This window comes from Euleptes europaea, chromosome 1 (assembly GCF_029931775.1).
Source record: "Euleptes europaea isolate rEulEur1 chromosome 1, rEulEur1.hap1, whole genome shotgun sequence".
NCBI classification, from domain to species: Eukaryota; Metazoa; Chordata; class Lepidosauria; order Squamata; family Sphaerodactylidae; genus Euleptes; species Euleptes europaea.
In genome coordinates, this window is record NC_079312.1 from 27,062,125 (window position 1) to 27,133,690 (window position 71,566).

Genomic DNA, 71,566 nt, shown 5'->3' on the forward strand with positions numbered 1-71,566 from the left:
TTAGGTCGGTTCCTCAGTGGTACCACCTCGGGAGGTGGTAAGCGCTCCTTCCCTGGAGGTTTTTAAGCAGAGGCTAGATGGCCATCTGTCATCAATGCTGATTCTAGGAAGTTAGGCAGTTAATGAGAGGGAGGGCATCTTGGCCATCTTTTGGGCACTGGGTATGTGTGGGGGGAGGTAGTTGTGAATTTCCTGCACTGTGCAGGGGGTTGGACTAGGTGACCCTGGTGGTCCCTTCCAACTCTATGATTTTATGATTCTATGATATGGTGATGGCTGCCAACTTGGAAGGCTTTAAGAGGGGAGAGGACATGTTTATGTAGGAGAGGGGTATTCGTGGCTACTACGGTAGTAAAAATGGATACTAGTCATGATGCATGCCAATTCTCTCCAGGATCAGAGGAGCATTGCCTATTTTATTAGGTGCTGTGGAACACAGGAAGGATAATGCTGCTGCAGTCTTGTTTGGGGGCTTCCTAGAGGCACCTGGTTGGCCACTGTGTGAACAAACTGCTGGACTTGATGGACCTTGGTCTGACCCAGCATGGCTTTTCTTATGTTCACCCCAAAATAAGCTCTGGCCCACCTTGAATCAGCCATAGCACATTTTCCATGAGAGACGGGCAGGCCAGGTTCTCAGGTAGCTAAACGAACCAAATTGGCAGATGGGAGTGATGCAAGGAGCCACCAAAGTGCCACAAAAAGCCATGTTTATTTATTTAAATATTTATACCTCTCAGTGCAAGGGGGCTGACAGCCATGTTTATTTATTTAAATATTTATACCTCTCAGTGCAAGGGGGCTGACAGTGCAATCCTATGCACGGTTACTCCAGTCTAAGCCCATTGAAATGAACCTACCTCTCCTCCAAGAGCTCAGGGTGGTGTACATTGGGGGGTTTTGCCCATTGTATGCTCACAACAACATGGCAAGGCAGGCTAGGCTGAGGGACAGTAACTGGACCAGGGTCTTCTAGTAGGGTCATCTTGCAGGGATTTGAACCCAGATCTCCCAGCATCTGGACTAGTACTCTAACCATGACACGACACTGAATTTCTCAGCAAACTGAAGGCCTCACTACTCACTTGAACATGTGCGTGTGTGTGTTAAGTGCCGTCCAGTCGCTTGCGACTCATGTCAACCCTATGAATCAATGTCCTCCAAAATGTCCTTTCTTTGACAGCCTTGCTCAGGTCTTGCAAATTGAGGGCTGTGTCTCAAATGAACATGTGAGACTTATATTGAGTTAGATCATACTTCTATTGAGGTGGGAATTGCATACCCCCCACTAGCAGTGGCTCCGCAGGCTCTCAGGCAATCTTTCACATCACTTCCTACTTGATTCTTTAACTGGAGCTTGAACCTGGGAGACCTTTCTGCAGGCAAAGCAGATGTTCTACCACTCCCACCAAGCAATTTTGAGAAAGAGAAAGCGCTCCATGACATCCTGAAGCTGGGCTGGGCTGGGTTGGGAGGTGGAAGGTTTCCTGGGAACGCAGGAAACTCTGCAGCATCTTTCCATGGTCAGGCACTGGGCCTCATCCAGCCCGAGTGCAGGAGGTGAGAATGGAGGAAAAATATGGGGAAAGATTTGAAGGGAATCATTCAAGTCTTAGACACCCCCCCATGCATCACACTCAATTATCAATATTTTAGAAATCAGTCAAATGTTCCTAAAATCAGAAATTGGATTTCTAAAAAATATATATACCCAGAGGTAAAATCCCCACCCCCACCCTGTGCACTGCAATTTGCTGATTGCTAGTAAAACTGGAGCAAAGAGAATCAGTGTAATCCTGTCACCATCATTCATTCCTCTGCCCCCCCACCCCGCCCTGGGATGTCAGGCCCTGCCCCAGCACAAGTCTAGTCTGTAGGTGGCAGCATTTGATGGGCCAAAAGGATTCCCAACTACAAACCTAGGATGGTAGCCATTCACCTCCCCCACTCCCAATTCCATGGTTGTAAACAGACTTCAATGAAAAAGCTGCTTTGCTGTTTGTTTCTGTCCTCTGCCCCTTCTACACGAGGGTTCTTTTAGACTCCTCTGAGGTATTACCTTTCTCTAGTTAACTGAAACTGAAAAGTGTGGTTTCACATAGTCAAGATTATTTAAAACAGTCATAGACCAGAATATAAATAAGAACACAATTATTCCATAAGTAAAATAGCTTACACACTACCAATATATATCTTGTTAAAATACGGATTTACATAAGGCATCTTTATACGCCACTCCGCCTTTTCTTAACCAAATTTGGCAACTTTACAGGTAATCTCCTGCTGCTTATCCGATAGCAGGATTGAAAGAAGAGACCTATTTTTATGAGGGTAACATGCAATTATAGGCATAATCAGGGATTCTCTAATCTGCTTATATATTCTACACTCGAAGAGAATATGTTCTAAAGTCTCTACAGAGCCATCACCGCACTCACATAAACAACTTCCATATGGCATGCCTCTATATCTTCCCTCAAGAACAGCTGTGGGTAACATGTGATATCTTAACAAGGTAAAAATCCTCCTATATTTGTGGTTATGGTTTCACACAGCTCTTGATACAGCCAGTAGATAGGCAAACTGGATTGAACGACCTTATGGTCATGCATATTTCCAGGGTCTTAGAAAGAGATCTTTCACATCACCTATTGCCAGGTCCTTTAACTGGGGATTGAACCTGGGACCTTCTTCCTGCAAAATAGAGGCTCTTCCACTGAGCCATCTGCCCCTCCCTGCCCTGATTCCCGTAGGTTGCTCAAGAATGAGGTCAAATACTCCAGAGTGCTGGAGAAATCCAAAGGAGGAGCATCTGAATGAAAGCAGCAAGAATACTGGGGAAAACAAAGAGCAACTACTTCTGTGCCTGAGGACCAGGAGGAGGAGCATGGAGCAGAGGTCCAACTGAATAGAAACTATCTATTTAAGTGCTTCCAATAAAATTTTAAATTCTTACTTGTTTCTTTAGTACCATGCTATGTAAAATTAGTAGATAAAGAGCAAGGTGTCCAAATTTATACATTCACTGAATTTTAAAACAAACCATCACATTGACAGACTACAACCTTCTGCAAATACATAAAAACACCACTCTATTTATTTGAACAAAATAATGAAAGTGGAGCATTTTAGCTCTGGAGAAAGAAAAGGATTGCCAAGAGAGATCTTGGTCATAAATCACCCAAGCATCTTTAACCTAAGGATCAGCAAGAATCTGACACTGATGTCTAAAAATGTCACCAGCTCCTCCCTTCTTCCTCCCCACCTCTAAAAAAAAAATCTGATGCATTTTATCTGTATTGGTTTTCTATCCTATCCTTACAGGCGGTTATAACAGCAAAAGAACATTTTCAAACAGTGTGTTATTCATGAAGCACTGAACAAATACAATAACAACAGCAGCACCTTTATTGGTATATACACCTTTATTGGCATATCAATGCAATATATTATTACTTTTCTATCATTTGTTTTTCTGTCGGCTGATTCATATATGCAAAAATCATTAGTTTAAAAAACCTTGAGATTCTGCATTGTTCCTTCAGGAGAGACATCTTGGAATAAAATGTTGAACCAAACTACTGATTTGCTAAATAACTACGTCTGAACAATTTATTAGTGCCCATCATGCAATGAACAGGCACTGACGAAGACTGAATTGATTTGACTCCCTCTCCCCCAGACCCTGCACATTTGAAGGCAGGGAGTGGCTTTATGATTAACTGTTTCTATCCTGAGCAGAGTTCCACAATGGTGTCTCCTCCACTATCTGCCCAGGCCATCGTTCACCTTCAGTCACGGAGCTAGATGGAGCCCCTTGTGAACAGCCTGGCCCACCAAGCCTTTCCACTAGAATTCACCTTATACTGAATCTCCCCGTCAGTGTTGTGTCCTCTGTACACAATGATCTGTGTGTGGCCCTCACCGGATATGAAGCTCAGCTCTGCCCCACATAGCACACTCAATCTGGCATTGCTCTGCACCTGCACAGGCTCCCTGGGAAATTCCTGCACGACCTTATCGAGGCAGCCCTGTAGCTCCTCCAAAGAATCCTCGGTGGTCAGCTCTTGGCGGAGCCCAATAATGGTGCTGAGGTTCAGTGGCAAAGGTCGGCTGCCGAGCCTCGCCACACGGACTTCGGGGCTGGATTCATGGACGAGGTATTCTACCCTGCCACCGATCCAGACCACTTCAACGTCGTTTTGCCCCTCTCCAGACAGGAACTCCCGCCTCGTTCCATTACACTGAAGCACCATCCTGGCGTTCTTCTTTAACACTTCCGGCTCCCCCAAGAACTTCACAACAGCTTCGTCCAAGCAGTTCCTCATGGCTCCCCCATGTGGCTCTTGGCTCTGGGCTTTCAGCAGAGTGGCAACACTGAGCTTTTCCGGCACGGCCAAGATGGCTTCTGTTGTGTTCTCCCGTTCTCTGATCCCGTCAACTTCAGCTTGACCTGGTTGGCTGCTTGGAAGCCGAATGAAACGGATGGGGACGACACTCAGCACGATTAGCACCGTGGCCAGGAAGATGAGGACCAGAAGCAAAGCCCAGATTCTTCTCTTGACCTGAGTCATGGTGGCCTTCTCCTTTGTAGTCATATCTGAAAAACAGCCTGTGAGGAAATCAAAAACCTCGTGTATATATTTGTAGTTGTAAATAGCCATGCATGTGTATTAGAATGAATTTAATGTCTGGTTGCGTAAGGGAAAAACATAACAATCATGCAAATTAAGGACTTGTAAAGTTAACCTATCAAAGAAGAGGGGGGGAAATAAAGCGGTGGTATTGGTCCTTAGCTGGGTAAGAAAAGAACCAATCAGGCAGCAGGGACAATGTAGCCATCTGGTTGGCCCTGTTAGCAGACTTGGATTAGAGCCAATCAAAAGGTAGAGGTTTCAATCCCCCTTCACTCTAGAACACTGGTTCCCAAACCAGGGGTCCGTGGACCCCCAGGGGTCCGCGAGAACTAAATTAAGCAAAAGAAAGTTATAAACCATTAATAAATTAATATTTTCAATTAAAAGTTCTCTATTATAAAAATATATAGATTCAAATATTATTCTAAGTTTAATGTTTAACTAACAGTTATGATTAAAGTTTATTTTAAAACTCTCGGAATTTTTATTTTGAACCTTGGGGTCCCTGCACCGAACTAAAAAGTCCTAGTGGTCCCTGGTCAAAAAAAGGTTGGGAACCACTGCTCTAGAAGTAGACTGAGGATTCAGACACAAGACCCAGGGCGAAAACGCACGGTCGCTTTATCTTCCTTTCATCCCTGTTTCAGCCAGGATTCAGCCTGGATCGAACGCATGCGTTTCGCCTAATGTGCGTTCGATCCTGGCTAAAACAGGGATTAAAGGAGGATAAAGCGACCGTGCGTTTTCACCCACAGAAGCTCAGAAGGGAGACTCAGAGGAAGAGTTCTGGAGGACTTCCAAAGTCAGAGCTGAAATCTAGATACCTGCAGCAGAGAAATCCCTTAGGACATGGGAGGTGCTTGAACAGCTGGGGACACTGTAGATCAGAGAGGGCAGAATAGCTGTGGAGCGAGCGAGGCCCCAGCAGCCTGACTACAGCCAGTCTCAAACGAGTCCACGAAGGGAGCTGCTACATTTGAGTGCAGGGAAGAGGAATTCCTTCTTAAAATGCCAAAGGGCTATAAGCACTTACAAAAAGTGAGAGGTTTCCTCATAAATAATGTTAATAAAGGGGTCAGCCAGAAAGAGGCCACTTCTTACTAGCTTTGACCAAAACCAGGCAAAATGTGGCAGATGTCCACATATGTGGCTGTTTAGATAAGTGAACTCTGAGGAATGTGAGCCCATGGTTTAAACTGTACTGATGTTATACTGTTGTCCTGTTTCTCTGTTTTAAAGTCCTCCACTCCAAAATAAGCTCCGGGCCACCCTGAATCAGCCATAGCACATTTTCCACGAGAGATGGGCAGGCCAGGTTCTCAGGTAGCCAAACAAACCAGATTGGCAGAGGGGAGTGATGCAAGGAGCCACAAAAGTGCTAGAGAAGCCGTGTGGGGGCTGACGGTGCAATCCTATGCAGAGTTACTCCAGCCTAAGCCTGTTGAACTGATGGGGCTTACACTGGAGTTACTGTCTTTAGGATTGCACTGTTAGAGTAATAACCAAATACAAGAAGTTAAATCCAAAATAAAATAACCACAAATACCTCCCATCCCCTGAAGAGTTGTGTGCCTTGAATTCTCTGTAGAATCCATGTTGCATTGCCTGCCTGGGCCAGCAGAGATTTTCAGCAAAAGCATAGAATGAAATATTATGCTAAACTAGATATAACACCTGCTGTGAGTCATCAAAACTTCAGTGATTCTCTGTCCCATCGGCTATTCCAGGCAAGAGGCAAATTCAGAACACGCTTGCTTCTGACATATACCCAAACCATCAAAATATCAGTGGCACAGCATCGATAATGCCTAGCGGTGCCCTTTTTGGGAGGGGCTGTGGCTCAGTGCTGGAGCATCTGCTTGGCATGTAGGCGGTCCCAGGTTCAATCCCCAGCATCTCCAGTTAAAGGGGCTAGGCAGGTAGGTGACGTGAAAGACCTCTGAGACCCTGGAGAGCCGCTGCCGGTCTGAGCAGACAATACTGACTTTGATGGACCAAGGGTCTGATTCAGTAGAAGGCAGCTTCGTATGTTCATGTGTACTACAACATTTTGAGCACGCACTACCAGTTGTGGCCGCCACAGTGGTGGTCTCCTGCCATTTTTTTCACGCAGGCTAAGAACAATGGACTTGATAAATCAAACTGGAAACCAAGGTGCATGTGTTGCGCCAGGATTGTTTTCTCTATGCTCCTTCCCACCATCTGTATCCAAACCCCACTATGGGCTGTAAAGCCTTTTTTCACTGGGTGGTAACCAAGTTAATAGGTTAGGGCACTGGCCTCTCCTACTAAGGAAATACATGGCCTTTTGGGAAGTAGGAGGTTGAGCTATAATGGAACAAAGGTTTTCTGGTGTACTACTAACAGAAGTAGTCATCCTACACATGAGTTTATGGCACCAAATAAAAGGCAAGTGGGAATCAACAGCTCATCATCTGGTTCAAAAGCATCCCAACCAACCAAGCTACCTACATCAGGAAATGGTTTCTGGATTTCACCTGTTCAGTGCCAAACCCCTCTTGGTTTGTTTGTGAGTAATAACGCCTTCTAAGGTAGTTCAGTACCAAGAGATAAAACAATCTCAAAGTCCCCCCTCCCTGATAACCTTCTGAATCAATAGGATAGAATTGGGAGCATGTTTTCTTCAAAAACTTTTGTGGGAATTTTTGGTAAAATGGAAATGTACTTGAAAGACAAAGGATTGGTAAATAAACCTTCTTTAATCAGCCAACAGCTCTTGTAAAACTTACACTCTAGTTGCGGGGCTCTGGCACTCACAAAGGCAAAGGACTGCAAACAATATGGGATATTATACATTTTTTTCTCTTGTCAAGGTTTTCGTTGTAAGCCATAGCCAAGAAATAAAAATGCCACTGTTAAAACCTTTAGGTGCTAGGCTGAGTCGTCCTACCCAATAGGAGGTGCTAAAAGCACTTTCTTTCACAGAAAGGCTAGAAAGGCCTTCCCTATGCAGACAAGAGACTGCACCCATGGGTACGGTTGCCAGGTTCCTCTTTCCCACCAGCGGGAAGTTTTTGGGGCGGAGCCTGAGGAGGGCGGGGTTTAGGAGGGGAGGGACTTTGATGCCATATTCTCCAGGTGAACTGATCCCTATTGGCTGGAGGGAAAATATCATGGCCCCCACAGAAAATAACCCCGACTGTTGCTTCACCTGGCCGTGTAAGTGATGCTTCCTAGGGATGTGTGTGTGTGTGTGTGTGTGTGTGTGTGTGTAAAGCGCCTTCAAGTCACGGCTGACTTATGGCAACCCCTTAAGGGGTTTTCAAGGCAAGAGGCGAATGGAGGTGGTTTGCCATTGCCTGCCTCCACGTCAAGACCCTTGTATTCCTTGGTGGTCTCCCATCCAAATACTAAACAAGGCTGACCCTGCTTAGCTTCTGAGATCTGACAAGATCAAGCTATACCATACTGCCTTCCCTCTCTCCTAGGGACATTTAAAAAAACCCACTCAAGTATGTGAAGAAGAAAAGCAGAATCAGTCAGGACAATTTACATGCTGCGTATGAACTTCGCCCTACTCTCGAAGGGTTTGTATGTGATTACGCATTTATCCTAGAAGCCTCTGTAATTTTGACGCTGCCAGAAATTACTGGCATATTTGAGTAAGCAAAACCACTATATCAAGCTGCACTTCTTTCAAATGACAGCACTTTTTATCTTGATTTTTTTTTTTGCCAGTCCCTTTGTTTTTTAGTGTATGTTCGTTGAAGAAAAGCCAGCAGTATCTATACTATTATGTCATGAAAAGCACACTATGAATGTGCAATGAGGTTTTTTGGTATTTATAGGGAAACATGTGCTCCAGATAACCAAGGATTGTACAATGATAGTCTCAGATGGTAGCTATTTTGCAAGCTACCTAAGTTATTCTACACTGTACGCATGCCCCTTGCTGGAACTATAGTATAAACAATGCAGAATTCTGGGTCTCAGCGCACAGAGGAAAGAAAGTTTACACTAACAACATTCTTCAGCTGTCGGACTGTAAGAGTGAAAAAGGATTTTCTGGAATTATTGCAGGGGAAACTGAAGTGGCGCACCAACTTTCTCAGTTACTTTGAACAGAAGCTGAGAAAGGTTCTTGTGGCAAAGTGTGGCAGATGGAAAACAAGGAAACCAGCAGCATCAGGACAAATGCATCTGAAAGCATGAATGCTGTGTTCAAGAGGCCCTGCAATCCGAAGGAACAGAATACGGATGAAATGGTTCTGTCTTTTTTATTTTCGTCAAACCAGAAAGAAATTTTGAGAGGACTGTGTGGCACTGGAAATTACCACATAGGAGTATAACGTCACAGACATACATTTTCCATAGATGGCATTCTTTTAGATGCCATTGTACACTTTATAAAACAGGGGGAAGATACAGACAGAACAAGAGTGTGGACGGCAAAGAGCTGACCGTCAATCAAAGACCAATGAAGGTCTAGTTGATTTAACAGTAAAAGAAAAGAAGAAATTTCTACAAGCACAGGCTGGCTGTTTCATTCTCATGGGATTATGTGAGGAGGATATGGTTGCCATGTTCGCCATCAGCAGATTTTTTATGGGGGGGAGCCTGAGGAGGGTGGGGTTTGGGGAGGGACTTCAATGCCATAGAGTCCAATTGCCAAAGCGGCCATTTTCTCCAGGTGTACTGATCTCTATCGGCTGGAGATCAGTTGTAACAGCAGGAGATCTCCAGCTAGTACTTGGAGGTTGGCAACCGTGGAGGAAGAGTATGTGGTAAGATTATTCCCAACAGAAACATGTACTTGCAGTAGTTCTAGAGCACACTACCACACGACAGCACAGATGTCTATAGGGGAACGTCTACAGGAGAAAAAGGTGATATATTCTTTGTAGAAATTTAGAACGAGGACAAGGAAAGGTAAACCAGGAAGAAAACCACAGCAAAAGGAGTCAACCATACTGGCAGCATCCCATGGGTGGTTATTCTACAGTTGAAATCAGACCACACACACAAAAACGGACGAATGAAAACAAGGTGGCAGGCGAAGGAAGAGAAATATCCTCCTGGGCCCTAGAACATTTTTCAAGCACCCCTTTCAAATGAAATGGAAAAAAAAAACACAAAAAACAAAACTCCAGGTTGTACCACAGGAACTGGTAAAAGGTTAACCATGCATGAGAAACACATCTATACAAAGTCTTCATCGATGCAGAGGACATGCTGTATTGAATAAAAGCTGGTTAGTTCATACTATCATTGATGGCTTCCTACTTACCCAGGAAATACCCTGGAACTACCCTACTTACCCTGGAGACACTTAGCACCACGGATGTTTCTGTGAGCGTATACTAAACATTCACTTTTCATGCGTTCCGTGGAGTTACATGAATACACAAATATGCATAAACTTTGGCATACATGCTCCTGTTGCAACGAAGGACACCTGACACATCCCCACCAATGGACACTGCTCTCACTCATGAAGGTCTTCTTGGAAGGGCAGGGCAGTCTCTATCTTGATTCCAACCAAGGTCTCTCCACTGATTACACTGGCCCACTGTAAACATTGACAGTGATTCAGACAGCTTTGCCAAGCAGGTGGTCAGAGTGGATCAGATCATTCGTGCACCACCACCCATGCAGATTCTGGGTTGCAGCAGAGGGACGGAAGCAGCCTTCCTCCCCTCTTTCTACTTTTTATCTCAGGCACACGATACAGCTGCTTCACTGTAGCCAAGAGAGCGCCTGCACGCGAGCCCTATAGACGCTACCTTGAGATCCCCAGAGGAATGGCAGGGGGAAATATCCTTATTAATAATAAAGGCTGAACACCAACTGAAGCGAGAGAAGAGGGGTCCATGGTTCCTCTTGCCCATTCCCTCTGTGGTCTGGTCACCTACTGTCTCCCGCCCCTGTAAACAGGTCTCCAGGTGTGATGAACAGCAGGTGAGGGGCACGGACAACAGGACTGTGGAAGGAATGTGCAGGAAGAGCCACTTCACTTGGAGATTTTAATGTTGGGGGTAAGTGCCAGCCATACTGTCCCCCACAGCAGCTCAGCTTGTCTCCCTGCACACAGATCATATGCCACAAATGCTAAACAGCACTACATTGCTGCCAACTTGGAAGGCTTTAAGAGGGGAGTGGACATATTCATGAAGGAAAGGGGTATTCATGACTATTAGTTAAAAGGGATACTAGTCATGCTGCATGCCTATTCTCTCTAGTACCAGAGGAGCATACCTATTATATTAGATGCTGTGGAGCACAGGCAGGATGGTTCTGAAGCAGTTGTCTTGTTTGTGGGCTTCCTAGAGGCACCTGGTTGGCCACTGTGTGAACAGACTGCTGGATTTGATGGGCCTTGGTCTGATCCAGCAGGGCCTTTCTTATGTTCTTATTGCTGGGGAAAAGAGTTATTTCTTGGTGCGCAGGAATTCATGACTTTTTTGGGGAGGAGGGGATGATTTACAACGACACTTTAAAATTTAATTTATGCAGTTTGTGCCCCTAGAAGTCTTCTTTAACCTAGCTTAGAGCAGGGGTCGGCAAACTCATTAGTCAAAAGAGCCAAATATCAACAGTACAACGATTGAGATTTCTTTTGAGAGCCAAATTTCTTAAACTTAAACTATATAGGTAGGTACACTGTTTATTAACAATAAACTTTAATTAAAGTTTTAAGTCTTAATTAAACTATAGGTACACTGAATAAAACTTGATATCATACTTAATAGTGATCTTATTTATTGATAAAAATTTAATTGTAAGTCCCTGCCATTTCCCCCTTCCCGTCCAGAGTCCTCGTCTGGAGGCCTGGTCTACCGCCATAAAAGCCTATTGGTAGACCTGGCCTCCGGCTGAGTCCCATTGGGAGACCAGGTCTACCCATTGGCTTTCTTGGCAGTAGACCTGGCCTCCGGAGGCCCATAGAAGCCAATTGGTAGACCTGGCTTCTGAAGGGGGACTTTTTCCCCTCCTCGGAGTCCAGGTCTACTACCAAGAAAGCCAGTGGGTAGACATGGCCTCCCAATGGGACTCAGCCAGAGGCCAGGTCTACCAAAGGAAGCCCGCCCCGCCCAACAGCTGATAGGCGGGGGGGGCCAGGAACCGCCGAGCCGCCCGCCCAGCAATCGCGCTGCTAGAGGGGAGGGGAGGCTTTAGCCTCCCAACCATTGAGGGCAAGGAAAAGGGGGACCCGGCCATTCTCCACGGCGGGGGGGGGGGGAGAGACAGCTCTCCCACTCTCTCTCTCTCTCTCAGGTGCGCCGGCTCCGCAGCCCGGCTGCCAGCGTGAGCTGGCGCAAGAGCAGGGGCTCCGAACCAAGTTCGGAGAGCCGCACTCAACGGGCCAAAGAGCCTCATGCGGCTCTGGAGCCGCAGTTTTGAGACTCCTGGCTTAGAGGAACCCATGGAGGTTCTGAAAACTTTGAAATTTTCAGTAGTAAAGCTGGTGAAGGTAACAGGCCTGAATTTCCAGGAAAAAGATATTTATGCATCCCCCCCCCCCAAAAAAAAAAAACCTGGAGACTTCTGGCTTCCTGTAGGTTGAGCTTGTATATTTTATGTTGAGCTTGTATATTTTATTCTCTAATTTACAATTAATTTGCACATTGCTGAACATTTGAACCATAACTATTTCTTTGGTTAACATTAGTTACTTTACAAAAGAGATTTTATGTACAGGTAGAGTATCCCTTATCTGGATATCCCATATCCAGACTGATCCAAAACCCTTTGAGCCGGCACGCAGGCAGATCCACGTTGCCTGCTTTCAATGTTTCCTCTCAACTGAAAAAATAAAATACACTGCATCATAGGCGGAGACTGAACGCCTGCCGGTATTAGTTTGTTTGTTGTTGCTCTTGTTTAACAGCTGATACAGGTATTCTGCTGAGATAGTTCAATGTACACAAAAATATTAAAAATATTATTTAAAAATTACATCCAGGCTATGTGTATAAGATGTATATAAAACATGAATGAATTAGGGTCCCATCCCCAAGATATCTCATTATGTATATGCAAAAACTCCAAAATATTCCAATGTACAGAAAGATCTGAAATACAGACCACTTCTGGTCCCAAGCAGTCCGAATAAGGGATACTCAACCTATATACACATCTGATCAAAACATAAAGGCTGCATCCTAAGAATGCTTTCCCACGATCAAGCCCCATTGAATAAACGGGAATTATTTCAAATTACATCTGCTTAGGACTGCTGTCTAAGACACACTGCCTAGGCTTCCCTTATGCATACGCTGCGACTAGAGCATACCATGCACCAGAGGCCCAGGGTGACCAACAGGCAGAGGCAAGGAGCTTTCAGATCTGTATAATGTACATGCTGAAAAGGAATAACAAGGAACTTATTAACCAGTGTAAATACTTCTCGGTCGATGATTTAGTTCAGACCTCTGACTTCAGCAAGCCCAGAATCCATCAGGCCCTTTCTGTTCCAGCTCACTTTCCATGTCCGTCACCACCAGATCAAAGCTACCCTCTTCTTCTCAACCCACCAACTGTATGTTTGCTTCTAAGGCTTTATTCAATGTTCCCTCACTCACTCCTGGCGGAACAGACATGGCTCAGGGGCACAGCCCACTCTTTGCATGCACAAGGTCCCAAGTTCAGTCCCCAGAATGTCCAGTGAAAGGATCTCAGGATGTAGATCTTGAGAAAGACCTTTCTCCTCCTGACAACATGCAGAACCAGTGACTTTGAAGCTAGCTACATGGGCCAGTGGTCTGGGGAGGGGCTGTGGCTCAGTGGTAGAGCACCTGCTTGGCATGTAGAAGGTCCCAGGTTCAATCCCTGGCATCTCCAGTTAAAGAGACTAGGCAAGTAGCTGATGTGAAAGACCTCTGCCTGAGACCCTGGAGAGCTGCTGCCGGTCTGAGTAGACTTTGATGGACCAAGGGTCTGATTCAGTACAAGGCAGCTTCATGTGTTCATGTGTCTGACTTGGCCCAACCCACACATTAAAATGGTGGTAGAAAGTGCCACCAACTTGAAGCCAACTTATGGCAACCCCATGGGGTTTTCAGGGCAAGAGACGTCCAAGGTGGTTTGCCATTGCCTGCCTTCGTATCACGATGCAGGGGCCATGGCTCAGTGGTTGAGCATCTACTCGGCATGCAGAAGTTCCCAGGTTCAATCCCCGGCATCTTCAGTTAAAGAGACTAGGCAAGTAGCTGATGTGAAAGACCTTTCTTCGCTTGAAACCCTGGAGAGCCGCTGCTGATATGAGTAGACAATACTGATTTTGATGGACCAAGAGTCTGGTTCAGTATAAGGCAGCTTCATGTGTTTCACTTGGCCCGACTCACACATTACAATGGGGGTAGAAAGTGCCACCAATCTGAAGCCAACTTATGGCAACCCCATGGGGTTTTCAAGGCAAGAGACATCCAAGGTGGTCTGCCATTGCCTGCCTCCGTATCACGATGCAAGGGCCATAGCTCAGTGGTAGAGCATCTGCTTGGCATGCAGAAGGTCCCAGGTTCAATCCCCGGCATCTTCAGTTAAAGGGACTAGGCAAGTAGGTGATGTGAAAGACCTTTCTTCACCTGAAACCCTGGAGAGCTGCTGCCAAGGGTCTGATTCAGTATAAGGCAGCTTCTTGTGTTCATGACTGGTGTTCCCTGGAGGTCTCCCATCCAAGTACTAACCAGGGCCAACCTGCTTAGCTACCAAGATCAGGCCAACCTGGAATACATTACAATAGTAATAATCAATACAGTTAATTGTATAACTCTATTTGGTTTATTTCAGCTGGCTTATGTTTGGAAAATTAGTAGCCTGTCCTGTATCCAGTTTAATAGCCTTTACTGTATCCAGGTCAGAGATGTCTGTTGCTAGATCCTAGAAGGAACTGGATAAAACATGTTTTGGGAAATGCATGAGAACTCTATTCTTGAAAGCCTCCATGGCAGAGTCTCTGGTGCACTATCAAGTGAGAACTGCGTCGGAAGTTCTTCCCACAGCAAGGGCACTTGAAGGGTTTCTCCCCGTTGTGGATTCTCTGATGCATAAGAACATTGGAGCTCCTGCTGAAGCACTTCCCACAGTCAGGACACTTGTAAGGTTTTTCTCCCGTGTGAGTTCTCTCGTGTGAAATCAGATTGGAGCTGCGACTGAAACATCTCCCACAGTCAGAGCATTTGTAGGGCTTCTCCCCCGAGTGGACTCTCTGGTGGACAATCAGCTGAGCCTTCTGGCTGAAGCTTTTCTCGCATTCGGCACACTGGTAGCTCTTCTCTCCCGTGTGCGTCTTCAGATGCTGCAGGAGGTGAGAGTTCTGCCCGAAACCTCGCTCGCAGTGAGGGCACGTGTAGGGCTTCTCACCTGAGTGGGTCCTCTGATGTTTGATGAGGGCCGACGTGTCCCCAAAGCGTTTCCCGCATTCTGGGCAAGGGCAGGGTTTCTCTCCTGAGTGGGTTCTCTCGTGGATTACCAAGTGCGAGTTCTGGCGGAAGCTCTTCCCACACTGCACACACTTGAAGGGTTTCTCTTCCACATGGATGCTCTGGTGTTTGACGAGGGCTGAGGTGGTCACAAAGCTCTTCCCGCAGTCATTGCAAATGCAAGGCTTCTCCCCCGAGTGGACCATCCCATGGAGGAGGAGGTGGGAGTTCTGATTGAAGCTCTTTCCACAGTCAGGGCATTTATAGGGTTTTTCTCCTGTGTGGAGTCGCTGATGGATATCCAAGGCAGTCCTGGTGACGAACTTCTTCCAGCAGTCTGTGCAGTCGTAAGGTTTATCCCCTGTATGAATCCTCTGATGCCTCCTCAGGTGGTAGCTGTCCCCAAAACTTTTCCCACAGTCACCACATATAAAGAGCCTCTCTTCTGCACAGGTTCCTTCGTGCGAGTTCTGTAGGAAGCTTAAATTTACCTCCTCTTGCGCAGAGTTTTCTTCATGCGCCATAAAATTTTCCAGCTCCTCTATTTGGGGTGTGGATTCCCGCTCCCCGCTCTCTCTCGAAGAACTGTCTTCCACCTGTTTTAGCTTTTCCCAAATATCACAAGTGCCTCTGTGGTCATGATTCTGGGAGATGTTCCACTCAGATCTCCTAATTTCCAACTGCAGCTGATTCATTCCTTCAGTGTCTGTTTTCTGGACAGTCTCCTTCTTGCTTATTCTCCCGGTATCTGCTGGAATAAACAGAGCCATGATATTGGTGGTGATTTATACCCCAAAGCTGCCAAAAAGAGTCTTAATTCCATGACATGGGAGACTCTAACTATACTGGGCTGGATCCCATGACTCTCTTCCACTAAGCTGATTCCATGCTGCCGAGTCTTCCTCCAGCAGCAAAACACATCCTTCAACAATTAAATACTTTTTTTCCCATCAGAGGAAGACTTTAACTTTCAGAAAAAGTCTTTCTGTCTCTTTGTGGAAAACAGTCATGAGATCCAACCACTGTGATCAAGGTGACACAAGACACAGCTGGATTTGGAAAATGAAGGTTCAAATCTCTGCTTACTGCTATTTACTGGGTGCCCCAGGACAAGTAGCTATATTTTGACATAATCATCTTTCACTACTGTGATCTTTGGAATTCAGTGCCGCAGTATGGTGATGGCCACTGCCTGTCAAAAAAGGGGGGGCTTAGACAAATTTATGGAGGACAGATCACCTACTGTGATATTCACCATGGTAGTTAGAGAGCCTCCATGTTCAGAGGCAGTCTGCCTCAAAGTATGAACTGCTGGGGATGATGAACAGGGACAGGCTGTCGCCTCCATTCCAAAACAAAGAAATCAGCATGCATACATACCTAACCCCCATAATTCCACAATGGGCACAAAGTACACAAAATAAACAAAGGCATGCATATTTGAATAAGATTTAGAATGTCTTGCTTTAGTACAGAATTTGACAAACACGAATGAATAGAATAGCACTAATAGCATGTATAGAGACAAATTCCTGGAATGTTTGTTTTAGGTTTTGGAGAAATGGATTCAAGCCAACAGGCAGCCTTGCTCCACAAACCAAACAGTTCCAAGGTAGTCGGCAGCAATCCAATGTTTTGCACAGCAAACTGAGCTTTTAAACATTATACAGGAGACTGATCTCATATACAGTTCAGTTTGATCACTGCTGCACAAGTCAAACAGTGCAAATCAAACCACTTTGTAATATTTCTTCTACGACTGTTTCCCTTTGGAAAAAATATTATGAAACAGCAGTCTCGTCCTATGGTTTTAACTAGAAATATCCTTCTTAGCATATGGATATGGAATTATTTATTTATTTTCTTCATTTGTACCTCGCCTTTCTCCTCAATGAGGACCCAAAACGGCTGACACCATTCTCCATTTTATCCTCGCAACAACTCTGTGAGATAGGTTAGGCTGAGAGACTGGCCCAAGATCACCCAGTGAGCTTCCATGGCACGAGTGGGGATTCGAACCCCAGTCTTCCAGATACTAGTCCAATACTCTGATTCTATGACCTAAGGCAGTTCATGAGAAGGAGGGAACCTTGGCCATCTTCTGGGCATGGAGTATGGGTCACTGGGGGTGTGGGGGGCAGGTAGTTTGGAATCTCCTGCATTGTGCAGGGGGTTGGACTAGATGACCCTGGTGGTCCCTTCCAACTCTATGATTCTATGACTCTTAACCACTAACTACACCATGCTGGCTTTGATGAAAGGATTAGACTTTGCATATATGATTATATCCACCTGCTTTGTATTTAGCCTTTAGGGTTTTTAAAATGTGTTTATTTATTTTAGCTCTTGCTTGGTGTTTGCTAAGAGGAATAGATATTACAATACAAAGCCCAAACAGCCTTATACGTTTTAGAGAATAACAATTATCACTATCATCGAGATTCCTTCCTGTAATAAATAAATTTATACATTTATGCCCTTCTCTAAGATCAGCAACTTTTGACAATTAAAAAGCCAAACTACATCAAAATTCTGAGCAAGAGATCAACAAACAACCCATCTGCATAACAGAAAATACACAACTCAGCATTACTGATGATAATAATAATAATAATGAAGAAGAAGAAGAGTTGGTTTTTATATGTTGACTTTCTCTACCACTTAAGGGAGACTCAAACTAGCTTACAATCACCTTCCCTTCCCCTCCCCACAACAGACACCCTGTGAGGTAGGTGAGGCTGAGAGAGTGCAACTAGCCCAAGGTCACCCAGATGGCTTCATGTGGAGGAGTGGAGAAACAAATCCAGTTCACCAGATTAGCCTCCCGCACTCATGTGGAGGAGTGGGGAATCAAACCCGGTTCTCCAGGTCAGAGTCCACCGATCCAAACCACTGCTCTTAACCACTACACTATGCTGGCTCTGTCAAGTTGCAACTGACTTGTGGCAACCCCAGGATAATGGGGTTTTCAAGGGAAGAGATAAGCAGAGGTGGTCTGCCATTGCCTTTCTCTGCATAGCTACTCCAGTCTTCCTTGATGGTCTCCCCTTCAGGTTCTGACCATGGCAGACCCCACCTTGTTTCTGAGCTCTCATGAGCTCAGACTAGGCAGGGCTATCCAAGCTGCTATACACTGACATGTTGGTTACTAAGGGAGCCACAGGCTGCAGATCCCTGCTCTAAGGAGTTCAGGATGGCTTACACCGTCCCCCCAGACTATCAATCTTCACAACAACCCTGTGAGGTCTAAGCCTAGGGAAAGTGGCTGCAAGCATAAGAACGCTTGCCTGGGTGGGATCCCAGCTGAATAAAATGGCACTTACTCCCAGTGTTTGGTCCAAGGTCTCTCCGTTTGGTCCAAGGTCACCCCAAAGTCAACGTAACCCCAAAAGAACCTGAGATCTGTATTCTGCTCCAAGCTAACATAACTGCTTGCTCACCTGAGCTGGTGCCTTTCAGAATTATTCTTCCTCCTGGAAAATCTAGATTTGGGGAAGGAGGCTGTCCTACTGGCTCCATCTCCCAGGAGACCAACTCGAGTTACAGGAGGAAAATCCTGCTCAGAACAGAAACGACAGGCAAGATCAACTGTAGTTATATACATTCTGCTTTATTTAGTAAATTAGTACACATCTTGTCTGATTTTGTCATGGCTTCTGGTTTGGGCAAATAAAAATCACTGGGACCTACTGTGGCCCAGGATTGTACAGTTTACTTTACAAATAATGCATTCTGGTCCTTAGCATTAAATAATTTATAAAAGCTACCACCCACACTACTCCTATTTTTTTCTACTCACAATTCTAAAAATGAGTTAGAATTTCCACTTTACCAAGAAGTTCTGAGGCTGAAAGGTACTGGCTGGATATTCGGCATTATTTTTACGGATCTAATGTGGATGCTACTGTCATCCGCGTTAGATGATCATCAGAGGCCATTTATGCACGGGAGGTTTTGCGTTGGATTTTTTTCTCTCTAGATGCACCTTTTCCCAATCCGAATTCTCAAAACTCTGCATGGGGGGGCTTACTGTTGAGTCTTGAGAATTTGGATGGGGAAAAAGTGCATCTCTGTGTGTGTTAAGTGCCATCAAGTCGCTTCCAACTCATGGCGACCCTATGAATGAAAGTCCTCCAAAATGTCCTATCTTTGACAGCCTTGCTCAGATCTTGCAAACTGAAGGCTGTGGCTTCCTTTATTGAGTTAATCCATCTCTTGTTGGGTCTTCCTCTTTTCCTGCTGCCCTCAACTTTTCCTAGCATGACTGTCTTTTCCAGTGACTCTTGTCGTCTCATGACGTGACCCCCCCATTAATACACATAGTAATAGGGAATACGATGGGGGATGTACTAAAACGAATGACAAGTCAGCCCATTAGAAGAAATGGGAGAGGCTGCCCAGCCCATTGAAGATAATGGGAGAGGAGAGTGTCGGTTGACTTGCATTGACTCCATTGAAATACATTGTGCGTGTGTTAAGTGCCGTCAAGTCGCTTCTGACTCATGGTGACCCTATGAATGAAAGTCCTCCAAAATGTCCTCTCTTTGACAGCCTTGCTCAGATCTTGCAAATTAAAGGCTGTGGCTTCCTTTATTGAGTCAATCCATCTCTTGCTGGGTCTTCCTCTTTTCCTGCTGCCCTCCACTTTTCCTAGCACGACTGTCTTTTCCAGTGACTCTTGTCGTCTCATGACGTGAACAAATCCAAGGCAAAACCTCCCGTGCGTAAATGGCCATTATGCGTCGGCCACGCATTATATACTCGGGACTCTTCAGATCCAAATTAAGGTTCAGATTTAAACCACTGCTGCCCCGCATTTTCTTTCCAGCGGCTCTCCAGTATTTCTCCCCCTCCCAATTTTTTGACGTGCCCGGAACAAAGGCCACTTATGCACGGGAGGTTTTGCCCGGGATCTGCCGCTCTCCAGATGCACATTTCCCCCTTCCGAATTCTCAAAACTCAAACAATAAGCCCCCCGTGAAGAGTTCTGAGAATTCGGATCAGAAAAAAAATGTGCATCTAGAAAGCGGCAAATCCAAGGCAAAACCTCCCGGGCATAAATGGCCAAAAATAAGCCCCCTCCCCATGCAAAGTTTTGAGAATTCGGATCAGAAAAAATTGTGCATCTAGAGAGCGGCAAATCCAAGGCAAAACCTCCCGGGCATAAATGGCCAAAAATAAGCCCCCTCCCCATGCAAAGTTTTGAGAATTCAGAGCAGAAAAAATTGTGCATCTAGAGAGCGGCAAATCCAAGGCAAAACCTCCCGGGCATAAATGGCCAAAAATAAGCCCCCTCCCCATGCAAAGTTCTGAGAATTCGGATGGGGAAAATGTGCATCTGGAGAGCGGCAGATCCCAGGCAAAACCTCCCGTGCATAAACTGCGCCTGTGCTGAGAAGGCAGGGCGGAGAGTCCCTTGGAGACATGAGAAATCACCTTCTGGGCCCGCTGAGGACTTTCGGGTTGGAGGTTTCTGCAGCCGCTTTTCCGGCGCCTCCGCCGGTCGCGCGCCTCGGAGCTCCTGGCCGACGCTTCCGGTCAAAGGACGGGGCGGGATTGGCTTCCGGGTCTGAGCCTCCCGCTCCTTGCCTAGGAAAACGCCTCCGCGCTGCTGAGCCTGGAGAGGGGAAGTCGAGAGGGGCGTCGACGGAGAAGGAAGGCGCGTACGCAATCAGCGGAGCCCCCTGGTGGCCGCAAGCGCCGGTGGCGTTTCTCCCAAGACCCCGGAAGTGTCTTTTTAAAAAAATTAATTGAAAGATGGCCCAGGCTAGCCTGATCTCGTCAGATCTCAGAAGCTAAGCAGGGTCGGCCCTGGTTAGTATTTGGATGGGAGACCACCAAGGAAGTCCAGGGTTGCTGTGCAGAGGAAGGCACTGGCGAACCACCTCTGTTAGTCTCTTGCCATGAAAACCCCAAAAGGGGTCGCCATCAGTCGGCTGCGACTTGACGGCACTTTACACACACACACAATTGAAAGAATCAGGCAAATTCATGGTGTCAAGTTGGTTCTGCCAATGGCTGTTAGTGCTGAAGGCTCAGTGAATCATCCCTGTTCATAAGCAGTGTACCTCTGAGCAGCAGCAGGAAGCAGTGGCTAAGAAGAAGAATTGGGGTTTTTTTTGCCAACTTTCTCCACCACTTAAGGAAGAACCAAACCGGCTTACAATCACCTTCCCTTCCTCACAACGGACACCCTGTGAGGTAGGTGCGGCTGAGAGAGCTCTGAGAGAGCTGAGACTAGCCCAGCTGGCGTCATGCATAGGAGTTGGGAAACAAATCCAGTTCACCAGATTAGCCTCTGCCGCTCATGTGGAGAACTGCGGAATCAAACCCGGTTCTCCAGGTCAGAGTCCACCAGGGTTACCAACCTCCAGGTATTAGCTGGAGATCTGCTATTGCAACTGATCTCCAGCCAATAGAGATCAGTTTGGCTGCTTTGGCCATTGGACTCTATGGCATTGAAGTCCCCCCTCCCCAAACCCCGCCCTCCTCAGGCTCCACCCCAAAAACCAGTGGCTTAGAGGGACTTGTCAACCCTAGAGTCCACAGCTCCAAATCACTGCTCTTACACTACACCACGCTGGCTCTCATAAGAACATAAGGAAGGCCCTACTGGATCAGACCAAGGCCCATCAAGTCCAGCAGTCTGTTCACACAGCGGCCAACCAGGTGCCTCTAGGAAGCCCCCAAACAAGACGAGTACAGCAGCACCATCCTGCCTGTGTTCCACAGCACCTAATATAATAGGCATTCTCCTCTGATACTGGAGAGAACAGGTATGCATCATGACTAGTATCCATTTTAACTAATAGCCATGAATACCCCTTTCCTCCATGAATATGCCCACTCCCCTCTTAAGGCCTTCCAAGTTGGCAGCCATCACCACATCCTGGGGCAGGGTGTTCCACAATTTAACTATGCGTTGTGTGAAAAAATACTTCCTTTTATCTGTTTTGAATCTGTCACCCTCCAGCTTCAACAGATGACCCCGCGTTCTAGTATTATGGGAGATGGAGAAAAACCTCTCCCTGTCCACTCTCTCCAAACCATGCATAATTTTATAGACCTCTATCATGTTACCCCTTAGCCACCTTCTTTCCCATCTAAACAGCCCTATGCGTCTTAACCGCTCCCCATAGGACAGTTGCTCTAGTCCCCTAATCATTTTGGTTGCTCTTTTCTGCACCTTCTCAAGCTCTGTAATATCTTTTTTTAGGTGTGGTGACCAGAACCATAGTTGACAAATGAGATTCCCCGCTTGCTCAGAGCAAGCCAGACAGAGTGGCATTTTTACAGCTTCTCCATTGCTCAATATAGCTGCTATTGCCAAACCCAGCTTCCTCCTGCCCACCAACGGCCCTCTAAGGCAGTGAGCTCTGTGGAAATTTCCTGGTAAGTGAAAGGGCCAATCCATCCACCCCAGGGCTTCTTACAGCAGCACCCTTCATCCACTCACTTCCATTGGCTTGTGTGGCCTAAGGGGAGAACTCTGTCCAAGCTTCTGTTGCTGTTCAAACTGTGGAAGGCAGTCTGGAGCACTCTCCGCTTGTATGGGAAAAAGTAGGGGAGGGGGTGCACTGGAGGCCAGCTCAGTTTCTGGCAGCTGACTTGAGTTTCCTCTCTCCCTCCCAGTATGGGGGGGGGGGGTCATCTGCTGAAGCTGGAGGGTGAGAGATTCAAAACAGGTGAAGGGAAGTATTTCTTCACACAATGCATAGTTAAACTGTGGAACTTCCTGCCCCAGGATGTGGTGATGGCTGCCAACTGGAAGGCTTTAAGAGGGGAGTGGACAGGTCCATGGAGGATAGGGCTACTAGTCAAAATGGATACTAGTCATGATGCATACCTATTCTCTCCAGGATCAGATGAGCATACCTTTGATGATATCTAAAATGAAAAAAGGAGATATGGATTTATGTTGGAAATGTGGAATGGAAAGAGGCACTTTTATGCATGTATGGTGGATATGTAAAAAAAATTAAAAGCTTTTGGAAAAAAGTAATTAGGGAAACTAATAATTTGATTAATGGTAGAGTTTTGTTTATTGGGAATTTTGTTTATTGGGAATTCCACAAAAAAATATGTGTAATAATGACAGGGTTATTTGTCAATATAGTTTTGCTGCTGCAAGAATTGTAATAGCTAAAGTTTGGAAGCAAGTGAATAAACCTTCAATTTGTGACTGCAGAGAGAAATTATGGATGTATATGAGGATGGCCAAACTAACTGAATTCCTATATGGAAAAGATATGGAAGAATTTAAAAAAACTTGGGCAAAGGCCGTCACATATTGGGATAAACTGGCAAAAATGGATTTTACTACTTTAATTAGTGAGTTATAGAAACTCGTTTTAATATTCTTATATTTTACTGTTAATAGATATTTTTAAAACTGTTAAGACACTTCTTCGGAAGTCGGGTGATGGGCCACTTTTTTAAGGTGGGTGGAGGGCAAAGGGATATCTTTTTGGTCTTTATAATTTTGTAACTACGAATGTATTAATAAGTATATATAGATACTCTTTTGTATTTTATTTTAATTTTTTATATTACTTTTTATTGTATTTGTTTTTGTTTTATGTGTTGTTATAAAAATTAATAAAAATTTATATATATAAAAAGATGAGCATACCTATTATATTAGGTGCTTTGGAACACAGGCAGGATAATGCTGCTGCAGTTGTCTTGCTTGTGGGCTTCCAAGAGGCACCTGGTTGGCCACTGTGTGAACAGACTACTGAACTTGATGGAACTTGGTCTGATCCAGCATGAACGTAAGATGACCCCGCATTCTAGTATTTTCTGCACCTTCTCAAGCTCTGTAATATCCTTTTTCAGATGTGGTGACCAGAACTGTACACAGTATTCCAAGTGTGGTCTCACCATAGATTTGTACAAGGGCAGTATGATATCTGCAGTCTTATTCTCTATGGCCTTTCTTATGTTCTCTTCTTCTGCTGGCAACTACTAATTCCCCAAGCAAACCATTTTTCTAGTACATCATCTCGGAGCAAAACTTTGGTTGAGCCTAGAAAGGTGCTTTCTGCTCATGCTACAGGGGGGGAAAAGCACAAACTTCATTTGCATGACGTTTATTGGGACATCTGTCGCACAGACTACAAGTACAATAACGTGCTGCGCAAGATCACCAGCTGTAAACCACACAGTGTTTGAGAGCAAATAAATACACTCAGATGTTTGTTTTTTAAATAAAAGGGCACATTAACGTTTTCCTCACTGGCAGAATGTCCCAAAGATATTCAGATGTGCATAGGAAAGGGCGGGCTGCCTGGATACAGGATGAAATATGGGTGTTAGGATGCTGTGCTGCACTACTGAGATAAGACACTCGCCAAGAGTATCAGGTATATGGTTGTTGTGCAAATTAAATGCATGCAGACAAGAACAGGTGTTTCCCTTCCATCTCTCCCACAAGGCCGATACAGAAGAGATTTATGGTGCCGTGTACCTTCTTTCTTGAAAGATTATGGTCCCCTTGTATGATTCCCTCCAATCCTAAAGGTCCTGGACTTAATATTCTTGAAGCATACCTGAGATAAAACTTGCTGAACAAATTGGATACTTGCAAATTCCACCTACCTGGGATCCACCACCATTACTGTCAGGCTGATATTACATATGTCGTAGTGGACAACACATTCACTTACTCCAAAGCACTTGAACTGAAATGTCAACCGAGGGAAGGAGCCCAGCCTTTGCAGGGGAGTGTATTTGCCATCGGTTGGCTACCAAAAGTGCAAATGTGGTGCTCCAAAGGCCATTTAACTATCCCTGCACATGGAACGCCCCACTAGTGAAATTTTACCAACACATACTCTGAAAGGGGCGCCACCTTTCAATGCAGTTTGAACCCTGAAGGTTAACTGAATGCAAGAGAGGCACTGTTTTTCCTAAAGCACGAGAGAAATTACTAACTTAAATTGTGTTACAAGTGTGTCTGTATGGGGAGGGAACGACCGAGAATATTATATTTAATTCAGCTTTAGACTTTTGGATGCAAGGTCCTCACTAAAAAAGTCTGGCATTTAGAAACAAAAAAGTGGTCAAAGGCAACTACAGGTATCTCCAGCCACAGATGGTATTTAAAGCCTTTGCTGCAAGGAGTTTAGAAAGCTTCAAACATTCCCAGATGGACGTGGCCAGTGCCCCACATCTTAAAATCTGCTTATTCCGATGTTTCTCAGCCTCGTTGATTTGGCTAGAATTTGCCTAGGCTACAACAAGGCAGTTCAAATAGAACTGTGAAAATCGCATCGTCCAGGAAAAGTAGCATGTGAGCTCAATGAAAAACATGAGATGGTAGATACACTGGCCTTTTATGCAGGGACGTTTCCCCGCGGCCACACCAACCCGACTACTGCTTCCAGGCTTCCTTTTGATTATGCATGCCTTTTCTGACCGTCAGAGGTCACCTCACTCTCCCTGTGCGTTTTGCCTGCATTTTCCAGATTCTGGCTAACACCGCACCTGGAAAACATGGGCAGAACACGCAGGGAGAGCGAGGTGACCTCTGACGGGAGGAAAAGGCATGCATAATCAAAAGGAAGCCCCAAAGCAGTGGGTGGGGGTGACCGCGGGGAAATGTCCCTGCATAAAAGGCCACAGTTTGCATGGTCAGCAGCATTTTATCTGTGGAAGTCAGAAGTGTTTCAAATCAGCTTCTTGAGGCCCTTTAGTCCCCTCCCCCCTTTTGTTTGACCTTGTGCAGTTTCTTTTCCCTCTCAGCGGGTACCAAGAATGTTGTTGCAACATCAGATAAAGAGCCAAAGACACTTTGAGCAGCAGCAGGGAGGGCTGCTTGGAAAACCACGGTCAGCCCCAGTTGGTCTCCGTGTCCACGGCATTGAGCTCTTCCGTGAATCGACTGAGGAGGCCCATCTCTCGCTCAATGGTGTGGACTCGGTCCTCGATGTTGGTCACGGCCTTCAGCAGCCCATCCACGAGACCCTTCAGCGTGTCCTGGTTCATCAAGATCTTTCGGAGAGCCTCTTGGTTCTTCAGGATGCCATCTGCCCGGGACAAAATACATACTTTTAAAAGGAAAGGGACATATCTGCTGTCATTCCTGGCTTGTCTGGTCCCACTGTTTACCCTCTCTTTCTCTCTCTTTTTTGTTTTTGTTTTGCTGTTCATGAACACATGAAGCTGCCTTATACCGAATCAGACCCTCGGTCCATCAAAGTCAGTATTGTCTACTCTGACCAGCAGCGGCTCTCCAGGGTCTCAGGCAGGGGTCTTTCACATCACCTACTTGCCTGGTCACTTTAACTGGAGATGCCAGGGATTGAACCTGGGGCCTTCTGCATGCTAAGCAGATGCTCTACCAGTGAGCCACAGCCCCTCCCCATATATATCTTCATATATGTATCTGCCAACTGAGCATAATCTCTGATTTGTGAATAATGGTACCCTGCCTCTCCATATAAATATGTGCAAGGCACCTTTTAGCAAATCCCAAAAAGCAAAATGGACATAGATCACGATGGGTAGCCATGTTAGTCTGTCTGAAGCAGTAGAAAAGAGCAAGAGTCCAGTAGCACCTTAAAGACTAACAAAATTTCTGGCAGGGTATGAGCTTTCGTGAGCCACAGCTTACTTCTGCAGAAAGCTCATGCCCTGCCAGAAATTTTGTTAGTCTTTAAGGTGCTACTGGACTCTTGCTTTTTTCTAGTAAAATGGACACTTGGTGAAATGCATTCTAGTTCACAGAAGTTGTGTTTCAATGAAACCTTTAAAGCACCGTTTCTGCAAGGAGTAAGATGCAGATAACTCACTAAATGTATACAGTCCACAGATCTAGGCTTGTTGATTAGACACAGGGGAGATACTGCAGCAAGTAGAGAACGCCAGGCCTGTGACATGTAAGGAATGGGAATCTAATCTCATCACCATGGACTCTTACCAAGCATAGGCAGCTGCTGATCTCTGTCACCGCCCAGATGGGATGCCTCAGAGGCCATCGAAGATGCTGCCTGCAGTTGTTGGGGTGAAAGCGGCAGCTGGCTGTGCTTTGAGACTACATCCGATGCCTTTGGAGAGCTGCCTTGATCTTCACTGGCTTTAGGACATTCACATGCCGCTGAAAAATGTAATCATGACTTAAATCACACCTCTGATATGGAATAACTGCCTGGCTGTTCCAGGTTAAGAACAGCATAGGTGGCAGAATCTCTCCATCCGCAACACATTGCCAGTTACCCTTCAATTAGGTTTCTAGAACTCATGGTTTCTGAGCAAACGTGTGTGGCAAGGGGCGGCAAGGAAACTGGTTTGAAAGGGTTAATGGGGCTTAGCCAAGTGATTCTAGTCCCTAGAATAAGGAATCTAAACAGTACATAGGTACAAAACAGAAAGTTACTCTACACACGTCTTACTAAACTGCAGTGCCAGGAATACCACACTTAGGGAACTTTCACACAGCCCCAATAATGCACTTTCACTGCACCTTAACAATAGTTTGCAAGTGGATTTTGTCAGTTCACACAGTAAAATCCACCTTCAAAGTACATTGAAAATGGATTGAAAGTGCATTATTTGGGCTGTGTGAAAGTGCCCTTAACATTATTCCTGCACATTTGATTGAGTCTCAAGCAGAACTTTTTCACTGGACCTCTTTGGGGCTTTTCCTGAGCTGGGAGGAATTCAGAATGTATCCACGCAGATGTGGGTGCATATAGTTTGTTTATTTACTATCATTTGACCAGCAGAAGTGCATATAGACAACTGCTTCACACAACAAAACGTCCAGCAATATACTGATGCACAGCTGGTTTTGAGGGTTTCAAATCTCAAAATCCAAATGCTCTGAGCCTTCACACTTAAAAGCTGCTATTTAAGAAGAGTTGGTTTTTATATGCTGCTTTTCTCTACCTTTTAAGGAGAATCAAACTGGCTTACAATCTCCTTCCCTTCCTTTCCCCACAACAGACACCTTGTGAGATAGATGAGGGTGAGTTTGGAGAGAACTGTGACAAGCCCAAGGTCACCCAGCAGGCTTCATGTGGAGGAGTGGGGAAACCAACCTAGTTCACCAGATTAGAGTCCGCCACTCATGTGAAGGAGTGGGGAATCAAACCTGGTTCTCCAGTTTAGAGTCCACTGCTCTTAACCACTACACCAGAACAGCTTGGCACTCTGAAACCATGAGAGCCAGAAACTTGGCAATTAAAAGAAATGGGTGTCAACAGGACCACTGAGCCACACCTAAGTCCACGGGCACCCTTATTGCATCCCTACTGGTGCCAACACTTCACAAGACTGAAAAGATAAAGTCCACAAACATTTGGGGTTAGAAATGCTAGCATGCCAGGGCCATCCAAGTTGGGTGGGGTAGCTACAGTCTGCAATAATGCACTCTAAAAAAACAGCAACTGCTTCAGCTTTCCTCTGGGTCGTCCTTGCTTTTCCAACAGACCACTTCAGCATATTCAGAGTGCATTCCCCTCGCTCTCCAACCACATCAGCCCGTCTTGGGCAGAGTTCAAGTACATGGCTCTCAGGTTCAAGCATCTCTCATTGGGTGGTGTCTCCAGGGCCGGTGCCAGTCATTTTTGCGCCCGAGGCAAGACTAACGACTTGTGCCCTCCCCATTGCTAACCAATTTTCAAAAACAGATGTCTTGTAGAAAAATAAAAACGCAAAACTTTTTATAAGACATTCTGATTAATTATATTCCTTAGCACTGTTGTGGTACTTATCTTAAAATTATATATATAAATTGTCAGTTGCACTTTCCCCCCCACCCCCAGAAACGAATCTGTTTAAAACTGTCCCTCTGGCCAGTTCTGAGGACTGTGCCCTAGGCGACCGCCTAGCGGGCCTAATGGAAGCACTGGCCCTGGGTGTCTCCAAGCACCTCCACTTTAGAAATGGATAGGCTTGCCAGGTCCCTCTTTGCCACCGGCGGGAGGTTTTTGGGACGGAGCCTAAGGAGGGCAGAGTTTGGGGAGGGGCTTCCATGCCATAAAGTCCAATGGCCAAGGCTGCCCTTTTCTCCAGGGGAACGGATCTCTATCGGCTGGAGATCAGTTGTCACAGCAGGAGATTTCCTGCTGCTCCCTGGCAGTTGGCAACCCTAGGAATGGACCACAGGACACACCTCTGCTTCAGAGCCACCTGTGGGCAGGCCTTTGCCAAAGACCTTCCACCATCCTTCTCCATTGGGACCTTATCACACACCAGTAGAAAAGGGCCAGAGTCCAGTAGCACCTTCAAGACTAACAAAAATATTTTCTGGCAGGGTAGGAGCTTTCGTGAGCCACAGCAAACTTCTTCAGGTATCTGAAGAAGTGAGCTGTGGCTCACGAAAGCTCCTACCCTGCCAGAAAATATTTTTGTTAGTCGTGAAGGTGCTCCTGGACTCTGGCCCTTTTCGACTACTGCAGACAGACTAACACGGCGACCCACTGGGAATTATCACACACCAGTGCCACCTCTGGGAACCGGGGCCGGCCCTCACCCAGTTCCACCTGCAGGTCCTCCTTCAAGGCCAGGGCGCACTGCGCCAGCGCCCTGAGCTTCTCCCCCAGCTCCTCCAGCCGCTCCGTCCGCCCAGCCATCCCGGCCCCCTTTAGCCAGGACCAACCGCTCCCAACGCCTTATATACGTTCCAGGCGGCCAATTGGATCGCACGCCCGCCACGCCCCCCCCCGAATTCTAGCTTCCCCCGGCAGTCTTCCCTCCGGTCCGCATTCCAGTTCTTGGAGGTCGCGCTTCCTATCACTTTGCGTTAGCCTGGAAAGTGGGGGGAGGGGGGCTAGGTTGTCTTGTTACCCTTATCTCGCCCCCTTTAAACATCGGAGTTGGTGCCATCAAGTTTCCTTAAATTTTAATTTATTTATTTTTTTAAGGGGAGAAGAAGAAGAAGTTGGTTTTTATCTGCTGCCTTTCTCTACCACTTAAGGAAGGATCAAACCGGCTTACAACCCCCTTCCCTTCCCCTCCCCCGCAACAGAAACCCTGCGAGGTAGGTGGGGCTGAGAGAGCTCTAGGAGAGCTGTGACTAGCTCAAGGTCCCCCCGGCTGGCCTCGTGTGTAGGAGTGGGGAAACAAATCCAGTTCGCCAGGCTCGCCTCCACCGCGCATGTGGAGGAGTGGGGGAATCAAACCCAGTTCTCCAGATCAGAGTCCACTGCTCCAAACCACCGCTCATAACCACTACACCACACTAGGGAAGCAGAATGCTAAGAGAATGTCCTTCCCTTCGCAAAAATAAACTGGAGATTTGTGGCATCATAAAGATTTTTATTCTGCCATCAACTTTCCTGGACTTTTGAGCTATCCATGAACGTTTTATTGTTAGAATAAAATCTGGTTAGTCTATAAAGTATCCCAAGATTCTTGTTTTTTTTTTTTTTTTTTTTGCTGCAACAGAATAACTTGGTTACCCCCATGGAATTCTTTCCGACACATCCATACCATACTAACTGTAGAAGAGCTTGTTTTAAACAAGATTAAGGCATTTTCCACTCCCCCCCCCCATTCTAGTAGAAAATCTGATAACATTCCAGACTCATCTGGAATGGCAGCTGTGCCCTAACAGCTGAATGACATCCAGAAAATGAACAGGTAAAGTCCCCTCCTTCAGCAATCTAAATGGATAAATGTTTCCAATTCTGGATTTCTGCCCTCTTGTGCAGCTATTAATCACCCAGAAGCCATAGGAGGAGAACAGATGACACCCCTTCTTGTGCTAGATAAATCTAGGCTGCTGTGAGATACCTCCAGGTTTCCGTTGCAGAGCAAACATTTATTTAGCAACTTACATTTTTAGCTGGCTTTTCCAGCCAAAATCTAAAACAGCAGAAATCAATGTTGATTAAAATGACAATTTTAAATCCACTGCAAAATGATCCTTAGAGATGGATCCAGGCACGATGATGGAGGAGCGACGGTTTCCCTCTTTAACATCAAATAGCAGCTGTGGTGCAATAGTGCAACCCTAAGAAGACTTACTTCAGTTTAAGCTTATTCATTTCAATAGGCTTAGACTAGAGTAACTCTGCATAGGATTGCTTTTTTTAAGCAGGAAAAGGGTACAGGGGAAAGTCATACCTCCCACGAACCTCCCTCCCCTTGTTAACCTGTGCAATATCCAATCTCGGCTGTCCAGCTTTTTCTCGGCTGTCCAGCTTTTTTTTGGCCCTTGGCTGCTACAAGCCTCCTTGCGAAAGCTGTGTTTTCCCAGACTTCTTCTAAGATATTGTCGAAGGCTTTCACGATTAGAGTTCATCAGTTCTTGAAGGTTATCCGGGCTGCGTGACTGTGGTCTTGGTATTTTCTTTCCTGACGTTTCGCCAGCAGCTGTGGCAAGCATCTTCAGAGGAGTAATACTGAAGGACACTGAAGTGTTACTCCTCTGAAGATGCTTTCCACAGCTGCTGGCGAAACGTCAGGAAAGAAAATACCAAGACCACGGTCACACAGCCCGGATAACCTACAAGAACTTCTTCTAAGAGTTTCCATCCCCACAGAAAAGTAGAACCAGCAGGACATTTTGAGTTCCAAAGGCAGTGTCTCCTTTTATTGAGGTTAGCCGACCTCAGCAATGGTTAATAGTACAATAACAACAATAATAAAGTATATTACAATAGTGATCATCATTTTAAAAACACACAACCTAACAAAATCCTGTGCTTCTGAGTTCCGGAGGCAGTGAGCTCCTTTCTGAAGACTCCATGGCATTAGTCTCCCAAGTAATACAAACAGCGCTGAAAAACAAGAAGCAGGAAGGCAGACAGACAGACAGCAACACGTACAGAAGCATCAGTCAGACAACACAGGGCCTGGTCCAAATTCTTAGGCTCCTGAAGCAACACTTATGAACTCCTGCAGTCAATTTCCTTTTCTGCAGGCAGCCACTCTTCATGGTACCAACGGGAGAGGAAGGGAAGACCTGTCCTCCCCAAGACAATTATTTCGACATCTTGTACAGCGTTTTAGTGTGCAAAGTGAACTGTGCCTTTTTTAAAAAAACTTTTACATCACAGCTGTCCATTCTGATTCCTATTTCACAGAAGGGAAACAGAAGCGAAGAGATAGTGCTCCCCCCCAAGTCAATTTGCAATTCTGGCGGAATTTGAATCCAAGTCTCAGAGGGCCCAAAGTTCAGTTCCAGTCTCCAAAGTTTTAATTCCCATTTCATCAAGTGGGCACCACCAGTTCCTCCAGAAAGAACTCTTTCCATAAAAGCAAAGCTGTCATCCTTATCCAAAGCATACTTACTCAGGAGTAAACCTCACTGAACTAAAACGGCCATACTTCCAACCAAGTAGGTATACAGGATTGCAATTGTATCATCCCCGAGCAAAATCTGCTGGTTGGAGGTGTCTATGTGGACACATGTGTCATTATTATTACTTTTCCAGGTCTCATTGTTTGAAACAATGTGGTTATGATCTTTGAAGGAACGGAATATTCAACCGCATGCGGAATTTACATTCTGAGGTCTTCCACTCGCCTCTTTAGAGTTCTTGGTCTCTCTTTTCTATTCTATTCTTACTGAGTTTACAAAAACTCTTGCCTCAACTTAGAGTTTGGAAGCTAAGTAGGGTCAGCTATGGTTAGTGTTTGGATTGGGAGACCACCAAAGAAAGGGTTGCTATGCAGAGGCCGGAAATGACAAAATACCTTCGCTCCTGCCTTGAAAACCCCATGAAGGGTCGCCGCAAGTCACTTGTGACTTGATGACACTTATTATATGTTGCAAATATTAAGCTCATAACAAAACAAGCAAAATCAAGGTGAAATGAGGGCGAATCCACGCCGCATTTTTCAAATGTTAAATTGCAGCCACGCAGGAACCAGAATTGGATCAACGTTACTGTGTGTGTGTGTGGGGGGGGTTAGTTCCCTCCATGCAGTTTTCATGCTATTTGCCCCTCCCCCAGCTCAGGTCCAAACCATGGTCCCATAAGGCTATCATTTAAAGCTCAAAGTGGGAGAGAATAAATCTGTGGTCACAATCCAGTTTGGCCCAGACGTTTGTGCAAAAGATGATGCAAGAAATGTGCACAGACCTATAGAGATGCAGGCTAACCCTATGCATATTTATATGATGCAACTAGTCTTGCTTGCCAAGGGCAATCCAGATTTGTTGGTAAATCACTTTCCCTGGTTTTGCCTTTTCAGTATATAGATTTGCTAGAATTTACAAGAACTGCTTGCTGTAGATCACTGGTTCCCAACCAGGGGTCCACGAGAACTAAATTAAGGTCCGCGAAACAAAGTTATAAACCCATAATAAATTACTATTTTCAATTAAAAGTTCTCTATTATAAAAATATATATTCAAATATTATTCTAAGTTTAATGTTTAACTAACAGTTATGATTAAAGTTTATTTTCAAATTCTCAGAATTTTTATTTTGAACCTTGGGGTCCCTGCACCGAACAAAAAAGTCCTAGTGGTCCCTGGTCAAAAAAAGGTTGGGAACCACTGCTCTAGATCATTGTTTTGCTGGGATGGGGGAAGGGTAGGGTCGCCAGGTCCCTCTTCACCACTGGCGAGAGGCTTTTGGGGTGGAGCCTGAGGAGGGCGGGATTTGGAGAAGGGAGGGACTTCAACACCATAGCATCCAATTGCCAAAGCAACCATTTCCTTCAGGGGAATTGCTCTCTATAATAGAAGATCTCCAGCTACTACCTGAGGGTTGGCAACCCTAGGGAAGTGTAGGAAGGCTTTGAATGAAATCCACAAGCTCCACCCCCTGGTGCCCTTAATTTAGCCCCTCCCACTGGTCCTCAGAGGCCACACCCCCACCTCCGTTCCTGCAGGGTGCTGTAGCAACAGTTCCGACGATTCTGAGTTAATTTGTGAGCCAGGCAACTGAAAGGATATACACACCAATCAAGAAAGTGCTCAGGAATCTTATGCCCTTAGTACAACCTACAAACAGTATCGGCAGCTTCCTACACATGTCCAACTGCAGCAAATAAAGAAAAAAAGGGGGGTTACCGTACTTGTATTCCCAGCGATGTATTAAGAGTTTGAAAACGTTATACAAAATACTGTTTGCACTTTCTATGTATTCCCACTGATGTATTGAGAGTTTGAAAACATTATAAAAAATACTGTTCGCACTTTGTTTGGCCCCTTTAGCTGTGAAGACATTTTCCAACCATTTATAAGCCATGGTATCCAAACACCCTTTTAAAGCAATGTTTTTTATAACATTTTCAAACTCTTAATACATCGCTGGGAATACAAAGTGCCGTAACCCCCAAAGTCTATGTTCCATGATTTTTTTATTAAAAAAAGGACCCTCCCCCAAACCTTCCCTTCTCCTTATGCTTATGAGAAATGGCATTGCCAACTGGCCTGAAGAAAAATGCCCTGCCCTTTACAGAGGTTGAATGGTTCTTTTTTTAACCAGGTGATGCAATTTACCTCCATGTCAGGAAAAGCTTCAGCTGTCCATTTCCACACATTGCGTCTCCGTTTAAAGGGGCAGGGCATTTTTCTCCAAGCCTGTTGGATCCCCTCTCTCACAGGGTTGCTGAAATAGGGCTGGCCCAACAAAAGACGTAAAGAAAGCTGTTAGATGGCCTAGGATGATGGTAACACACAGTGGATTATTCCTTTCACTAACTAAAGCACCCTTGGCCAGTGAAGTCTCTGCAAGGGTCTGTCTGCACACAACATATTCCTAGGGGCTTCCTCTCGCTCTGGGCTGGACCGATCCTTTTGCAACTCCCTGAATTCTGGAAGGGAATTCTCAAGAGTATTGTTGCTTTCATTTTGCATTCTGAATTTCCACTAAGCATTAAGGCCCTTTACTGTCTTCAGCATGTAAATTCTGCCCTCCCTTCCCCAGAGGAGCCCCAATCCCAACTAGGCAAACGCCAGCCCTCTTCTGTGTGTAGGGTTGCCAACCCCCAGGTACTAACTGGAGATGTCCTGCTATTACAACTGATCTCCAGCCAATAGATCTCCAGCCAATAGAGATCAGTTACCCTGGAGAAAATGGCCACTTTGGCTATTGGACTCTTATGGAACTGGGCCCGGGGTCTGGTATTGCCTCAGTTAGAAGGGGACTTTAAAACTAGCCGGGAAGTTCCTTCAACCCATGCCTCATGGAGGTTTAATGACAAGTGACATGTTTACCTGTCTACCCCAACTACATGTTGCAGTTTACCTGTCCTGTCTCCCTGCAGCCTGTCAGGAGGGCCTGCAAATTCAGCATGTGGGGCTCCCAATCTGGATTAGGATCACAGTGCATAAGGGTCTTAAATCTCCCACCATGCAATTTTCTCAATTTGAGACAGCCCGGAGAAGCTGTTATTTGCTTCATGCACCAACGGGGCTACACATAGGGCAGACCGTGTCTCCTTGGGATCATGGGCTGGTTGGGAAAATGGCATGGGCAGAAGGCTTGCCAGCTCTGGGTTGGGAAATACCTGAAAATTTTTGGGGAGGGTGGGGTCTGGGGAGGGGAAGGACTTCAACGCCATAGAGTCCAATTGCAAAAGCAGCCATTTTCTCCATGTAGGTTGCCAGTCTCCAGGTGGTGGCTGGAGATCTCCTGCTATTACAACTGATTTCCAACTGACAGAGATCAGTTCCCATGGAGAAAATGGCTGCTTTGGCAATTGGATTCTATGGCATTGAAGTCCCTCCCCAAACCCCGCCCTCCTCAGGCTCCTCCCCAAAAACCTCCCACCAGTGGCAAAGAGTGCCCTGGCCACCCTAAACAGAGGGCATAATTTGGGGGGGGAGGGAAGTACTGCCAGATTAGCGCTCAGAACATCTTCAGGGCATGGAGTAGGAGGTCCCTGGGGGTTTGTGGGGAGGTAGTTGTGAATTTCCTGCATTGTGCAGGGGGTGGATTAGATGACCCTGGTGGTCCCTTCAAACTCTGATTTCATTCTATGATAAGCAGCAAATTCCTTGGCTCTCTGGAAGTTGTTTTATACCATCTCAGAACACTGGCCCCTCTCTCAGTACTGTCTTCTCTGGCAGCATTTCTCCGGATTCAATTTTTCCCATACCTGGTGATGGTTTTTTTTAAGGCAATACCCCACCCACAAAATACCCCACCTGGATTTAAACTAGCTGCCATTTTTCAGTCTCAGCGCCCACCTCCCATCAGTCCAAGTAAAAACATACTGGTAAAGTCCGATCTCTTCTCCCTTTTGACGTTGCATGTGCCCAGCATCTCATTTAAACTGTGCTGCAACTCACACCAAGCAGCTGTGCCCACTCAGCACAATACGGGCCAGGGCTGTGGATGTCTGGTGTACAAACTAAACACCTGGAACTGCTTTGCATGTGTTGCAGCATAGTTTGTTTTTTAAAAGATGCTGGATCCATTCAAAGTCCTATGAAGATGCTCTTTGCCTTGCCGGAAACACATGTAAATCAGGCTTCATGCAGGCGTACCTTACCGAGTTGTTGGGAAAAAAATCTGAGATAATTATGTGGAGCACTTAGGGGGAGTGTGCTTTGTAAGGCCTGTGGCTCAGTGGCAGAATACATAACTTGCATGCAGAAGGTCTCAGGTTCAATCCACGGCTCATCCAACTAAAGGATCCAGGCGGCATGCGTTGGGAAAGACCGGAAGAGCTGCTGTCAGAATAGACCAGGGGTCACCGACCTTTTTAATCCTGCGGGCACATTTGGAATTCTGACACGGCACGGTGGGTGCAGCAACGAAATGGCTGCCACAGAAGGTGGAGCCAGCCACAAAATGATTGCTACAGCTTAACTTCAGTAACACAGTACAGATCCTTGTGCTATGGTGGCAGCTGTTGCCAAAGCAACATTTTTTTAAAAAATCTGCACAGCCCATCAAGTCTCCAATAGTGTATCAGAAGCTTGCTGGACAAAAGGCCTACCCGGCCCCACCCACTTCCTAAAAACTCTTGGTGGGCACCGTGATGCCCACAGGCACCACGTCAGAGACCCCTGGAATAGACAATAGTGCATTAAGTGCCATGGGCCTGACTTTGCATATTGCTGTTTCATGTGTTTGCTGTATGTTATTACTATTAAGATACCAACAAATGGGTGGGGCTGGGGCTTAGTGGTAGAGCATCTGGTTTGCGTACAAAAGGTCTCAGGTTCAAGCCCTGGCACCTCCAGCTAAAAAGGATCAGGTATGAAATGATATGAAGGACCTCTTCCCAAAACCCCAGAGAGCTGCTGCCAGTAGGAGTAGGAAATACATGGTAGACCACTGTTTTGTCTTGGTATAAGGAAGCTTCTTGAGTCCAAATAATCGTTTGGTAAAAGGTGAAAGATTCATATGATCTGAAGAGAAACTAAAGAGAATCTTGCCGCATGTCCGCTCATGTTGAAGGTTGATCTGGCCCACCTTGGGATCGAGAGGCTAAGAGCCAAGGCCACCCTGATATAAAATCGCCCTGATAAATGGACCCTAAATGGTGCTTGTGGCTGTGAGCACAGAGTTAAGGGCAGCAGTTATCCGTGATTATTAAAGTATCCAGAACAAAACGGGGGTGTTCCTGTGCATTTGCAAATGGGATTCACAGTGCAATACTAGGCAAAGTCATTGTAGTCGAAGCCCGTTCCAGCCATTGCAGAGTTACTCCAGTTCTGAGCCCACTGACTGGCTGAGATAAAAGTGACCACGATCCCCTTATGCACGTTCTGGGCCTCGGCTCCCCCATCACTACTGTTCTGGCTCCTTAGAACTTCCTGGAATTCAAACAGCCCACTTATGGGTTAATTTCTGAAGAGAGATGCTCATGACTAAAGCTGGCCTTGGATGCCCAGGTGCTTGAAAGTTCTGCCTCCTAAACACAGTAGTACGGGAACAGGCAGCGATGGCTCTGTGGAAACAGAAACGCACTCTGCCCATGGTCAGCGCAGTGTAGTCGTTAAGAGCGGCGGTTTGGAGCGGTGAACTCTAATCTGGAAAACCGGGTTTGATTGTCCACTCTTCCACATGAGCGATGGACGCTAATCTGGTGAACTGGAGTTGTTTCCCCACTCCTACACACAAAGCCAGCTGGGTAACCTTGGGCTAGTCACAGCTCTCTTGGAGCTCTCTCAGCCCCACCTACCTCACATGGTGTCTCTTGTGGGGAGGGGAAGGGAAAGTGATTGTAAGCCGGTTTGAGTCTCCCTTAAGTGGTAGAGAAAGTTGGCATATAAAAAGCAACTCTTCTTCTTCTATACCACATGTTCTAGGGCTAGATTTGGAGGCTGGATCCTGAAAAGCCCTGGATCGAGTTATGGCTACAGGGGAAACAAGTTCCACTTGGGGCACATCAACTAATACAACTGAGCAAGCAGGGGGTGCCCAATTTTGACTCGCCACTCTAGTGGCACCTCTAACATCAGCTATATGCATAGATGCTTGTGAGTGATATTTATTGCCGCACTGTGAAAAGCACCACCTGCTGACTTCTTTAGATCCAGCTGCTATTCAAAGCACAAGAAGAGATCATTTCCCCCCCTTCTCAGTTAGCACAGTTACTAAAACTGGGATATAATTGGAGGGGGGGGACAACGCCTTTCAAAATGGAAGGGACTGACCCCTTCTAAACAGAAGAAGAGTTGATTTTTATATACCAATTTTCTCTACCTTTTAAGGAGAATAAAACTGGCTTACAATCACCTTCCCTTCCCCTCCCCACAACAGACATCCTGTGAGGTAGGTGGGGCTGTGAGAGTTCAGCGAGAACTGTGACTAGCCCAAGGTCATCCAGCTGGCTTCATGTGGAGGAGTGGGGAATTGAACCCGGTTCTCCAGATCAGAGTCCCCCGCTCTTAACCATTACACCACACTGGCTCTCCAGAGAGCTTCCCCCCTTTACCATGCACTTTTATTTGGTTAAAAATCCTATCCAGACTACTCAGCTGATGCCTCAGAGAATATGTTGTGAGGTAGGATCTGATGGAAAAAGAATGTTTAAGTAACTGAGGGCCTTGGGCAGGCAGGCTGGAGCATTTCTGCTAAGGCCTTATATGACTAACTGATCTGTGATTCGAAGTTGGATTTAGGATTCCTGGATTCAAATTCACCTATCCTATGGCTTAACTCCCTAGTTGTTCAGCCGGCTGCTTTTCAGCCTGTTCCCAGTATTCAGAGTTAAGAATCAAGTTTGAAGTTTCAGAGGAAACTCACGGTACAGCCCACCTGGAACTGTATCACCTCAGAATGCAGGGGGAGCAGGAGTTCCCTGAATGCCTTCCTTCTGTAGAAATCTAGCACCTCTGAAGGAAAGACTCTTAACACAGCCTTCTTCATGATATGCTAGAAATGGGAAGGAGTATTCCAGTATAATGACTCCTGTCCCACCAACCCCACTTCAGAATCTTGAAGTGGCACAACCAGCCTAACAGGACTATACCGCACAGGTTTCTCAACCCCTGAATCGTTCTGGATTTCTTAATGGCTGAATAGTTCTGGATACAGTAGGGAGAGCGAAAGGATGATTATGGTTTCCCTCCTACAAACGTCTCCGGAAGTCAAAGTCAGACACCGACTCAAGATGTGGAGGGAGGCTGTGGCCAGCCCTCTTGGGTTAGGGAAGATGCCCACCCGGAGCTGCTTTCCCCCAGTCTCCATGGATCTGGGGGCAAGAATCCCTTCATGCCCCACCCCCGCAGACCCCCCGCCGGGGCGGCATTGGGGACTGGGCCTTGGAAGTGAGTTGGGACCTCAGGCCACGTGGAAGCAACCGGGGTGTTGCTGCTCCTGTCCCCCTCGCTCCACCAGGGAGGCATAAGTGAGGGTGGGGGTTCAGGAAGAGCCGGCAGCAGCTCCTTGGGGTGCTTTGCACTGGAGGAAGAGGAGAGGCCTTTCCCCACCTCGCTTCCTCCCTGGGTCTCTCCTTTTGAGGGCCGGTCAGCCGAGTGAGTGCGCTGGTGGCGATTCCGGTGGGAGCTGCGGCTGAAGCACTTCCCACACTCGGGGCACTGGTAAGGCTTCTCGCCCGTGTGGACCCGCTGGTGCCTCTCCAGGTGGGAGACGAAGCCGAAGCTCTTGCCGCAGGCGGTGCACTCGTAGGGCTTCTCGCCCCGGTGGGTCCGCTGGTGCGTGAGCAGCTGGGCGCTGGCCACAAACCGCTTCCCACACTCCTTGCACTTGTGGGGCTTCCCGCTGGAGTGGGTCCGCTGGTGCTGGAGGAGGGTGGAGCTGACACTGAAGCTCTTCCCGCACTCGCTGCAGCGGTAAGGCTTCTCCCCAGTGTGGATTCTCCGGTGCCGGTCCAAGTGGGAGCTGACGCTGAAGCTCTTCCCACAGTCTCCACACTTGTAAGGTTTCTCCCCGGTGTGGATTCTCCGGTGCCTTTCCAAGTGGGAAGTCCAGCTGAAGCTTTTCCCACAGTCGGGGCACCGGTAGCGCTTGCTCTCGGCCGCGTGAGATTTCTGATGCTTCACCAGTGACACCAGTTCTCCGTAGGTCTTCCCGCATTCGGCGCACTTGTGCGGTCTGTCGGGGGAGTGCACACGCTGGTGCCTCTCCAGGTGGGAGCTGACGCTGAAAGCTTTGCCACACTCTTCACACCGGTACGGCTTCTCTCCCGTGTGGATTCTCTTGTGTTTGATGAGAGCTGAGCACCAGCTGAACTTTTTCCCGCACTCCGGGCACTGATAAGGCCTTTCCCCTGTGTGGATTCTCTGGTGTTTAACCAGCGACGAACTCTGACCAAAACCTTTCCCACAGTCAGGGCACTTATAAGGTTTCTCGCTCCAAACTGGCGGCGAGGGCGGAGGCGGGGGCTCTGGGGCTGCCTGTTTGCGGCTACATTCTGCACATTTTGCAGGGTCCCTGCTCCCGTTTGGGGAAGTCTGGAGGTGGTGGAGGGTGGCTGTGCTGAGGTAGAAGTTCTTCCCGCAGTCCGTGCACTGGCGCGGCTTCTCCCCCGTGTGGATCCTCTGGTGCCGGTAGAGGTGGGAGCTGCGGCTGAAACTCTTCCCACAGTCTGTGCACTGATAGGGCCTCTCGCCTGTGTGGATTCTCTGGTGTCTCTCCAAGTGGGAAGTGAAGCTGAAGCTCTTCCCACAGTCTGGGCACTCGTAGGGCTTCTGGCCCAAGTGTTTCCTCTGGTGAGCCACCAGGTTAGCGCTGACGTTGAAGCCCTTTCCACAGTCCTCGCACTGGTAGGGCTTGTCGTTGGTGTGGGTCCTCTGGTGCTGGACCAGGGTGGAGCTGACGGTGAAGCTCTTCCCACACTCTTTGCACTGATAGGGCTTCTCCCCCGTGTGGATCCTCCGGTGCCTCTCCAGGTGCGACCCGACGCTAAACGCTTTCCCACACTCCTTGCACTCGTAGGGTTTCTCGCCGGTGTGGATCCTCCGGTGCCTCTCCAGGTGGGAGGTCCAGCTGAAGCTTTTCCCGCAGTCCTCACACTTGTAGGGCTTGTCACCCACGTGGCATTTGCGGTGTTTGGCTAGCGCGTCGGCTTCTGAGAAGCTCTTATCACACCCGTCGCACTTGTGGGGCCTCTCGTCCAAGTGAAGCCTCTGATGCCTCAGGAGGTTGGACTTCTGGCTGAAGCTTTTGCCGCACTCGGCACACGGGTGTCCTCTCTCGCCCCCTTGTGGTTTCCCAGGGGGCAGCAGGGGTTTGGAGATGCCCACTGTCTGAGGGATTGGTTTCATCCGCTGCTGCTCTTTCCCTTCAGATGCTGAGCTTCCCCGTCTCTCTTCTGGCTGGCTCTTTCCCTCGACTGGATTCCCCTCTAGGGAGCTCTTTGCTCTTAGCTCTGTCTTGCTGGGAGTGTCTTGCTGAGGAAGACCCCCCTCGTTCTTTCTACTCAGATCATCACCTGAGGAGATAAAATTCATAAAAGAGAGTGAGACAAATTAACAGAGGAGGAGGAAGAAGAGTTGGTTTTTATATGCCGACAATCACCTTCCCTACCCCTCCCCACAACAGACACCCTGTGAGGTAGGTGGGGCTGAGAGAGCTCTAAGAGAGCTGTGACTAGCCCAAGGTCACCCAGCTGGCTTCATGTGCAGGAGTGGGGGAAACCAACCCAGTTCACCAGATCAGCGTCCGCTACTCATGTGGAGGAGCGGGGAATCAAACCCAGTTCTCCAGATTAGAGTCCACTGCCCTCAAACCACCACTTTTAACCACTACACCTCAGGTCCACTAGTGAGTAGTTATTCATGTAGCCACATAGAGCATTCAGAAGAAGAGGCAGTATACGTCTGAATACCAGATCCAGTGAATACCAATGTGGTGTAGTGGTCAGAGTGGTGGACTAGGTTCTGGGAGATCTGGATTCAAATCCCTATTTTGACATGGTGAAACTGGACCAGATGCACTCAGCCCAACCTACATCACAGGGATGTTGTGAGGATAAAGTGGGAAAAGGAGAGCTACATATGCTGCTTTGAGCACCTTGGAGCAAAGGTGGGATAAAAATGGCCGAGATGCTGAAGAGTGGCGAGAGGGGGAAGAGTTGACCACGTCCTCTGTGGGAGGTTCCCAGAGGTGGGTGGGTGGCCGGCTGCTTTAAGAAAACAGGATGCTGGAATTGATGGATGTTTGTTTATTCAGTACCACTTAAATGACCCAAATGACTCCACTGAGAAGCACTGTCTGTGCAGAGGCAGGAAAGCTGTGCATATGTGTGTATTGATCTGCCCCCACTCATTCACACTAGCAAGTCACCACTGACTGCAGCAGTTATTCAGTGGTGAACGCAGGGTTGCCAATCATCCTTAAGACGCCCGAGACTCAGGTCATTTATGCATGGGTACTTTCATTCACGTTTACCCCCCATCTGACTCAGTTGTTCCTTGGAGTTTCCCCTCCATTAGAGATGATCTCACTGCCAGCCCTCACAAATCCTGGGACTTCCCGTTCCTCTGTTAACCCGATTCTTCCATCTCCCCTGAGCTCAGCCCGGGTGAAATCTCCGTGCATAAGGCAAAGTGCAGGACACGCAACCTTAGTTTCGCTCACAACCAATTACAAAGCAGCATGTCCAGAGGCAGGGATTCAAATACTTCCTCTGAGCTCTTTCTGAGCAGAAGAAAGACTTTTTAAAATCGAGGCTTCAATTCCCCCCCCCCACTTTTTTTCCAGATTACTCCATTGTTGTTTTTTTAATGTTCTTAAAATGCTTTATAATGCGGCAATTGGGTTTGGGATGGAGAGAGAACTTTTCTCTCACTACAGCCAATTACGAAGCAGCATTTCAAGGGGTGGGGATTCAAATACTTCCTGATTTGAGCTTGGAGACTTCTGGTGCACAGATTCCCAGTGGGAAAGTGTGGGTCCATTGAGCAACGAACCTCAGGTAAAACTCCCGTGCATAAATGACCTCAGATATGCTGTTTCCCCCATTACTGAACAGCATCTCCATTCAGCTCTCCCCAGGTGGAATCTGTAGCCATCCCGTTTCAGGAAAGCCGCTTTTTAGTCCTGAAGTGCAGCTCTGTTTTGGGGAATCGGTTCCTCACCTGGGCTGGCCTCCTTCAGCATCGCCCTGCCATCAGGCTCGTGAAGGTCTGGAACCCACAGATCCTCCCCTCGTTCCATCCAAGAGAGCAGGTCAGGTTTAGAAAGTGGAAATCCTGCACATGAGATAAAAAGGAAGGGCTTAACTCCTATGGATAGTGCCGGGTTCCCTTCAATGACTGTGGCGTTCCCCTGGGCGTGCTGAGTCATACTTAAAACTCCTGTTAGCCTGGAATGTGCCACTTAAGAATGTCATTCCTCTAGGCCAGGAAGAGGAAGTGTATCATTTTATGGGGAAGTACACTCTCTCAACAAGTTGGGTTCTAGATTTTTATTACATAAATGGGGTGGGTGAGTGGGGGAGAACCAAAAATCAACAAGGATCAGAAAGAAAGGAGTATATAACACACCCAGCTCCAATCACCATTCCCTTTCTTCTTTCTGTTTTCCATGCATTTGCCAAAATATCTCTAGAATCTGACAGGAGAACATATTCTACACAAATGCCCAATGTGTGTATTTGGGCAGGGGAAGGGAGTCTATAATGCAATAACAGAGCACACGCCCCACACAGAAACCCCCCACCCCCAATACAACTCAAATGATTCAAACAAGGTTTGATTGGAAAGATCTCGCAGCTAGATAAGTATTTTTGCTATGAAAATCTGCTATTAGGTAAACAGATGTTTTACTTACTGCTGTGTTTCTGATTATGTTTTAATGAGATGCCTTTAATTGTATTTTGTTGTCCTATGGCTGTGCTACTTTTTAAACAAGGTCTTTTAATTATCATGCAGCTGTTTTTATTTAGCATACTGTTTTTTAGCTTTATGGGCTTAGATCGACTGTTCATCCGGAGTGAGTAGTATTGCCCAACTCTGGATGGGGGTAGCTCTGCCACCAGCAGATCATGGAGATGATTCTGCTGATGGAGTAGCAGATACAGGCTGCTGCCAAGTGTGCCTTCTTTCAGTTATGCCTGTTTCATGAAGCGACCCCCTGTTTAAATTCAGCCAACCTAGCCATGCTGGTCCATTTTACTGTAAACTTGCAACCAGATTACTGCAGTGCACTTTGAATAGAGCTGCCCTTGAAGACAACTCTAAACTCCCATTGGTTGGGAACGCAGCAACCAACTGTTGTTTTCAGCATGTAACACTGGTATTACAGCATTTACCTTGGCTACTGATTTGTTTTGGGATTCATGGTGCTAATTTTTAATCTTATGCAGTCCAGGACCTACATACCTGAAGGTCTACCTCTCCCTGTACGGGCCTGTGTGCCAACTCCATTCATCATGCTAACTCCTCCTTTCCATCCCTTCCCACAATGGCAGCCCATTGCAGCTTTCTCAGAGGTAGCCTTGGAGCTAGAATGGTCTGTCACACCCAAGCCCCATCATTCCTTCCTGTATTCAACCCGTTCTATAGTCTTGTTTAAAAGAGCTTATAGTCTAGATTAATGGAGTTGGACTGGGTCTGACTCCGTTTTAGACAACTTTGCCAAAGAACATGCAAAGATTATTCTAAGCATGTTTCTTTATTGCATGAATTGGATTAACACGATGAGGAAACATCCGTTCTTTTGGGCTCAACTTACCCGATGCCAGCCCTCTCCGGTGAGACTCAGCCAGTGCAGTGATCCGAGGCAGACTAATCGCCATCTCTTCTGCTAACAAGAAAGAGGAGAGAATCCCATCAGGACACCAGATGGGTTGGTTGACTGTGCTGATCGGTTCTTTGGTTTCAGGCATCTCGGCATCAGGGTTTCTCCTTTCACCGTGCCGACATGTTATCCCACTGCTAACTTTCATCTTTCTTGCTACACTTCTTCTCCCTCCTTGAGAGGCTAATACAGCTTACCAAGCAGCTACATGAACACTGTGATAAGTTATCACTTGACAAACAGTGGCCTGCATTCATCTGGAGACAGTACTAGAGCGCGATCTGTTCCACAGATCTCCAAAGAACCAACAGAGACAAACATGGCAGATCAGTCTATCAAAACTATAGGCCTTGAAAGCCATATGGAACCTTTATGCTCAGAGGCAGCATATCTCAGAATACCAGGCTCCAGGCAAAGATAACTTGGAAATGCCCTCTTGACCTGCTTGAGAACTTCTTGGGTTATCTCACTGGTCATTGCTGACAACAGAGCACTAGACTAGATGGACCTTTGGTATGACCCATCAGAAATGTTCTTATGGCCCACAGTTCTTCACTGAAGAGCTGTATGCTTAGCAACAACAAAAAGGGGTGAAGGTGGGAGGGTGGGGACCCTTAACCCTATATAACTAGAATAAGGTACCCAAAAGGTAAGGAATCAACATGAAATCATGGGCTAATATTGATACAAGTGATTTTGTGAATAAAATAGAATAAATTTAATTCAAACACAAAATTAATATAAACATAAACAACTTGTATGTAGCCCTGTTCTAGCCTCTATATATCTGTGCTGAACATGCCAAATAAACATAAAAACACAAAATTACAACCGTGTGACAATATACCCAAACAATATCACAGCTCAGACCATACGCCTTTCGGCTGCGAAGCCTTCTTCAGCGGTCCGAATAATACAAGTCTATGCCATTTTGAAAGTGCATGAATGTATAAGAAAATTGCAATCCTTAGACTGAGTAAGCTGACGTTTTGAAATATAAATGAAAATGTGAGATGACACACCCCGTCAATAATACTAATGTACAGAAAAAATTAAATATGTAAACTTACAGTAAATAGTAAAGTCTAAAATTTGTTTATGTATATTTCTGTATGCTTACCCAGAGAGATGAGCGTCTCATAATTCTCCTGCATAGTGTTGCCGTGGAGACCTCAGGCAGGAGGCCCTGCTCTTGGCTGAAGCACAACCCCCTCCTTGGAGGACTCCGGCATCTGAAACCACAAGCAACCCATCTATTCAAGTGCTCCTAAATCTCTGACCGTCTACAGCTGAAAATACATATTCTGAAAAAACGCTGAAACATATTTTCCTATTTTCAATTTAAAAAAAAAATTAGATGCTGCAGGGTTTAGAATCTTCAGAATAAAACAAGATATAAATTACTGAGCTTTGACCTGGATAGTCCAGGCTAGCCTGATCTTCACAGATCTCAGAAGCTAAGCAGGGTCGAAATGCCAAGTATTTGGATGGGAGACCACCAAGGAATACCAGGGTGGTGATGCAGAGGCGGGCAATGCCAAACCACCTCTAGTCTTCTCTTGCCTTGAAAACCCTACGGGGTCACCATAACTCAGCTGGGACTTGATGGGAAAATAAATAAATAAATAACCGAGTTTTCCAGATCTATTTATTTACTTAGGGTTTTTTATGCCACCAATCCAGAGCCCTGCCCGAGGCAGCTTACGGCTAGAAACAATATCATACATTCCGATTAATAGTTAACATTATTTCCTTAACCCTTTTCACTTTCATTTTTGAAAACACTCTTCAAAAGTCACCCTTTAAAGCGGAAGGGAGACTATTCAAATCTCAAATGGGGACTAAATGTTTAAATGTATACAAAATTCCAGGTCAGGTTAGCCATGAGAATCCCCCCCCCTTTCAGGATTGCATAGTAAGAGTTCTGTGTTTGAAGGACACCAAGGCCTACTCTTTATCCACATGCTCCAACTGTTCAGAAACAGACTCTGCTTTTCACTGCCTGGTCCTGCTGAATCATTGTCCCTATTTTTGCCTTCTGGGGACGTCCTGCCCAAAACCTGAGTGTTCTTCTTCACTGCTTTCCCAGAACCAATTAATTACATTAATTAATTACAATTAATTACATTTCTGAAGAGGAATGGACACCTCCTGTCTCTAGCATGCCTCCAATGTAAATGCATGCACATGACCTCTAAGTAGGGTTGCCAGGTGCCAGGTGGTGGCGGGCAAACCCCCGCCAATCCACCTGGCTGCCTGCTGACCAGCTGAGGGTCGGCAGGCAATCTGTGCAGGCAGGGACAGGTCCCTTCCGGTTCACATCCGGAAGTGCTGCATTGCAAAGGGCCGGTTTCCACTCAAACTCCCAGTTTGAGTGGTAAAAGCCTGTTGTGATGCGGCACTTCCGGGTGTAAAACGCATCACAAGGGGCCATTTGAGTGAAAAACGTGCTGAAGCACTTCCGGGAGCGCGCAACCCCTCCCTCCACTCCAAAAACCTCCCGCCGAAGAAGAAGAGGGAGCTGGATTGCCAACCTCCAGATGGTAGCTGGAGATCTCTTGCTATTACAAGTGATCTCCAGGAGACAGATCAGTTCCCCTGGAGAAAATGGCTGCTTTGCAAGGTGGACACTACGGCATTATACCCCCCCCCCCGAAGTCCCACCCCGCCCCAAACCCCACCCTCCCCAGGCTCCACCCCCAAGATCTCCAGGTATTTCCCAACCCGGAGCTGGCAACCCTAACAAACGAACAAGCACCATCTTGGCTTTTAGATCAGCAGAAAACCAGCTGCTGCAGAACAAATGAATACAGCTTACAACAGACAGAATCCAGCAATTCCCTGAGCTGAAAGAACTGCGCTGGCTCCCCATCTGCTTCCAGGGACAATTCAAAGTGCTGGTTCTTGCCTTCAAGGCCCTAAACCAGGGGTGTCAAACTGGCTGGATCTGGCCCCTTGAGAGCTCTTATCTAGCTCACAAGCCAGCCAAGGCAGCCACCCACACCCCCACTCTCGATTTGGGCTGGCGAGGCATGGCCCCGCCCGACCAAGTGGTATTTATGTTATATCCAGCCCTTGTAACAATAGAGTTCCAGACCCCTGCCCTAAACAGCTTGGGGCCAGGGTACCTGAAAGACTGCCTCCTTCCATGCTATCCAGCCTGCCAGTTAAGATCAACCTCATAAGTCCAGCTTTCTGTGCCCTCTCCTTCAGAGATTAGGTCAGTGGTGACTAGATACAGGACATTTTCTGTGGTGGCACCTTACCTTCAGAATCACCCCTTGAACCTACTTTAGCCTACGCCAAAACATATATTTGCCCAGGTTTTTAATTAGGGGTTTTATCTTACCAGCTTTTTAATGGTCTGCCTCTGTTTTATGGTCAAGTTTTTATTCTGCTTATGTCCAACGGCTTGTTTTTAACAGCTTGTACTTATATTGTTATGTTGTTTTAATTGCAAGCCACCTTGAGGAGGAATCTGGAGGGGCAGCCTAGAAACATCCTAAATAAATAAATGAATGGATATGCGTGTGCTTGCTCCAGTTAGCGATCTTTGGTGTGAAAGGGGAGGGATACAATCCTGTCAGGGCTGTTCCAAGGTATCAAGACGGATAGCCTAAGATCGTTCCCTTATTGTCCCTGCCACTTCATCCAGAGTAAACGCCACTCCTTGGGGTTGTATTCACACAACCACGAATGCAAATTTGAATCCAGTACTCATTCATAAACATGCACTAGAATAAATAAATAAATGAATGAATGGAATGAATGAATGGGGAGACCCCATTACTTTCCCGTCCTTAGTGGAAGGATATTGAGGGGCACCTAATTTGGGTAAAGCGCCCTTGCACACTTTAAGCCCCATCTTGGCTTTTAGATCAGCAGAAAACCAGCTGTTGCCAAACAAATTAATACAGCTTACAACAGATATGCTAAATTATGCATGGGAGGTGTTGCCTGGGATCTGCCACTCTTTAGATGCACTGCCCCCCCATCCATATTCTCAAAACTCAACAATGCAGAGTTTTGAGAATTCGGATGGGGAAAATGTGCATCTACTGGTTCCCAACCGGGGGTCCGTGGACCCCCAGGGGTCCGCGAAACAAAGTTATAGATCCCTAATAAATCAATATTTTCAATTAAAAGTTCTCTATTATAAAAATATATATTCAAACATTATTCTAAGTTTAATGTTGAACTAACAGTTATGATTAAAGATTATTTTCAAAATCTCGGAATTTTTATTTTGAACCTTGGGGTCCCCTGCACCGAACAAAAAAGTCCTCGTGGTCCCTGGTCAAAAAAAGGTTGGGATTCTAGAGAGTGGCAAATCCCAAAAAAGTCCTAGTGGTCCCTGGTCAAAAAAAGGTTGGGATTCTAGAGAGTGGCAAATCCCAAAAAAAGTCCTAGTGGTCCCTGGTCAAAAAAAGGTTGGGATTCTAGAGAGTGGCAAATCCCAAAAAAAGTCCTAGTGGTCCCTGTTCAAAAAAAGGTTGGGATTCTAGAGAGTGGCAAATCCCAAAAAAAGTCCTAGTGGTCCCTTGTCAAAAAAAAGGTTGGGATTCTAGAGAGTGGCAAATCCCCAAAAAGTCCTAGTGGTCCCTTGTCAAAAAAAAGGTTGGGATTCTAGAGAGTGGCAAATCCCCAAAAAGTCCTAGTGGTCCCTGGTCAAAAAAAGGTTGGGATTCTAGAGAGTGGCAAATCCCAAAAAAAGTCCTAGTGGTCCCTGGTCAAAAAAAGGTTGGGATTCTAGAGAGTGGCAAATCCCAAAAAAAGTCCTAGTGGTCCCTGTTCAAAAAAAGGTTGGGATTCTAGAGAGTGGCAAATCCCAAAAAAAGTCCTAGTGGTCCCTTGTCAAAAAAAAGGTCGGGATTCTAGAGAGTGGCAAATCCCCAAAAAGTCCTCGTGGCCCCTGGTCAAAAAAAGGTTGGGATTCTAGAGAGTGGCAAATCCCAAAAAAGTCCTAGTGGTCCCTGGTCAAAAAAAAAAGGTTGGGAACCACTGAGCTACAGAGTGGCAAATCCCAGGCAACACCTCCCGTGCACCAATGGCCCTAGATTCGAGCAATTCCCTGGGTACTGGCATCGGATTCAAGGTGGGCCGGCCTCAAGCAGCAGGGCCGGGCCGCCGGGGGACGGCCACCCCGCCCCTCTTGCCCCGCCCCGCCCGCATTCTCCTCCCGGCACCTCCACCTGAGCGCGCATCGTCCGTTCACACGTTCCGCCCTCCCGGGAGGCGCGTCTCGCAAGCCGGGCCGGTCCCCACCTCGGCGTGCCCAAGCCTGCAGGACCAGGGCTGCCCGGGCTGGCACGGCCGATCGGGCTCGGGTCCCCCCCCCTCCGCCGCCGCCGCCGCCGCCGCGCCAGCTGCCTCCGCGCCGCCCAGGAAGCGCCACGCGCGGCGCGGCCCCGAGCGCAGGAAGCGCGGCGCGGCGGGGAAGAGGCGAAGCGCCGCTTGCGCTTCCCCGAGCGCGGCCCGGAGCCCTCTGCTGGCTGCAGACGACCAGGCCTCCTCCTCGGCCTGCCAGAGCGAGCGGGGGGTGCGTGGGTTGGGGGGTGGGGGGCTGCCGGGGGGGGGGGGACAGATCCTGCTCGCCCTGGCTAGGTCAGGTTGCAAAACACGGGGTTGCCGCCACTTGCATGCCCGGCGACGCCTTAAGAGTTTGAAAACGTTATATAAAAAAAAAAAATACTGTCCGCACTTTAAGATCATTCGCAGCCTATGCCAGCATGGCTAAGATGACTCACGAGATAAATTCAAAATCCAGCGAATCTACAGAGCAATTTGACGATAAGTGGGCGCTATTTTATACTTATATGACTTGCAACTAATTAATTGAAATATGCTGGCACTGTATTACAGAACTCTGTTTCAAATAGTTGTTATGCTAATAAACTCTTATACTATAGAATAGTATTACATATAGAGTAATCTAATGACACACAGTATCACATTTCTTCTCTTTATTATTATTACTATCATTGGCATAGAAAATGTTTTATAATATACAATTTACAATATATTACTGAGCTTACTTTTTATATAATATCTATATTTACTGTTTTTATATTTACAACGCTTATCCCTTCCCCTTTTTTTTCCTGTACCCCTTCAATTATATAAATAAAAAATTATATATATAAAAAAAGATCATTCGCAGCCGTGTTCGTCTGTCTGCAGAAGTAGAAAAGGGCCAGAGTCCAGCAGCACCTTGAAGACGAACAGAAATATTTTCTCAGTGGGGGTCGCCGCGTTCGTCTGTCTGCAGTAGTAGAAAAGGGCCATAGTCCAGCAGCACCTTCAAGACGAACAAGAATATTTTCTGGCAGGGTAGGAGCACAGCTCACTTCTTCAGGTAGCTGAAGACATCTTGCAAAAGTGAGCTGTGGCTCACGAAAGCCTGTGAGAAATTCTGTTGTCTTGAAGGTGCTACTGTCCTCTTGCTTTTTTCCTACTGCCGCAGACAAACACCCGTCATAATATTAACGAACGCATTATTCTGTCTTGCCAAAGTGAGCTGTGACTCACAGATATTCAGATATTCTTCAGATATCTGAAGAAGTGAGCTGTGGCTCACGAAAGCTCCTACCCTGCCAGAAAATATTCTTGTTAGTCTTGAAGGTGCTACTGGCCTCTTGCTCTTTTCTACTGTTCGCACTTCGTTTGGCCCCTTTAGCTGTGAAGACGTCTTCCAACCATTTATAAGCCGTGGTATCCAAAAACCCTTTTTAAAGCGATGTTTTTTTATTACGTTTTCAAACTCTTAATACATCGCTGGGAATACCTAGTGCGGTAACAGCCTGTATGTGTGTTAAGTCGCTTCCGACTCGTGGCGACCCTATGGCCATTTACGTGTGGGAGGTTTTGCCTCGGATTTGCCGCTCTCTAGATCAGTGGTTCTCAACCTGGGGGTCGGGACCCCCAAGGGGTTCACGAAGTGTTTTCTGGGGGGTCGCCACCACTGTCCTGGGATAGCCCCCATCCCGGGCTGCCCAGGACTAACCCAGACGCCCTGTAACCCTAATCCGTCTGCTAGGGCAGGGAAGACCCCAAGCAGAGAGGTGAGGAACTGGCCGACCGACAGCCAGAAGGAGCCGGGCTGCAGAGACGTGGTGGCGTGCCGCTGCACACCAGCTGTAGCCCCGCTGCCCAGCTGAGAGGCGGGCGGGCCAGCCCTGGGCGCGGTCAAACCTGCGCCGGGCAGATGATGCGGCAGGATGTGTGGGAGGCTGAGGAAGCTCCCCTGGCTCGGCCAGTTCAGGTCTCGGAGGAGAAGAGGGCTGTCCCCTTGAGGCCGCTACGGCCACGTTGTAGCCACGCTCGGGTGGGGCGGGAGCTTCAGCCTGGAATCCAAGTGCGCATGTCTGTAGTGTGGCTTCGCTTTTCTGCCCTGAATCATCAGTTCCGCTCTGCCCTGAGTCATCAGTTGCGCTCTGGCAAGGCCAAGGGGGAGAGAGTCGAGGTGCATGCGCAGTTCGGGATTTCCCCCTTGAGCGCACAGGTTCGGTGAGGCGCAGAAGGAGCGGTGACTGGCGGAGGGGAGAACAAGGCACCCAAAGTCTGAGCGGGATAAGCGGCCCTCAGCTCTTTCCTGGCCCTTTGCTCTCGTGAGGTGATTAAACGGAGCTCCACTTTGAGGGATAACTGCAGTTCTGTGCACAAGCAGTGTCCCAGTCACAAGAGAGGGGGTTTCCTCGTGAGAGCCCCAGCCTGCTTGGAAGAGTTTTTGGGGAGAGAGGGGAGGACAAGGAACGCAGTGCATGCTCATAGGCACTCTTTCCTCCGTGCCAGGAAAGGTTGTCGCGCCACACAGTCACAGCTGCTGCGCAACAGGTGGTAGTACCGTTTGCTTGTTTGTTTTAAAATTTAAAATTTAAAGTAATTATATATATGGATAGCCTGGACTGCCAAAAAAACAAATGTGTTTTCTTTATCCTATTGAAAATGTCATTTATGCAAATTTATGCAAATGTGACAAGGGTCGCAGGTTACTTGGCAATTGTAAAAGGGGGTCGCGACTCGAAAAAGGTTGAGAACCACTGCTCTAGATGCACATTTCCTCCATCCGAATTCTCAAAACGCTGCACGGGGGGCTTATTGTTGAGTTTTGAGAACTTGGATGGGGGAAATGTGCATCTAGAGAGCGGCAAATCCAAAGCGAAACCTCCCGTGCATAAACGGCCTATGAATCTATGATATCTGAAGAAGTGAGCTGTGGCTCACGAAACCTCATCCCCTGCCAGAAATTTTGTTAGTCTTTATTTATTTCATTTTATTATTACATTTCTACCCCGCTCTCCCCAACCCGAAGGTCAGGCTCAGAGGTGCTACTGGCCTCTTGCTCTTTTCTACTGCTGCAGACAAACACCCGTCATAATATTAACAAATGCATTATTCTGTCTTGTGAAAGTGAGCTGTGACTCACAAAAGCTCATACCCTGCCAGAAATTTTGTTGTCTATAAGGTGCTGCACTCTTGCTCTTTTCTACTGCTAGTGACAGACTAGCACAGCTACCCATCGTGATCTATGAATCAGTGTCTTTCAAAACATCCTATCCTTAACAGCCTTGCTCAGGTCTTGCAAACTGAGTGCCCTGGCTTCCTTTATGGAGTCAGTCCATCTCTTGTTGGGTGTTCCTCTTTTTCTGCTGTAAACATGTGTGCTCCAGCAGAAATGGCTGGGAGCTCCCCGGGAACTGTTGCAGACTTCACTATTGTCCCCTTCAGTGCGGTGGGTGGTGCTGACATGGACGGGACCCTGCGCCTTTAACAGGAAAGAAAAGGCAGGGAGTCTCCCTGTCCTGTTGGCTGTAGAACACACATCCTCCAACATTTCACAGCTTAAAATGGGGTTACTCTTGCATACTTCTGCAGCTTCATAGAGACCTGAAGGAGATGTGAGGCCTCTTTTCTCTCTGAGCATGGAGGCAGACTCTCAAGCAGTGTGAGCGCCAACCCTAGGCGAGGCACTGGACCTTTTTTTTAAAAAAAAAACTTCTTGGTGATGTACCAGTTAAGAGTGCCAAATTAGGATCTGGAAGAACCGAGTTCCACTCTGCCATGGAAGCTCGCTGGGTGACCTTGGGCTAGTCACTTTTTCTGCCTCGCCTACCTTGCAGGGTTGTTGCGAGGATAAAATGGAGGATGGGAGAACAATGTGCCTTACCCGGAACCCCTTGGAGAAAGGAAGGGTTAAAAAGTACTCAATAGATCATTTTTGAGGGGAGGGGGTGAATGGCTTCAACCAGGGTGGGGACTGGCAACCATGGCTTTAGAGCAGTCATGTCCAAAGTCCGGCCCGGGGGCCAATTGCGGCCCCTGGGCCAATTTAATATGGCCCCCCAGCCTGTTTTGCAGAGAGAGAAAAGGGGGCGTGTGGGGGCTGCGCCTGTGCTTTGCATCCCCAACCGAGGGGGTGACGCTTGGGTGGAAGGTCGCCTCGATTGGCTGTCTCAGCCCCCACCCGGAATGAAGGCCAGCGAGTCTGAAACCCTAGAGAGGCCACTTCCTTCCTACCCAGAGCCCGTGCATGGGGTCACGGCCTTTGTTGTTCTGAAGCATGGAAAAGCAGCAGCAGCTCCTCCCGAGTGGGTCAAGGGGGATCCTGAGGATGTGTTGGGGGGGACTCGAGGGTGGGAAAGGTGGCGGGGGGGGAGGGAAGGGAAATGCAAGGGAGGTCAGAGGCTGGCCCCAATCTGGGAAAGGAAAGACACCCCCCACACACACACACAAATACCAAAAAGCCTGGGAGTGGGGGGGGCTGCTCCGTCTGGCTCTCCTCCTTCCTCTCTGCAGAAGGCTGGGGTGGGGGGGAGATGCAGCCCCTTCCCTGCATTGCGGTGGCCTTGCGAGGGATCCAGATTTGCAGGGTGGGAGGGAGGAGGAAAAAGACTGGATGGGTCTTGAGTGGGGGGGTTGTGAGTCAAGGAAAGGCAGGGGGAGAGGGGGCTGGATTTGGGGGCGGGGAGTGTTTGGAGTCAGACCCCCCCCAGCAGGTTCTCTCCAAGGCAAGTGGCTGCTTCGAAAGAAGGGATGGGGTGGGGGGAATAAATGACTCCTGGCATGTATCATGGTTGGAAATGAGGCGCGTTCAGACGGGGCCGAGTCTGCAGAGGACACCCGTGTACATACCAGAGGTCAAAGCCCCAAGCAGAGAGCAAAGAGGTCAGAAGGAAAGAAGAAGGGAAGAGTTGGTTTTTATATGCCCACTTTCTCTACCACTTAAGGGTGGCTTACAATCCCCTTCCCCTCCCCACAACAGATACCCTGTGAGGTAGGTAAGGCTAAGAGAGCAGTGACTAGCCCAAGGTCACCCAGCTGGCTTCGTGTGTAGGAGCGGCAGAAACAAATCCAGCTCACCAGATTAGCCTCCACTGCTCGTGTGGAGGAGTGGGGGAATCAGACCCGGTTCTCCATATCAGACTCCACCTCTCCAAACCACCGCTCTTAACCACTACACCACGCTGGCTCTCATGGGGAGAAAAACTCCACATTCCTCCCTGCACGGGAGATGTCAGAGTGTTTGAATCTTGGACTCCATGAGAATAAAAACCAGTTTATTTCCTTGCTCAGATGAGGGGAGGACAGAATACCCCCAGCATGGTTGAAGGGAGAGAGTTGACAGTCCCAGAGAGGCACATGAGCGGGGGGGAGGGGGGAGGAAGAGTTCCTGCTCCCTCCCTACAGAAGGAAGGTTGGAGATTTAGAAGCTGGGGGGCGTCCGGTGAGCTGAAAGGGGCTTTGGGGAAAGGAAGGAATGTAGCCATGGTTTTTGTGGTGCAGTCTGTGGTTATGGGCATAATAAGTATGCCATTTGCAATAAACTTTGCATAAAATAGTTAATTTGCATTAATTTAATTAAGAATGTCTGGCAAAATGGTCGGCCCTCACGCATGTTCACTTCATCAAATCTGGCTCTCTTTGAAAAAAGTTTGGACACCCCTGCTTTAGAGCTAAATGTGGCTCAGTACAGAACCATATATGGCTCTTTTTAAAAGAAAATGAAATCTTCAGTTTAAGATATGTTACAGGATAGGTGAGATGGTTATGTGAAGGGAAAGGCAAGCAAATATTTTTAATGGGACTAAAGGGTTTCTTATAGATGCTATACAGAAAGGGAAATAACAGAGCAATGAACTGTGGCTAGTAACCATAGACTTATGCTAGTGCACTAAAACAATCACACAGGGTGCTCCTGTGTAGTATTTATTTTATTGTGAGTCCATGGCCTTCCATGCATGGAAGGTTTCGCCTTGGATTTGCTGCTCTATAGATGCACATTTTCCCCATCTCAATTCTCAAAACTCTACATGGGGGCTTATTTTTGAGTTTTAAGAATTTGCATGGGGAATCTTAACATAGTTCTGTATTCAATTCTGCTGTCAACTCTAGATTGAAATATATATATTTCAATACATTTTTACCCAAGGAAAAATATGACATTTAATGTGGTGAGAAAGGGGGGTGGTCTCTAAAACATTCAACACAGGGCCTCTGAGAACCTTAAGAAGCGCTTGTGTGGCAGAGAAGGGTGAAACTGCAGTATATTTCCCTTACCAAATTGTTTCTGAATCGTGTGCACCTTTCCTGTGGATTACAGCACTGTCCTAGTGAAAAACGGACATATGCCAAATTTACTTGAAGCTTTGCCCCAAATCATGTCTTCGCAGTGGTAGAAAGCTTTGCATTTGCAGTTCAATACTGTGGTCACTAGATGGCGCAGGGTGCTCACAGACCAAAGCAGTACTGTGAAGCCTTTTATTGTGGGCTTTATCTGAAGGATCTAGAGTGTTTTGCAGGTTAGGCAACCATGATAACTGAACTACAGAAACAGGCACAGGATCCACCTGGGGTCAAGAATCACCACATTTAGTCCCAAGGAAATGCTGTAGCCAGAAAGCCAAAGGCTTAGTGTACCATCAATTTACTCCAAATTAGTAGCATGGTCGAACTATGTGGCTTGGCTGCGCAGTCAGATCCCCCCCCCCCGCACATTGGCTAAATTCATTGCTGCATTTACAACTGCCTGTCTGCACTTTCCCCCGGGAGCGTCACATAATTCATGATGTCATGGATGTGCGACAAGCTCCCCTTCCTCCCTTTTTAATTTTTTGCAAGCTTCACCCCGGCAGCCTGCAGCCTGGGGACTGCATCTCCGCTCAGACCCCCTGCTGTCCCTATAAAAATGTCCACAAGCACATACAAATTGCGACAAGCAGCGTGAGAAGCCGGGCAGAACTTGTACAGGGTTGAGTGAGGGAGACTGCAAGACCAAGCAAGGAACTCTCCCGTTGCTGCCACCTTCGTTTGAAAACTGCAGTCCCGCAGTCTTCACAGAACTCATTTAATTATAATAAACACTGCACAAAGTTGCTGGTGTGTCTGCAAAGCCCCTGTCCTGGAGGAATCCCTGCTCAGAGAGCTTGCATAACTGCTCTCCAAATTTCCCTACAACTTTTTTTTTTTAGCAGGAAATCATTCCCATCTTACCTTGGGGATATTGCACCGGGAGGAAAATGGGGTGGGGGGGAGGGGGAGAGAAGAAACGGAAACAAGCATTCTACTGCGACCAGAACAAAAGCAACAAGTACAGCCTCCTCTGTAACAACCGAAACAAAAGAGACTGGCTGGAGAATGGGTCGCTTCTTTGCAGGTTTTAAACACCATGCTTGACATCCTGATCCATTTTTTAAAAAGAAGAGGAACGATCCAATGTTACTCCAAGTGCTTTTTTTTTTTAAAGGCTCAGAAAATGGCCACCAGAGGGAAAGGGGAGGGGACATGGGCTACACAGTGGGTGTGGACGGCAGAGGGGCAGTGAAATAAACAGCGTCTTAAAGCTATCTGCACCTCAGGGGAAGTCATCCACGTGGAAACGGAGAAAGGAAAAAGATCGCCTTATAAGCGTTTCTGGAAACCACGTGGATTAAGTGACTGTGAAATGGTTCCACCACCAAAGGGAGGGGGGAAGGTGCGATCATGAATCAATAAAACGTCTCAATAAACGTTTCAAACAGTGAGTGTGTTAGACCTTTCAGACATCCTCACAAAAAACAAAAAAACAACCTGACTACCAGGGAGGGTCATAGTAATTCCAACAGCCCACTAAGGCAGCTGCCTAGGGATAGGATTCCCAGGAGTTGTGCAAATGCTAATTCTGTTGCGGTATTTGGCCAGAACTCAGACTTGTAATCAGGCTGCCTGTATACAGGGCAGGGCTGGTCGACGAGACAGAAGGGAGGCACATATCCTGCAGCATGTCTAATAACTGGGTTGGCCAATTACTTTCCTTGGCAGTTTTACTATGCCTTTAAGAGCTGTATGCCAAGCAGAAATGGAATGCATTTGTCCCCAGCTCCTCATTGACTACAAAAAACAAACAAACAAACAAAACAACCCTGCAAAACACAAACCGGAGTCTTTCTTGCAGCACCTTCAAGACTAGCTCATGCATTATAGCATGTATTTGTTGTAACCTGCCCTGAACCCAGCCTCGGTTGGGGATTGAGGGAGGGCTAAACATTTGAAAAAATAAAATAAGCTCTCATGGGCCACAGCCAACTCCACTATCATAAATCTATTCTTCTTTAAGGGGTTGCTGTAAGCGATCAACATGGTGCCTCCTCTGGAATTCACAACAATAAATAGACAAGGCTTCTGGGGGGTAGGGGTAAAATGTAGGGGCTGGTGATAGAATGTAGCAAATTATGGGATAGATTCTACTCCTATCCTACCACCCTGCTGAGTAAAGTTTCTCCGTTGGATGAAGGCTCCGTAGAAGATGGATGGATTTGCTTTCATATTTATCTAAATATTTATGTTATTTATAGTCCACCTTTCTCACTGGGACTCAAGGTGGAGCATACAGAATAAGTCAGTACAAGCAACAGGTTAGAGCAGGGGTGTCAAACATAAGGCCCGCAGGCCGGATCTGGCCCCTTGAGAGCTCTTATCTGGTTCGTGAGCCGGGTGAGGCAGCCACCCCCCACTCCCACTCTGATCTGGGCTGGCAACGCACCAAGTGACATTTATGTCATATCCCACATGTGTTTTTGCTGGCTTATGCTTAATAAATCTGAAATATAATATGTCATATCTGGCCCTCGTAACAAAGTTCCACGCTCCTGGATTAGAACATCCAATAGACAATGCAATAGGATTTGGCTCTGGATGCAACCAGAGGTGAAGCAAAGCATAAGTATGAATATAACAATTAAATGCATTGCAAAAATTACCAAGTAGGAACCTACTTGCAGCAACTGATACTATGAATTATACAAAGTGGTATAGTCAAAAGTAGGTCTGGGTAATATAACATTCTTTTTCTTTTTTTTGCATTCTCAATTTATTTATTTAGGCCATTTCTAACTCGCTTCTCCAGGTATGTGGTCAAGGCAGCTAACCAAAGAAGATCTAAGAACAAAATATACACATTTGAAACCATGCATACATAGACCAATTGAAAATCAGTTCAGTAGAACTTGAATGAATTCCGAGTGCTACATAGGGTTGCCAGGTCCCTCTTCGCCACCGGCGGGAGGTTTTTGGGGTGGAGCCTGAGGAGGGTGGGGTTTGGGGAGGGGAGGGACTTCAATGCCATAGAGTACAATAGCTGAAATGGCCATTTTCTCCAGGTGAACTGATCTCTATCGGCTGGAGATCAGTTGTAATAGCAGGAGATCGCCAGCTAGTACCTGGAGGATGGCAACCCTAGTGCTACACTATGCTCTTCTAATGCTTCCCAGTTGGCCTGACATGGCAACTGTTTTTTTCTAAAGTGTGGTCATAACAGGGTTAATCCAGAGCAGCTCTGAGCTCTGCTGGGACTTTTCTTCTCCCACCCTCTGGCTTTCTATTTTCACTTCCCTGCTTTGTGTTTTTGTGCCTCAGAGTCCAGATGTTCAAGGCCCCTGTGATAGCCTCCCAAAGGCTGAAGGCAAGAACAGGCAAAGCTATGTGAACACCGGTTGGCACCTGCGTATGGCTCCACGCCAGCTGTTGATGTCAGAGACCCAGCCCTAGGATCATGGCCAGGTTTAGTAAACACTAGGGATGATACCAGGAGTAGGCATTTATGAGGCAGTGAGGAGGCAAAGATACACCAAGGAGTAGGTGTATTGTAGGAGTACAATCTCCCTATAACTGGAGATTTTGTGTTAGAGGTATAAAAATGCAAGCATGACCCTGATATTTGTGAACAGGTATAAACTCCATTCAGAAAAAAAGAAAACCTCGGTGGAGATCTGAATATTTTTTAAAATCCATAACTGGCAATTTTAGGAAGTGGGGAGGTGTCAACGAGAAACAACTGATCTTGCCTACAATCTTATGCACGCTTACCTGGACTCAGTGCCGGATTTACCTATAGGATTGGCAGCTGAATCTTTGGGCCTCAAAATCTAGGGGGCCTCTGGCCAAGGTGTATAATATTTTTGACGTTGCCGTAGGCCTTTCCTACCCATGCTGTCATAATGCACTGTAGTCTCTAAACAACCCTTCAGTTGTTCCTTGCACTCCATTTCAGAATTCCAGCTTATTCCACAAAATGTTTGCAAAGTTCGGTTATTGCAAAAGTTTTTCGCAGTGTTCGTTTTAACATTTATGCTCCCCCCCCCACCCGCAATTACTACAGTATTTAACAATAACATCTTACGTCCTTTAGAGGAGGAATTGTGAATTGCTGAATTTTAAACACCCGCCATCACCCTCGGCTTCACTAAATTTTGTTTCAAACACTCTTCCGTCTTCCTCTAGCTGTGAGGGTGGGGGATTGGGAGGGGCCTCACAAGTGGAATAGCCTAGGGCCCCACTTGATCCATGGTTATAGTGTCAGACAAATTTCACAACACTCTTTCCCTCTTACATACCATAACTGAGGATAGAGAAGAGTCCAGACCAGAGAGATTTCTGTTGAAGCATTTATTTGATCAAGCAATGGCCACAAATGTAGATGGCTCTGTGGAGGGCTTACAGGCTCATGGAGGAGATGTCCATTAGTGGCTACCAGCCATGGGGACTAAAGAGAACCTCCCAGAGCAACAGACTTCCAAATATCAGTACTATGAAGCAACGTCAGGGGAAGGCTCTATGCCTTGTTGGTAAGCCATCCGGGGCAATCCGTTGGCCACCGTGTGAGTATGCTACACCATTTGGGCTATACCTAGGGTTGCCAGCTCTGGGTTGGGAAATACCTGGAGATTTGGGGGGCGGAGCCTGAGGAGGGTGGGGTTTGGAGATGGGAGGGACTTCAGTGCCATAGAGTCCAATTGCCAAAGCGGACATTTTCTGCAGGGGAACTGATCTCTATCGGCTGGGGATCAGTTGTAATAGCAGGAGATCTCCAGCTAGCACCTGGAGGTTGGCAACCCTAGCAGTGGCACAGGCGGCGGGGGGGGGATTAAATTCCTTTCCCCTCACCTCATAGTCCTAACCCAAATCAAGCCACTAGGTGCTTGAATTTTTGAACGAAAAAAACCCCTTGGAACTCCATTTATGGAGCTCGCAGTTTCACAAGTAGTTGAGCCCTGAAATTAGCACAGACCGGTTTCAGCTTCGTATATGAGTATGGCCTTTTTCATTTTGTGAATGTCTGGGAACCAAAAACATCCATCCTTCGAGCCGGAATCGAACCAGCGACCTAAGGATTACTCTGAGTAGCTTTCTACAGTCCTCCGCTCTACCAGCTGAGCTATCGAAGGGATGAAAGGGTAATGGTGTATTGCTCTTTTTAATTTGGGATGTAACACCTACAGGGCATGGAACTGTTAAAAAGCAGAGCATCTTCTTTTATACTTTCCCCCGCCCTCTTGTTTCATAACCCGAAAATCGAGTGGCTCAGAGCGTCTCCTAAACAAGTATGTAGATAGGGATAATCTGGCATAGGAGGACTGTTAAAAATGTCTGTTGCTCTTATTGCCTGTCAGCCAACTTAACTGATTTTGCCTGAGGTAACTGGATAGAAATGGTTAAAAAGGGGGGGGGCTTCTCTTGCCCCTCTTCTCTAGTGTGACTTGCTGGTGGGGATGTGGCGAAACCCTCCTTTTATTATATGTGCCAGTTTAAGGGCCAAAGTAAAGACCCGTTTTAACAGGTGGTATCTGAGTACCCCTGACCATTGGGTTGCTGCACATGTAGCCCATCAGTATACCTGCAGCCCCAAAGAGGGTGAATAGTACCCTCTAGACCATTTTGGGTTGGCAAAATAGTGTGTGGGGTGGGAGACAAATGCCCTTTCTCCCCCCCCCCTTTAATACTTTTTATTAACATTTTAACATAGACATACACATACCCATTCATATACAGATTGGGCTTTTTCCAGGGAAACTAATTAACAATTTTAAATAATAGTATACCTCACACATTTCTTCATCTGTGTGTATATAAGCTTTCTATTCTTTTCTAGTCACACTACTAGTCTTCTAATTATTCCAGATTCCAAAGCTCTGATTTCTAACATTACAAACACTGTCTATTGTTTCTATTTTAATCTTATATTTGATTTTTACCCCTCAAGAAAAAAATCTCTTATTCTAAACTTTCAAGTTAGCATAATCAAGATAATATTTCCATTTCTTTTGAAATTCTTCTATCGTTTTCCCTTTCAGCATGCTGGTTAATTTGATCATCACCGCACTTTCTCCCATTTTCTGTTGCCATTTCTCTATTTCTGGAACATCATCTTCTTCCCTTGTTGCCATGGTCCCAATTTGAATCGGGGCCTCACAAGATCAGGAAACAGGTTTCCTTGTACCGGACATGTGGCTGAGTGAAGTTCAGGTCAGGGAGATCCAGATGCTACACATTAAAAATCATAACATGTAATTTGGCTGTAAGCTTTTACAAGCCAAGGCACACAGAAATGGTAATGAGCTCTGTTTGGGGTTCGGCAGTCCGGTGTCATTTTTCTTCTGCACTGGTTTGGTCCAGTGCTGTATTAAAGTATTATACGGGTTACGTTTTTCAGGAAGCTTTGTGCATACCTGGCTTCTGCTTTTGCACAAAGGTCAGATTAACTGGGAGCCAAATCAGGAATGCACCATCTGCTGAGGAGCTGAAAATCAATCTACGTGTTTCAGTCAAACATTAATACAGTTAGTACAACATGAATGTGGCAGGCACCCTTGGCTGTGCTGCTGTCGTTCTGTGGAAAGACGGGTTGTGAAATTGTTACCTGGAAACACAAAAAACTCGTGTCAGCTTTGAAATTAAGGACCGATTCACATTAGGGTTGCTACTGAATTTTGCAACCGTGCTGTTTCGCCTTAAAATCCCCCATTTTACTGCTCGCTTCTCCCTTGCGCCAGTTGGACCCTGAGTCTTTGCACTGTTTTCTGTTTCCAATTGCCACCACCCCCCTTAAATTTATGAAATTTTAAACACTATTTTTTAGGAGGGCACTAAAGACATAGTTTGCCCAGGGCACCAAAAACCTTTGGGCCAGCCATGCATCATATTGAAATACCTGTAAATTTCAGAGCTGGCATCTTTTTCCTCACCTGGAACTGCGTTAGGGTTGCCAACCTCCAGGTACTAGTTGGAGATCTCCTGCTATTACAACTGAACTCCAGCCAGTCGGTTCACCTGGAGAAAATGGCTGCTTTGGCCACTGGGCTCTATGGCATTGAAGTCCCTCCCCTCCCAAACTCCCGCCCTCCTCAGGCTCCGCCCCCAAAACCTGCTGGTGGCGAAGAGGGACCTGGTGACCCTACACTGCGTGCACACACGCGCACCCAGCGTGACGCGTCTACGTCACTTCCGGGTTTACCCGGAAGCGACACGGATGCTCTGGCAACCTCGGCTTAAACTCTATGGAAACCATAGAGTTTCGGCCGAGATCGCTAGAGCATCCGTGTCGCTCCGGGTAAACCTGCATCGCGCACCTTGGCCACGGCCCCACAAAGCTCCTGCCGGTGGAGCTACGGGGCCTGGCAAGCCTAGATTTAACCCGGGCTTTGCTCAGAGAAGATGGAGGAAGCGGGTTAACAGAGGAACGGGAAGACCCGGACATTGCGAGGGCTGGCCGCGAGGTCATCCCAAATGGGCGGAAAACTCATGCATAACTCCAAGGAACAACCGAGACAGACCGGGGGGCGAACGTGAATGAAAGTACCCATGCATAAACGACCCTCGGGAAAGGCTGCCATGTGGAAGCCCATTACCGCTACTCTGTATCGGCAGCTGCAGCAGCGATAGGGAAACTACACAAGCCTGGCCCCGTGTGGAAAACGCCTCTGTGAGACTGATTAGGTTGAGAAAGAGTAATGGGCTCACGGGCTCCCCAAGGCTCCTACTTGTTAGCTGCTGCAAGAAGGCCACATTCCAGACTTCCAGGCAGCCGGGATGTGACCTGGATTTCAAGATCTAGGAACATTTACTGACGGTAACTGTCGGGAGCCATTAAGCAAATCTGCACAAATGCCTGCAGATGATAATCTCTTTATTTGACACAGCACATAGTGGCATTCCCACAACTTCATTATACTAGCTGGCAAGGAGTTGAAAGCCTTGAAGAATCTTAGCATTAAAACAGGAGCCATGATGCATTTTTTTCGCCTGTGAGGTGAGCGGGGATTTTTTCTCACCTTTGCTATGCAAATGACAAATGCACATACCGCTAATTCAAAGGCTGGCTTAGATCCCATGGGGGATTCCCATGGATAGAAGGGGGATGATATTTGCTGAGTTCCTCCTCCCTGCTATAGGCCATCGACTCTAGCCCTAGGGGGAGGGGCTGTGGCTCAGGTAGAGCATCTGTTTGGCATGCAGAAGGTCCCAGGTTCAGTCTCTGGCATCTCCAGTTTAAGAGACTAGGCAAGTAGCTGATGTGAAAGCCCTCTGCCTGAGACCCTGGAGAGCCGCTGCCGGACTGAGTAGACAATACTGACTTTGATGGACCAAGGGTCTGATTCAGTATAAGGCAGCTTCAAGTGTTCATGTGTTCCTGGAGGACCTTCCCCCCCACCCAGGTGAAATGCTATTTGCCATTTTAGGGGAGATTTTGGATTGCAGAGGGAGGGGGGCACTCCACAGATGGAATGCTTCTGTCCATGGGAATCCTTCATAGAATCCAAGCCATGGATTCAGTCATAAGCTCCCTGCCTTCCCCATGCTTCAGGTAGGCAGTTCATCTTTTTTTTCCAAGCACCACATGTATGGTTGTGCAATAAAATATTCACCTGTCACATTTTAAAGCACACAGTCATCAACCAAGGCAACCAGAGCAGTCTCTGTTCCAACCCCATCCTGAAGCCAGAATCAAATGGGCCCAGGAAATGGACCCTCCCCTGCTAGAGTTGCCCACCTCCAGGTAATGCAGAAATCTTAGGCAATGATTAATATAACACAGACTGGTGAAACATCAAGGTGTATTCAGTGCATATACAAGTGAAAGAGGACTAACAAATAAACAATTATATACAAAAATACTCTAATAGTCCACAACGGTACACACAAAAATGTTCCAATAGTCCACAAAGGTACAAAAATGTTCCAATAGTCCACAAAGGTACACTGATCCAAAGAAGACTCTAATAGCTGGTTGTATGAACTCAGCAGATATGAAGAAAATAGTTATAAATAGGAAGACGATTGTTTCTTTCTTCATCAGTTCCATTCAATTCATGTAATTCAATATGCACACAATGCGTTCAAAAAATTCATTTCTTCCATTCGGGATAGATCCTTCAACTATATCCATTTACAATTGCAGCATTCCATGTGGATTATAATATATAAAGGATATAGTTAAAATAAACAGACGTCGTTGCAAAAGTAACCGTTCACCTGGAGAAAATGGCCGCTTTGGCAATTGGACTCTATGGCACTGAAGCCCCTCCCCTCCCCAAACCTCGCCCTCCTTGGAAAACTAACTTAGCTTCTCTGAGCATGTTTTGAAAACTAGGCGACTTGAGAAACTAATTGAGGCTCATGAAGCCTTAGGTGAAACACAATGAATACCGTGGATCTGCGTTCCTCTCTCTGATCAGGTTCTGAACAATTTGGATTCAGTTGTGGTCCCCACCGGACATTTGGCATTACTCTCTTAAGGGAAGTTCAAGAAACAGATGAAGCCGGGCGCTTTACTTTGAGTCTACGGACATTATTAGTATCAGTAAGCTGAACAGCTTGATGAATGAATCTGGTGGTGACTATCTGTTGTAAATACTGTATATAGTACACTTTTGTTGTTCAGCACCATTGTTTATGTGTACAGTCCTTGTTTGCGTATTGTTGCTTTGCACTTTGAATACACTTGATACTGTCGAAGGCTTTCACGGTCAGGGTTCATTGGTTCTTGTAGGTTATCCGGGCTGTGTAACCGTGGTCTTGGTATTTTCTTTCCTGACGTTTCGCCAGCAGCAGTGGCAGGCATCTTCAGAGAAGTAACACTGAAGAGACACTGTCCTTCAGTGTTACTCCTCTGAAGATGCCTGCCACAGCTGCTGGTGAAACGTCAGGAAAGAAAATACCAAGACCACGGTCACACAGCCTGGATAACCTACAAGAACCAACACTTGATACTGTTTGCTTAATATTGAGCCTATTGTTGTAATTTGTATTGAACCTCCAGGTAATAGCAGAAGATCTCCTGCTATTACAACTGATCTCCAGCCAATAGAGATCCGTTCACCTGGAGAAAATGGCCGCTTTGGCAATTGGACTCTATGGGTTTGAAGCCCCTCCCCAAACCTCGCCCTCCTCAGGCTCCACCCCAAAATCTCCCGCCAATGACAAAGAGGGACCTGTCAACCCTACAGACCCAAACATGATACCTCCTGGGGTCTTTTGAAACACCTCCCACCCCAATGAGGTGGAAGAAAGCCAAGACTGGTTCTTTCTTTTGGGGAAGAGGAACTTTAGATGAGGACCTTTAAAATGAACACTGTGTGGTTCTGCCCCCATTACCCTCATTCAGGTTTCTGATGGCTGTATGTCTTTTCAGTGCTTCTGGGCCTCACTCATATGCTAGCTACGCAGACTAGCTCTGGTTCCTTGGAGAGAGGCTTCGAAGACCCAGAATACAACAACCTGCTAGAGATTGCAAAGAACGGTTTGGGCAAAGCGGAGGAACCGAGACTGATTGTGATTGTGGGAGCTGGAATCACTGGCCTTACAGCTGGGAAGGAGCTGCTGGATGCTGGACATCAGGTGATAAGGCACAGCGATGTGGTGGTTTCTGTGTTAGACTGGGAGCCAGCATGGCATTGTGGCTAAGGGCAGGGGACTCTCATCTGGAGAGCCTGGTTCGATTGTCCACTCCCCCACATGAAGCCTGCTGGGCTAGTCTTGGGCTAGTCTTGTGACCTTGGGCTAGTCACAGTTCTCTCCGAACTCTCTCAGCCTCACCTACCTCACAAAGTTTCTGTTGTGGGGAGGGGGAGGGAAGGTGATTATAGGCCACTTTGAGACTCCTTAAAGGTAGAGAAAAGTGGGGTATAAAAAGCAACTCTTCTTCATCATCATCTGGGAGACCCAGGTTCAAATCCTTGCTTGTTGAGGAAGCTGGCTGGGTGACCTTGGGCCAATCAGACGCTCTCAGCTTTACCTACTACAGGGGTGTTGTTAGGATAAAAATGGAGGAAGCCATGTACATCACCCTGAGTTCCCTTGAGGAAGGGTGGGATAAAAAAATGCACTAAATCCCTCCTTGATACCATTCATGTGCTTGTGTTTTATTTAATTCAGCAACACCTGCTTGGCCACTGTGTGAACAGACTGCTGGATTTGATGGGCCTTGGCCTGATCCAGCATGGCTTTTCTTATGTTCTTAACAGAAATACATGAAACATGCATGAAGCTGCCTGGTACTGAACCAGGCCCTTGGTCCTTCAAGGTCAGTCCTGTCTACTCAGACTGGCAGCAGCTCTCCAGGATCTCAGGCTGAGGTCTTTCACATCACCTAGTGCCTGGTGCCAGGGATTGAACCTGGGACCTTCAGCATGCAAAGCAAAGGCACTTCCACTGAGCCACAGCCCCTCCCCAACTGTCTCTGTTGTTGTGATTCTGAATGCAGATGGGCAGGTTTACAGGCTGAGTAGCTTCACACATCAGGATGTGGGACCTTCTTTCTTCAGGGCATTCTGGCTCGATTTGAGACCCAGGTGCGCGCAGAAGATTGTGATTTAACTCCATTTCCTGTTGAAATGAATTCCTTCACTTCAGCTTCCACTGTATTTATTATATTCTTCCCCCCACACACACACACACACAAGCTGAGCCAATTGGTGTTACTTAATTACTATTTTCCACCTCCGGGGTAGATTATTAAAAGCCAATTATACGACTGGGTGGGCCACAGAATATAAAATGCACAAACCTACCGTTAATTAAACACACACACAACAGGCACAATCGCTTTGTACGTTTCGTTTGGCCACTCTAGCGCACTATCTTTTGCGAGCTGGTTGTGCACGTGTTCAAGAAGTGTTTGAGAGCTTGCAGAGTCTGAGGAAGATCTATAGAGATACACAGAGGATCTAGGAAGCTGCATTGTATGGCCGATACATGACAATGAACCGATGAGAGTTTTTAATCATAGAACTATGTCTGGTGCATCTTTGAGAAAATACTATATTTATTGTGTTTATATGTCACTTTTCTCCCCAAAGGGGACCAAAGCAACTTACAAAAAATACCAAAGTACAATAATACAACAAAACAAGAAACTAAATAAACAGGACCCGGGCTGGTCCTGGTTGAGGAGGGTCAAGGTAGGGTTGCCAAACTCCAGGTGATAGCTGGAGATCTCCCACTATTACATCAGATCTCCAGGGGACAGAGGCCTTTTATGCAGGGACATTTCCTGTGGTCACCCCTGCTGACTGCTTCGGGGCTTCCTTATGATTATGCGTGCCTTTTTCACCCGTTAGAGCTCACCTCGCCCTCCTCGCGCGTTTTGCCCGTGTTTTCCAGATGCTGTTTTAGCCAGAATCTGGAAAATGCGGGCAAAGCGCTGGGGAGAGCAAGGTGACCTCTGACGGGCGGAAAAGGCAGGCATAATCAAAAGGAAGCCCCAAAGCAGTCAGCGGGGTAGGGTTGCCAGGTCCCTCTTCACCATCGGCGGGAGGTTTTTAGGGCGAAGGCCTGAGGAGTGCGAGGTTTGGGGAGGAGAGGGACTACAGTGCCATAGAGTCCAATTGCTGAAGCAGCCATTTTCTCCAGGTGAACTAATCTCTATCAGCTGTAGATCAGTTGTAATAGCAGAAGATCCCCAGCTAGTACTTGGAGGTTGGCAACCCTAAGCAAGGGTGACTGCAGGGAAACGTCCCTACATAAAAGGCCTGAGATCAATTCACCTTGAGAAAATGGCCACTTTGGAAGGTGGACTCTATGGCATTATACCCCATTGAATTCCCTCCCCTCCCCAAACCCCACCCTCTTTAGACTTCACCCCCCAAATTTCCAGGTATTCCCCAACCTGGAGCCTGCTACCCTAGGCGGGGAGGTGGAAGGGGCAAAATCTGTCCCTCCTTCCTCTTTCCTTAGCAAAACTCCACTGATGAAAGAAGCAAGAAGGGTGGATTTCCCCTCCCCTCCTCCCTCCTCACTGCAGCCCCCTGATCTGCATGGCTGTGACTCCAGTATCCAAGAAGTTGACTGCTGTGGGGAGCAGAAAGCAGGGAAGACCCTGGACATGAACGCTGTCCCTGATGGTTTTCTGGATCCAATCCAGTTGTTTCAGTTTTACCAAAAAAGACCCTCGATCCTTAACGCTGGTCTCGGGGAGAACAAATTGGTATGTAGAATCAGAGAACCTGTACGTCTGAAAGGGTACATATTTTCTGTGTGAGATACGTGTGGGCTCAGAATATGGATGAGTGTCGGGCTGCCCCCCCCCCCATCTCCACGTCTTGTGACCTCAAATGGTTTCTCTTTTACCAAGCAGCTCAACAGTGCACAACAGTTGGGCCTCCCAACAGGGCCTAGTAGTTTATGAGTCAGACTTTGTGGTTTTATTTGCCACAGGTGCATCAGCTCCGAAACAGAACAGCTCATGAACAGAAAGACAATCCCTGCCCTGGGGAATCTGGGGTAATTACTGGCAAACAGTTCCTCCCGTGAGTGACAGCTTCAAGAGACTGACAGAACACAAACTGTGCCACAGAAGTGCCTCAACCCCCCTGCAGTAGCGTTACTCAAACTGTTTGAGTGTGATCCCCCCCTAAACTTATTCTACCTTCTGCTTCCCCCCACCCCCTCAGCTCAGCACCAGCCATCTCTTCCACAGCAGAGCGTGCAGCGGCCATTTGTACTGTCACATGAATGCAGCCTCCAGCTGTGTGCAAAGACCTGTGGATTGGGGCACTTATCCCACACTAACATTTGAGAGGGGGAACAGAGAAAGATGCTTCTGATGCCTCCTTAAATCATGGGGGGGGGGAGTCAGAGCGAAGTATAGGGTTGCCAACCTCCAGGTGGTAGCTGGAGATCTCCCGCTATTACAACTGATCTCCAGCTGATAGAGATCAGTTCACCAGGAGAAAATGGTCGCTTTGGCAACTGGACTCTATGGCATTGAAGCCCCTCCCCAAACCCCTCCTTCCTCAGACTCTGCCCTCAAAACCTCCAGATATTTCCCCTCCTGGAGCTGGCAACCCAAGCAAAGTAGGTGATCTCTCCAAATCTGGTTGGGGTGATGGAGCAAATATGGGCTCTGTCACCTGCACTGAACCAGTGTGAGTCCATGAAAAGACCTTGGCTTTGCTGAGGAGAGGAGGAAGTTTCCACAGCCCCAGGGTGCCCGTGCAGATTTCAGAAGCAGTTTGATAACAGTAATCCCTTAGAATCATAGAGTTGGAAGGGGCTACATGGACCATCTAGTCCAACCCCCTGTTCAATGCAGGATCAGACTAGAGCATCTCCGACAAGTGTTCGTCCAGCCGCCGCTTGAAGACTGCCAGTGAGGCACCTCCCTGGGCAGCCAATTCCACTGCTGAACTACTCTAACTGTTCAGGCTAAGAATGCAGCTTGCTGGAAATTGATGCCCTTCTAGCTCTGTAATTCTGAGTATACGCACCACCACCATCATAGAATCATAGAGTTGGAAGGGACCACCAGGGTCATCAAGTCCAATCCCCTGCACAAAGCAGGAAATTCACAACTACCTCCCCCGCCCCCACATCCCCAGTGACCCCTGCTCCATGCCCAGAAGATGCCCTCCCTCTCATGATCTGCTTAAAGTCATAGAATCAGCATTGCTGACAGATGGCCATCTAACCTCTGCTTAAAAACCTCCAGGGAAGGAGAGCCCACCACCTCCCAAGGAAGCCTGTTCCACTGAGGAACCGCTCTAACTGTTAGAAAATTCTTCCTAATGTCTCTAGACGGAAACTCTTTTGATTTAATTGCAACCCCGTTGGTTCTGGTCCGACCTTCTGGGGCAACAGAAAACAACTCGGCACCCTTGTGACGGATCAGGGGTTAACCAGCAGCAAGAGCTGACAGAGCAAGAGTGGGCAGAGCCAGAGAGCTGAC

At 47.0% G+C, this 71,566-nt stretch overlaps 1 protein-coding gene and 2 non-coding genes across 3 annotated transcripts; all 3 read right to left on the bottom strand.

Annotated features, from left to right (window-relative positions):
- Nucleotides 1-14,523: 14,523 nt before the first annotated feature.
- On the bottom strand, nucleotides 14,524-46,274 carry LOC130474010 (zinc finger protein 850-like). The gene is made up of 5 exons (XM_056845690.1): nucleotides 46,214-46,274; nucleotides 45,028-45,096; nucleotides 43,431-43,544; nucleotides 39,944-41,782; nucleotides 14,524-15,296 (listed from the first exon to the last, which is right to left on the bottom strand). The coding sequence occupies exons 1-5, from the start codon at nucleotides 46,245-46,247 to the stop codon at nucleotides 14,524-14,526; spliced, it is 2,829 nt and encodes a 942-aa protein (XP_056701668.1). The 5' UTR covers nucleotides 46,248-46,274.
- On the bottom strand, nucleotides 26,310-26,381 carry TRNAA-AGC (transfer RNA alanine (anticodon AGC)). Its single transcript has one exon. It is a non-coding gene; the product is annotated as a tRNA-Ala (tRNA).
- A 15,427-nt stretch (nucleotides 46,275-61,701) lies between the features above and the next one.
- On the bottom strand, nucleotides 61,702-61,790 carry TRNAY-GUA (transfer RNA tyrosine (anticodon GUA)). The gene is given in 2 exon segments: nucleotides 61,702-61,737; nucleotides 61,754-61,790. It is a non-coding gene; the product is annotated as a tRNA-Tyr (tRNA).
- Between the last annotated feature and the right edge of the window lie 9,776 nt (nucleotides 61,791-71,566).

What these genes read in the sequence shown, in the direction of transcription:
- LOC130474010 (XM_056845690.1), bottom strand. Translation starts at nt 46,247, where the DNA reads ATGCAGGAGAATTATGAGACGCTCATCTCTCTGG. An exon ending in CCGGAGAGGGCTGGCATCGG is followed by an intron (nt 43,545 to 45,027) that starts GTAAGTTGAGCC and finishes TCTCATGTGCAG; the next exon opens with GATTTCCACTTTCTAAACCT. An exon ending in GCACCAGCGGGTCCACACGG is followed by an intron (nt 15,297 to 39,943) that starts GCGAGAAGCCTT and finishes GACTCCACACAG; the next exon opens with GAGAAAAACCCTATAAATGC.